Source organism: Megascapheus bottae, chromosome X (assembly GCF_031878675.1).
Source record: "Megascapheus bottae isolate mThoBot1 chromosome X, mThoBot2.hap1, whole genome shotgun sequence".
Classification (NCBI taxonomy): Eukaryota; Metazoa; Chordata; class Mammalia; order Rodentia; family Geomyidae; genus Megascapheus; species Megascapheus bottae.
In genome coordinates, this window is record NC_143547.1 from 57,048,211 (window position 1) to 57,120,299 (window position 72,089).

Below are 72,089 nucleotides of genomic sequence, written 5' to 3' on the forward strand. Positions count from 1 at the left end.
ATGGAAAGTGTGTGAGGTCATTGTAGGGTAACTACATGCTGGTTCTTAGAATTTGTAAATGATATTAGTAAATATTAGAAGAGGACACTGGAAAAGGCCAATGTCTAAAAATTTTAAATTTCTGAGGTTAACCCTTGTAACTTAAACTATTAGGAATTAATTTTGCAAACCTTGAGAAAACTATAAACATTATATTAAACATTCTAATATTAAAGCTATTTTTGACAAAAACAATTTCTAAACTGTAATAGTTAAATTTGAGTCATTAGAATTACTTCAAAGTTTTTATTATTAAATTTTTATTAAAAAATAATAGAATCAACAGAATAAAATTGTAACCTAAACAAGAAACCTGACTCAAAATTTATTAATATTTTACAGTCATAATGAATCAATTGAGTTACATGGACAGTCAAAAGGAAACACACACACACACGCATGCACGTATGCATGCATGCATACACACATGCACACACTCCAAAAGTAGGTTGTAGGAAACTCAGTTAAAAGCTGTATTTTGATAGACAAAGACAACTGTACAAAATTAACCATAATTTGGGCAATGTTGGACAAAATTTTAAACAAAATATCCCCCAAATCGACTTACATCTGTAAAATTGAGGTTTTAGACTTTTATAGTGTTTCTTATAGCTATATTATTAAATGTTAGGTAGATACAAAATTTTTACCTCAGATCACGGTTCAAAGCCAGCTAGGGCACTAAAGTGCACAAGACACTTATCTCCACTAGAAAACCGGAAGTAGTGCTGTGGCTCCAGGAGTAGGACCGTGCCCAGGCTCAGAGATCAAGCCCCACGACCAACTCGAGTTAGAATGGCCGCAAAGTCAGAAAGAGTAATAACTAGAGGTTAATCATAAATGAAAATAATAGAAAGTAATAACTTCACATAGTACGTTAAGAACAACAATCACAAAGACAAACCTCTTGTTTCCAGAATGTAAAATTAATTTCATTTAATCTCATCCTATATGACCATATGTACATAGCTATTGAGCTATTATGGTCTTCTGTTAGGAGAATCCTAGATGTGTACTAATTATTACAAATGAGGAAACCATGGAGCCTAGCCTTCTTTAGGTCTGGCTTACTTCAAATAACATGATTCTTTCCAAGTCTTTCCATTTCCTTAGAAATGGGGCAATGTCATTCTTTGTGATGGAAGCATATAATTACATTGTATATAAGTACCTCATGTTGTTTATCCAATCATCTACTTAGTGGCATCTGGGTCGGTTCTGTATCTTCGATAATGTAAATAGTGCTGCAATGAGCATCATTGTGCTAGTGGCTTTAGTGTGCCCTAGTTTCTGGGCATTTGGTAAATGTGAAGGAGTGGGATTTCTGGGTCATAGGGGAACTCTATGTTTAGTCTATTGAGGAATCCCCATACTGCTTTCCAGAGTTGTTGAACAAGTATATACTCCCACCAACAGTGTAGTAGTTATCCCTTTTAGGCCACAATCCCGACAGCGTCTGTTATTAGATTTCCTGATCATGGACATTCTAAGTGGAGTGAGGTGGAATCTCAGAGTTGTTTTGATTTGCATTTCTTTTTTTAAGAATTTATTAACATTGATTTTTACATCATATTTCAAATGACATGTTTAACAAACAGGTGTTCAAGAAGGGAATCTCTATATACAATCACTGGCACTTAGTTTTTAGAACTTAATCAAAATTAGGCTAAGGGTTTGTATATCATAGATACATATTAATTTATGAAATAAAACATTATGTCTATAGAGTTATAGGTTTTTATGTATATATTTATGTTTATGTAGTTATGTATATATAGTTATGTTTACATTTCCATGACTAGAGATGTCAAGCATTTCTTCATTTGTCTATAGGCCATTCTTATTTCTTCTTTAGAGAATACTCTCTTTAAGTCTTTAGCCCACCTATTAATGGAATGTTTGTTTCTTTGATGATTGTGAGAGATTCAATTTTTTATCTGTAGGTATATTTTAGATATGTTTTAGATATATTTTATCTGTTGAAGGGCTAGTGAAAATCTTCTCCCACTCTTTGGGCTTTCTATTTAACTTGCTAGGTATGTCCTTTGCAATACAAAAGCTCTGCAGTTTAATGCAGTCCAACTTATCCAGACTTTCTTTGATTTGTTGTGTTTTTGTGACCTTATTAAGAAAGTTTCGAGCTGTGCCAAAGAGCCCTAGTCTATCTCCTTTTCCTTCTTGTAAAGTTTTCAGTATATCTGCTTTTACTTCAACGTCTTTGATCCATTTGTAATTAATTTTGGTGCAGGGTGACATAGAAGGATCCAATCTTTAGTTATCTGCAGGTGCTTAACCAGTTCTGACAGCACCACTTGTTGAAGAGTCTGTCTGTATTCTGTATTAGTTTTTTGCTCCCTTATCAAAGATTAGATGGCCATAGGTCTCTGGGTTGTTTTCTGGGCCTTCAGTTTTATTTCATTGGCCCTCAGGTCTATTCTTGAGACAATACCAAGCTGTTTTTATTATTTTAGCTCTGTAATAAAGTCTGAAGTTTAGTATTGATATTCTTCCACTGCTGTTCTTTTTGCTAAAATGTTCTTTTGCTCTTTGGGGTCTTTTGTTATTCCATATGAATTTTTGGATTGCTTCCTCTAATTCATTAAAGAATGACATTGGGGTATTGATGGGTGTGGCATTGAATTTGCTGATAGCCTTGGAAGGATTGCCATTTTCACAATGTTAATTCTTCTAGTCCAGGAGCATGGGACCTTTTTCCACTTTTTATTTCTGTTTTGGTTTCGTTTTTTCAACTTTGTAAAGGTTTCATCAGAATATTCCTTTATATTCTTAGTTAATTCCTATTTATATTTTCTTTGAGGCTATTGCATAAGGAGTTGCTTTCCTGATTTCTGCCTTGCTCTTCTCATTGTTGGCATACAGGAAAATCATTGATTTTTTAGTGTTTTTTTTTTGCCAGTTCAGGGGCTTGAACTTAGTGACTGGGCACTGTACTTCAACAAGTTTGCTCCAGTCTAGCATTCTGCCACTTGAGCCACAGCATCACTTACAGGTTTTCCTGTGTATGTGGTACTGAGGAATTGAACCTAGGGCTTTATGAATGTTAGGCAAGCGCTCTATCAATTGTCTACACTCCTAGCCCCAGTATGAAATTTCTATCTCTATGAAATTCCCAGTTAACTAAAGAGATTGAGAGTCAGGAAGAAAACTGCAAAATAATATAAGAATCATACTAAGAGGTACTTCACAGATTATGGTAGAATAGTATTATATATTTCTCTCCAATTTCACATCCCCATCAAAAACCAGGGCTTCATTATCTCTTACATGATGAGAATAATAGCTTCCTGTCTTATCTTTCTGTTTTTATTCCTGCCCACATATAATGCCTATCCCCTGTAATAAGGCTGATATATATTTTTAATTAAAACTTCTAGCTTCTGCAAAATATAGACAGTTTGAAAAAACATTCATTCCATGATTTACAGCAAGATTAAGCCTGCTAATCAACAAAATCATTACACTACCTGAACTCATCAAAAAACTGTGATCACAGTGCAGTCATCTAGGACAAAAATCTAAGAAGCACCCATAAGGTTTGTGGAAGGATGATGCAGTCACTTATATCATAGCAAGGAAAGAAAACAGAGTCATCCTAAAACTGAATATATATATATATATATATGCACGTGTGTGTGGGGGGGGGTATGTTAGGGAAATTTTAATGAACTCTCAAAGGATACATTCACATTAATATGAACTGTAAAGACTCTAAGAGATGAAGAAAGAAGAGAAATTCACATATATTTATATGTTCTTGTCCATCGAGTTCCATATATGACTGAGAAGAAAGAGGTCATTAAGCAGGGAAAACCTCCCTGACTGATTTAGGAATGACAGAAGAAAACTACAAATTTCTTCCAGTGAATCTACCAAATCTATATTTTTCTCATATGATATATGCATTAAATTTCTGGGAAAATGGCAAAAACCCCAGTTCTGTAGCGAAAGTGAAGTTATGTTTTGATGGGAGAAAGGAAAAAAAATACACTTTTTATAAACTTGATTGCTGAGAAGAAAGCACTGTGGAGCCAAACCTCTAGGTTCTTTTACTGAAAGGAACATGACAGTATTACTAAAAAAGACTTTCACTCCCAAGTTCCCGTTGGTTTATAGAAATGAGGATAAACCTTTTCCATCTACTAGATACCCTATCTGTGAATGAGAAACAACAGAATAACTGCCACTCTAATAAACACATGATTGTGGAAAATAAACTTCTCAGATTCACAGGAGAAGTCCAGTTCTTTATCTGCAACATGGAGAAGAAAGAGAGTCCAGAAAATCTAACTCTAGCCAATAAATTAATCAAGTGCCATAGATCAATATTTTAGTAAATTAAGAAATTTGTGCACTTAATGACATAAATACTATTTACATTTGTCTCCATTGTCTAGCATATATCTCAGAACTACTTCTATATTATGTTCGAATTCAAACTAGTATTATAAAATTGTAAATTATTTTAGATATATCATTATGTTCTTTACACTTAATTTATCTACAGTGAATTTATTTAAATTTTCTGTTGAATTATTTTCAAATGTTAACTAAGAATATGGAAAGAAAATTTTATTTTTATGCCTTTTTTGAATAAACAAAACAGGAAAAATCAATAAAAATCAACAAAAAGGAATTTCATTTTAACCTCAAGCAATTCTCTTTCTTTTTGAAGAACAAATGTTCTAAAAATGACATATCCAAACTGGCTAAATTTAATCTTTTTAACAAAAGTTTCATAAAATAAAAGGCAAGTACAAACATTTTAATATGTTTCAGACTACATAGAAAATTTGCACTTTTAAAGTATATATTCAGATATGTTAGTAAAAATAGAGTTTGGTCAGTATTTTCAGAGATCAGTTTTTAGAGAGAGATATAAATATACATTGTCTTGTGAATGAAAAGATGTTATCATTACTTTTCTTTTGCGTTGTGCACTTCATCCTTGTTGCGGAATCGTCTTTTACTATAGTCTATTCCTACATTGAATTAAACTTCACTGTTAGTGAAATTTTATGCCTTTTTAAGATCATAATCTTTTCTTCTTTAACTGAGCAAGTTATCTCCACAAGCCAAACATATCTCTCTGCAATCTGGCTAATCACATTCAAGGACAATCACCACCACTACAGACCATATGAATGCTTCGCCAGTTCCATTTTATCTATACCCAGAAAATATAATTTTTCTTATTGCAATCTGGAAGTTCCCTCCAAGGACTCTTTCCACAGTTCAAATAAATGGAAGGCTACTGAAATAGAAGAAGGAAGTCAAGTTTCTTTTCTTGCAATCAATTGCTCAGAAATATCACAAGGGCACAGATGGGTCCAATATATAACCCTTAAAAAGGTAAGTCCTTTCTCTCATAGACCATTGACAGATATGATTTGATCCAAGGGAAGCTGGAGGAAAATATCAGAATAAGGTATTTTTTCTAGGTTTATGTTCTTGTAATCAGTTGAGAATCTTAAATTATGTGCTAAGTTGTCTATTATTCCTAGTAAATGTTATCAGCTTAGAAGTTTGCATGTATGCTTATTGATGTATATTAATTAGAAAAATAAACCACAAATTTAATAACCAATAAATTATAGCTAATCGGAAAACTTTTTTTTGCCAGTCCTGGGCTTGAGTTCAGGGCCTAAGCACTGTCCTTGGACTACCACTTGAGTCTCAGCACCACTTCCAGCTTTTTTATGTGTATGTGGTACCAAGGAATCGAACCCGGGTCTTCATGCATGCTAGGCAAGCACTTTAACCACTAGGCCAAACTCCTGGCCCCTAATCTGAAAACTTTTACGTGATGAACATATTCAGCATTGAATTCTCCAGTATTTTAATGGTCACATTAAATGTTGCACATCAACTCTGAAAATCCCATTAGTCACCTAAATTCTAGCACAGGTGTTATGAAATGTTCATAAGAAATGGTTGTGCACTGTATCCTCAGTTTGAAAACGTGCTTTAATTTGCATCCTATATTTGCTATTTATGTATCTCTGTGTTTGCTTCTAACCCAGGTAGTGCAACTTCACTTATTTATATTATATTTCAGATTCTGTGACCTGTCTCCATGTCTGAGAATGATGTTTGCTATATGTGATCATTTATAAACATAGATGTTCAGAATATTAATCTATGTTATTCCCAGGTATTCAGAAATGCTGCAGTCTTATTAACCAGAATATTATTTTGTCATATGCTTACTCCTTGTCACCTTTATGCCCTTTTCCCTGAATGACTGTTAACTTGATTAGATCTGCAACTGTGAAATATTAAAGCTACCAAATACTAAGGATTTTCAAGAAGGCAAAATGTGCTAAGCTCTAAAAAAAAAAGCATCAGTTGAGACTGGTGCTAGTGGCTCATGCTTGTAATTTGAGCTACTTAGGAGGCTGAGATATGAAGATGATGATTCAAAACCAGCTTGGGCAGGAAAGACCATGAAACTATTATTTCCAATTATCCACGAGAAAATCAGAAGTTGTGCTGTTACCCAAGTCCCAAGTTCAAGACCCATGAATGAAAAAAAATCATGAATTATGATACCTTTGGAAGCATGAGAAAGAAAAAATAGAAAAGGCAGACATGTCACAGAATATACTATTAAATATTGTCTTACATTATAGGACATTCACTGTGATGTACTTTAGAATGACATAGAGTTTTTAATTTTTATTGTTGAGATAAGTTATAGAGGGTTCATAGTTACATTTGTCAGGTAATAGGTGCATCACTTCTTGCACATTGATACTCCTTCTCATGTTTTTGTCCCCATTTCCCTACCCTTACCCCCTCCCAATCATCTTGTTTTCCCTCTTTCCCTTCCTTATTTCAAATAAACATATATACAATATATACCAGGTACCAAAGTCAAATACAGTAACAACATAAAATTAACCATAGGGGGGGAAAAAAGAGAAGAGAAATAACATAGTATATTAAGAACCACAATCACACACAAGATAAACCTCTTGTACAAAATACTTTGAGATTGATACAAATGGCAATATATTTTATTCTTCTTTTGACATGCATTCTTTTGTTGGTATTTATTAAATAGGCACAATCAAATATTTTTATAATATTTCTATGCTTCCATATGTGATAGTTTCAGCACATTCACACTTGACTACTCTTATTTCAATAAACAAGCTTACATTCACTCTAATACTCTCAAGAATAAATAAGTCTAAAAGATTATTAGTGGGCTGGGAGCGAGTCCTAGGGGTAGAATGCTTGCCTTCTATGCATGAAGCCCTGGGTTCAATTTCTCAGTATATGTACACAGAAAAAGCCTGAAGTGGTGCTGTGGCTTAAGTAGTAGAGAAAGCCCAAGGACAGTGCCTAGGCCCTGAGTTCAAGCCCCAGGTCTGGCAGGAAATAACGAAACATTATTAGTAATTTTTCCTAGAACATATGAGAAGTATTGACTATGTAATAACTATAGTGTTATAGTGTACATACGGGTTAGTGATAATTGTAAATGTAATTTAGAACTCGGCTTTAATTGCATCTAGTAGTTTTTCCTCTCATTCCCATCCACAAATTGTATAGTTCATTGTCAACATAGAGTCTCGTGAGTACTGCTATTGCATTTGTTCACCCTTTCTCCCTTCATTTCTGTATTCCCATTACCCCACATTTGTTTTATTATTTGACTGATTTGAAATACTATTTATTATCAAGATGAATAGAGAAGGTTTCTGAGAATAAACAGAACATATTATGATATATAATGAAGACTGCTCACTTAATAATTACAAATCCATGAATCTTTAGTTACTGAGTTATTCAGCTTATAATTATTTTAATGAGACATGGGAAATTATTGACTAGACTTACAAACAATTAAAACTATACAGTAAACATCAAGCAGGTCCCTAACATATCATAAATGAGAAGATAACAGAAAAATTTCCAATTTTTCATGCTTAGAGACGCAATTAAATCCTTTAGCGATTGCTACAGGATATTTCAACTATAGATTTTTATGACCTTCTTCCATACTTCCATTGATTTCACTAAAGCAATAGCTTAACAAACATACAATTAAATTTAAAACTTGGAAGACAAAATATTTTTTTCTATTTTTAAGGAAACTGTAACATTACCATTTCATTTATGAAATTGCATATCATTTTCACATATAATTGGTTATAGTAACTAAGAATTTGCACATTTCTGTACTTCTTTGGGTACCAGAATTTGTGATGGCATTTACACATGCATAACAAGAAAAATACAATTAGGCTTCAAAATAAAAATAAAACATTTAACTTACCAAAGAATTATTTGTTTTTCCCCCTCAATTAAATTATCCAAATTTATTTTATATTCCTTTGTTCTGCACTTGTTTTGTACAGCAGATGTTTTGGTGAAATATTGTCTATTTACAAAAAACAGTACTATTACATTTTCTTTATTTCTTATACATGTCTGTTACACATTTTAGGCAAATGATTTAGAATATATTTAATAAAAATTATGAATATCATGAATATTTGTCATAAGGGAAAAGGCGAGATCAGTTAAAAACCTGTTTATTCTAGGCACATATTTTTTTAGACATAAGTAGAAGGGAATATTGACTAGAATATGCCATATTTTAAAAATAAGTTTATATTATGTTTCTTTGGCCACTATGCTAGAATTAAAAATGCTTAAACATCGTGGTTAAAAAGAAGATAAATCTCCATTGGACACTGGGTAAAAGTACTAAAAGCATGTTGAGTAGGGTATTATATTTAATCAAAAAACAAGGTGATTACTAAGATCTTCAGACATGAACAAATAAGAACTCAAGACCATGTTATAGGTCTCCATCGATTAAAATGTGCACTGCCCTACTCTAATCAGAATCATTTATTTTGAAGAAATTAACTAATATGAAGTACTTTTACCAATATTAATAACAGATTTATTTTGAGGGATTTCTTAGTCTTTTTTGTTTGTTTGTTTTTGCCAGTTCTGGGGCTTGAAATCAGGGCTTGGGCACTGTCTTTGGACAGTTTTGCTCAAGGCTACTACTCTGTCACTTGAGCCACAACACCACTTCTGGCTTTTTCTATGTATGTGGTACCCGGGAATCAAACCTATGGTGAGCTGTCTACCACTAGGGTAAGCTCTCATACCGAGGGATTTCCTAGTTTTAAAACTATGTTCATAAAAGCAAATAAAACAAAGCAATCATCACAAGACTCAAGGCAAAATAGCTATGTCAAAGAAGGACATAAGCATCTCCCTGGTTACAAAATCACAGAGAATTTTTTAAAGATTTTTATTAACATTGATTTTTACATTATATTTCAAATGTCATGTTTAACAAACAAATATTCAAGAAAGGAATCTCTATATGCAATAGCTGGCACATAACTTTTATCACATAATTAAAATTAAGTTGAGGGTATGTATGTCATAGATACATATCAATATATGTAATAAAATATTGTGTCTATAGAATCACAGAGAATTTTTAAATTCAGAATTATAAGCATATCTTCTACACTGTTGGTAGGTCTATCTAATGGATTAAATATGTGTACACAAATTTTGTAATCAACATGCTGCTCCAAATTATGTTCTACTATTCTTCCCTCTTAAAAATGTAATTATTTTTGGCGGGGGTTTGGCCAAGTGGTAGAGTGCTTGCCTAGCATGCACGAAGATCCGGGTTCAATTTCTTGGTATGACATACGCAGATAAAAGCTGGAAATGGTGCTGTGGCTCAAGTGGTAGAGCGCTAGGTTTGAGAAAGCCCAAGGAGAATGATAACAAACTGAGTTCAAGCCCCTGGGACTGGTGAAAAAAAAAATGTTATTTTTCTCACTGTAATCCTAGATACCCAGAAAGCTGAGATCTGAGTATCATGGTTCAAAGTCAGCCTAGGCAGGAAAGCCTGTGAGACTCGTATCTCCAATAACTATAGAAAAGAAGCCAAAAGCAGCAATGTGGTTGAAATGTTAAAGTGCTAGCCTTGAGCATAGACAGACTCAGGGACAGCACCTTTGATCAGAGTTCAAGCCTCAGAATTGGCAAAAAAACAAACAAAAAAGTCATTTTTCTCATTAGTTATAATAATATAATATAAAGAAAGATAACATAATTTATGCCTGTCTATGTATGCTTTGTTTGTCGACCAGAAACCAAAATATGAAACCAAAATATGAAAAAGCTATATACATATATACATATGTATATGACATTTAGTAGGAGAATTTGCCCAAGTTCTATCCACAATATCTTTAGCTATCGTATCTATTCATTAATAACATTTCAGATTGTTTCAATCCTGATCATTAAGTAATTTTGATTACTTCTAAATGAACTAATTAAAATTTCTGCTGAACGCTACCAACATCACAGACTTATGAGAAAATGTTTCCCTATTAGTATTGAGGGAGTTAGGAATTCATTTTGGTGGAAGAGCACTTGCCTGGCAAGTGCAAGGCCCTGAATTCAGGCCTCAGCTCTGGGGGGAAAAAGCTATTAACCCCCACCTAAAAATGAGAAAAAAATAAGGCAACTAGCATACATATAACCTTGTGCAGGGAGCGTGGCCTACTATGCACAAAGCCCTGGGTTCAATTCCTCGGTACCACATACACAGAAAAAGCTGGAAGTAGTGCTATGGCTCAAGTGTTAGAGTGTTATCCTTGAGAAAAGCCAAGGACAATGCATAGGCCCTGAGTTCAAGCCCCAGGACTGGCAAAAAAATCCTATTGTCATTGAGGTATTATAGTATTACAACTACAAATACCTCGATGTGCTAACAAATGGCTTAAAGAAATAGTTTAACCCTCAAAACTATCATCTCTCCACTCCTAGTAAGCATGGGATCAGTGAGTCTCCTTTTACTGTGTTCTACCATATTTGGCCTCAGTTTTCAAGAGCAACTTCAAAAGACTTTTAAATACCATGTTTAATAGGGTGTATGATCTATTTCTTAGGATGACCCAGAAGAAACTCTCTTCACTAAATCAATAATTCTTGCACTAATGAGAAAAAGATGAGCAAATACTGATTTAATCCAAAAGCCTATTGTGTACCTCATTGGGAGGCTTTTAATAGCTCATTAGCCAGAACTGAAGGTGAAATATTCCCCTATACTCTTCTTTCATCATTAATTATACTGAAAAATATAGGATAATGGAAGAAGAAGGGCAAGGTAGCATTACATATTTGTTTGTTTATTTTTTTCCCAGTTGTGGACTTGGACTCAGGGCCTGAGCACTGTCCTTGAACTTTTTCTCAAGGCTAGAGCTCTATCACGTGAGTCACAGCCTCACTTCCAGCTTTTTTCCCTATGTATGTGGTACCGAGGAATTGAATCTGGGCTTTCATGCATGCTAGGCAAGCACTCTACCAGTAGGCCAAACTCCTGGCCCTGTTTGTTTATTTTTTATCTTTGTATTTCTTTTTTGGTACTGGGGATAGAAACTAGGACATTGCCACTAAAATACATCTCAGTTTAAAGCACTACTTGACAATCGGATAGAAAATATCATATTTACCATAGTAGACAGCAGCATAGAAGTTAACAGCTATTTTTTTTACCAGTCCTTGGGCTTGAACCCAGGGCCTAAGCACTGTTCTTGGGCTTCCTCAAATCTGGCACTTTACTACTTGAGCCACCACAAAATTTCCAGATTTTTCTATGTGTGTGATACCAAGGAATCGAACCCTAGTTTTCTTGCATGCTAGGCAAGCACTCTATCACTAGGCCAAATTTCCTGCCCCAGAGCTAGAGTACTTTGATGCACAAGGAATGAGAGCTCTGGAACACAGCAGACATGTATCTAGGAGTTAGGTGACATTCCAACAACAATGCAAATTATTGTGTATAAAAAGTTGAGCAACTATTAACAGATAATAACAGCTAATATCACCTACTGCAATACAAAATGGTAATTATTTGCCCAGCATACAGGTTAGAGAGTCATGGACCTCCTGCAAAAGAAAATCCATACTTCCTTGAAGAATGGCTATGCCATTTTCTGAAAATATAATTATTATTTCCAAAATATTCCTCAAGGTAATCAAAGCTAATCTGCTAAGTGACTCACTACTGAGAAAAATATTCCCAAAATAATTAAGAGCTATTCTATAGTCTAAACTGGTAATATTTATTTTTTCTTCTTCTTGCCAGTCCTTGGGCTTAAACTCAGTTCCTGGGCACCATCCTTGTGCTTTCTCAAGGCCTGGAATCTACCACTTGATACACAGCACAATGTGCAGCTTTTTTTGTGTATGTGCTATGAGGAACCATACCCAGAGATTGCTGCATCCTAGACAGGCACTCTACCACTAGGCTCATAACTTGTGCCAAATATTATAGACATGGTTTAACACTAATAGAGACATGTTGCAACCTAAAGGTAGGTAAGTCTCTTGAAGGTGGTCTGTTGAGTCAACAGACACATACTATAGTTAATTACTGAGTCAATATGAGAATGATTGAAATGCATAGATTCAAAAGCTAAAATAACTGTCATGACTGCATATTTAAAAGGGGTTCCTGAACCAGGAGCAGGAACCTGAGTACATGCCCCAGGACTGGCAGAAGAGAAAAGGTGTTCCTGTGTTAGGAATGGCCAAGTAAAATCTTCTGAAATTGTTCTCTACCTCTTAGGTAATAAGTAACAATATCAAAAGAGGTAATGTCTATTACCATATTCCAATTCAGATGATTTGTTTGGCTTCTTTAAGATTCTCTTTGAAAATATGGGGGGAGGTAAATAGGGATAAAAACATGAGAAGGGGTATCAATGTGTAAAATGTAATGCACCTACTACCTGGCAAATGTAACTGTAAGCCCTATACTTTACCCTGACAATAAAAAATGAAAATATCAGCAAAAATAGATTAAGGTTAATAAGAATACTAGGTAATGTCAGAAAGATACTGTCAATTTAGAAAAACAGATTATCAAGGCCACAGTGTGGTATTGTATGGGATTTATATGGTATATTGTGTGATATCCAAACAGAACTCCCCCAAACAATTTTTTAGTTATTTCTTTTGGTATAGATCCTAAGGGTTGAACTCACGGTTTTCAGCCTGGTCGCTGTACTTGAGATTTTTTTGCTCAAGGTTAAAGCTGTAACAACACTTGAATCAAATCTCCATTTCTTGCTCTTTGAATGGTTAATCAGAAGAGAGTCATAGACTTTCTGGACTTTCTTGCACAGGCTGGCCTTGGACCTTGATCCTCAAATATCAGCTTTCTGAGTAGCCACTGAGCCACAGGGAGTCTTCCAGTTTGAATGCACTTGATAGATTGAGAGTGTAGTGTTGAAGTCTATTTTTGATTTGTTCTGGTACTGAAACAGCAATGCCAACTGAGATCATCATGTGATTGACTGTATATAATCTACTGCAGGAAGTCATGGTCAATTATGCATTTTCAGGTACCAGACATAAATTAAATAGTGATAAAATGAGCACTTTTACTTCTGAATAATTTGTGTTTGAGATTTGTATTAATTTATGTCATTCCACCTATGACACAGTATTATATATTAGCATACTGCCTGTGGGTGATGTAACATTTGAAAGACTTATCCTGAGTCTTTTCTGCCTTTTAAACTTTTTTTTGTTTTTAAGATGGGGGAACATTTTTTTTTAATATTCCTCTTCGGTACTTGTTGATGTTTCCTGAAATTTCTCAGAACCAGGACCATATTCGTCATTAGCATGGAGGAAGCAGAATCACTTTTCCCCACACAGGTTTCAGTAATCCTGGAGAAGGGCAGACATCGGGCTTGGCAGAGCTCTCTTCTGACATGTGGTTGGTAGGGATAATTTGCACAAGCATGGACTGTTCTAGATGACGGAGAAGAAGCTAGGAAAAACAAGATTTGAAAATAAAAAAAGTGTTTCCCCCAAAAGGTTCATCTTTCACTGCCAAGGCAGGAAAGAAGCCATTAGAAAGCAAAGAGCTAAAGGACAGAGGGTGGATCTTCTACCTGCAGGGCCCATCTGCCCAGGTATTGCCCATTGCTCTGGACTACAGTCCTGGCTCCAGTATAGCTGCCACCCAGATGGGTCAGGCCCCTGCAGGGCAGCCTGAGTCTGTCCCCTTGGGACCCTTTTAAACTTTTAATATTTTTCTTTAAAATTGTTTTTGTCTTTAAGTTTTCTTATGAAGGAAAAGATGAAAGGAGTATTGGAGTAATGAAATATAACCATCTGATTGTACACTCAGAGAATGAAATCATTAATCCCATTGCTGGACCCACTGAACAAATTGTGAACAGGACAAGGAGCAGTACTTAATTCCTGGTTTGTTTAATACCCTGATTTTATCATATGATTATGAAAGTTTTTTTTATCCCTGAATAATAGCATCAGTGGAAATATAATACTCTAAAGTGCTGAAAATACTTAGTCTTCATTCTCTAGTATGTATACTCTTAGATACATGGTATATTAAAATCATTATGGGATTTTCTTTTCAAAGTATTAATTTATTTTTCAATTGGGTTGATGAGCATATAGCTATCTAAAATAACAGATCATTATTCTCTGCTATGTTAAAGGAGATAACCCTGAATTATTTTTAGTCAAAGGATTATATGTATCAACTAATTGTCCATTGTTCACATACTTACTGTATTTCACCTGTGAAAAACCATGATTCATTTGTTGCATTGACTTATTGGATTCCTTTAGTTGCTATTCAGAGTTGAGGCCTATAATAATAATTTACCCTGCCTTTTATAGTTAATAACAGTCACATTTTTTGCAATTCCAGTGCTATGCCATTCTAAGTGGCTTTTCACAAAATTCTTTTTTTTGTCTTTTTAAAAGGTATATTAGGAAGTGGCACTGTGGCTCCAGTTCTAGGGTGGTAGCCTTGAGCTAAAGAGCTCAGGGATAACTCCCAGGCCCAGAGTTCAAACCCCACAACCACCAAACACCACCACCAACAACAAAAACAACAAAAAGCATATTAAGGAACTGCCATTTAACAAAACTGTGTATGAATATAATGCATGTTTATTAGTGTTCAACATTCTCATCCATCCCTAACCTACGAATCCCTTCCCTCAGCCTTAATTTATACAATATGCACAAATTTTTATTGTTAAAAATGATATGCAGAAGGGTTACATATCAGGCAATGAGTACATTTTTAAAGTGTCATTCTTCCCCTTGCTCTCTCTCAGTATTTCCCTCCTCTACCCCATAATAGAACACTGCCCATAGAAAGCATGTATTTTAACAAAGTAAGTTATATACCTCTTTAAAAAAAGGTATAAACTGTATTTATATTTCCAATACCATGTCCATAGCATTGGGTATGCAAATATTGAGTCCTCGCTCTTGTACTGTTTGGATCTAATAGCCACATATTAAGGATACCATGCACCTTTTGTTCTTTGGTCTTGACTTGTCTCACTCAGCATCATTTGCTCATAGACATAAAAATCTATGACTCTATAGACATAATGTTTTATTACATAGATTAAAATGTATCTATGATGTACAAACCCTCAGCTTAATTTTAATTATGTTCTAAAATCTAAATGCCAGTGATTGTATATAGAGATTCCCTTCTTGAATACTTGTTTGTTAAATATGTCATCTGAAATATGATGTAAAAATCAATGTTAATAAATTCTTTAACAAAAGAATATTTAAAAGATAAACTGTGAAAACATTAAGTAATTATAAACGATACAAATAGAAATAAAGGAGTTCAGGAATATTCACTATGATCATTGCCTGAAAAGACTCCTATGAGAATGCTATTCCTGAAGGAGTTGTTTTTGCACAAACACATTATACTACAAGAATAGTGAGACTTTTGGATTTTTTGAATGAAGCTTATTTCAGGCAAAGGGAATAATATAGGGGGAGTCCTTACAAAGAAATTCAGGGACATTTAGAACATATCTTGTTACTTATTAATTAACAAAAAGACACATTCTCTTAAAAAGTTGCAGTTCAAAAGCCATATAACAAATGATTGTTGTCCTTGGGTATCTCATATTGTTACAATATCTCACTTTGTTATCTGATATATTGGATTTATTTGTATTTGGTTACTTGAAATTGGATAGGGAATGAGGGAAAACCAAGACGGATGGGGGGTGGGGGGTGGGGGTGGGGGGTGGGGGGTGGGGGGAGGGTAATGGGGACCAAGACATGTGAAAGGGTATCAATGTATGTGAATTAATGCACCCTCTATCTGGCAAATATCATGTAACCCTTTTATTAATTACAATGAAAATATTTTTTAAAAAGTTGCAGTTTAGGGGCCTGGAGTTTGGCATAGTGGTAGAGTGCTTGCCTAGCAGGCTCAAACACCCGGGTTCAATTCCTTATTACCACATACATAGAAAAACTTGGAAGTGGTGCTGAGGCTCAAGTGGTAGTGCTCTAGCCTTGAGAAAGTACAAGGACAGTACTCAGGACTTGAGCTCAAGCCCAGGACTGGCAAAAAAAGTTTCAGTTTAACAAAATGAATATCAGGAAACTGAAATATGTTCTGTAAGGGGAGTGTCACATAGAGGGGGCAGACAGATAGAGAAGCGTGGGCCAATGAAAATATTCCATGTACATATGTGAAAATAAAACCAGGTAACTTCAGGGGATGAATGGACTTGGGAGATGGGGTCCAAGGAAGTAGTGACATTAATCAATACTCATTTTATTTTTAAACAGACATTTTGAATTGGAAGCTTTCTGCACTACTCCTTTAAGACAAAAATGTCTAGAATAATAATCTGGGTCTGTTTGCATGTACCTGTAATAACAGCTACTTGGAAAATTGAAGCAATCATGTTACATGGAACTGAGACTTGGAGAACATCCTTAACAACAATGTAGGATCTTGTCACGAGAAAATATAGAGATATCAATAATCTTTCTTTAATTGTGTTGAATTCACAAAAACTGGCCTAATAATCAGATATATTTTATGATAGTGTATATAAACTTGATTAACAATTTGACTTTGGGTAAAATATCTCTGGATATATTTGATTTTGAAAGAGAAGTATGACAAACTTATTCTTTCATTTATGTTTATTTATTTTATTATTAGGGTAATGTATAGAGGGGTTACAGTTACATTCTCCAGGTAATAGGTGTGTTACTTCTCACACATTGATACCCTTTCTCATGTTTTAGTCCCCTATCCCCTCCTTCCAATCCCTCCCAATCATCTTGTTTTCCCCTTCCCTTTTCTATTTCAAATAAACAAATGACAAACTTATTAATGAAATTTTTTAATTGAATGCAAAATTTAATTTAAATTTTAATTCAATTTTACTTTTAATTTCTTAACTTTTTATAATCTAAAAGAATCTTCAAGTTTGAGGAGGAAAGTGGCAAAATATTTTTCCTGAAACATCTAATAAAATTCTCTTTAATAATGATCTACCAACTGAAAAAAAACAATTCAGATACATGACAATAAGGATTAACACAGAGTCATTATAAAAATTTATTTCTCAGAACTTATTAAACATTAACTAATTATCCCACTAATGTGTATACTTTAGTAAAAGCATCCAGTGTAGAATCATAGGTTACATTTACTTGTCATGTGTTTTTTCCATTGCTACACTTGGACTAGTGTCTTGATTTTCTTGGACTTTCATAAAAATTACAGGCTTGATAGGGAAAGTTTCTTTGCTGTCTTTTGTGGTAGTAACTTGTCAGAGACCATTGAGCATTCTGTTGGCACTCTACAAGGCTTCCCTGTAGCAACAGAGAGAGAATAAACCAACAGTCCTAGGGGCATTTGTTTTCTTTCTCCCATAGACAAAACTATCTAGGTCAAGTAAGTGGGTAAGAAATCTTACTCATGACTTTGAGATCTTATGAAACTGATGACTGAGAGTTTGTGTTGATGCTAATACATCATCAAATTTTGAAAAATTTTGTCCTGTTTCTTAATTTAAAAATTATTTCTAGTTTATTTTTCTCTTCTTTTTTCTTATACTTTGAATAGTTTGATTTTTCTTTGCAAACTTTTAAAATTAAACTGATTATTTTAAATGTGAAAACAGAACCAGGAACTTCAGGTGATAAATTGAATGGGGAGATGGGGAGAATGACTGATGCAATGACATTAGTCCATTAATCAATATGCACTTGATTTATAAACTAGTATACATTATATGCACATGCACATGTGCATATTTTTTCTAGTTTATACAGAATATCACCTTTTCTGTCTTTGATTTCATCTACTCCTTAAATCAACTGTCAACTTAATGTCTAATTTATCTGATCCAATTTTACCTTACTCCGATTTCTGTTTATCTTTTGACATAATCTTTGAAATATTATTTTGCTATGGGGTATAGGCTATCCTGAGAATTTTACTCTTCTTCCTTCAGCCCCCTGAGTATTAGGATTATAGAGGACACTCTTCACGACCCAGACTTCACAGGTCCAGAGCTTCTCCGCACAGGAAGACCCCCACACCTGAAGCCAAGATGTCTGGCAAGCGAGCCAAGGCCAAGACCACCAAGAAGCGGCCACAGCGGGCCACATCCAATGTGTTCGCCATATTTGACCAGTCCCAGATTGGGGAATTTATGGAGGCTTTCAACATGATTGACCAGAACCGTGATGGCTTCATTGACAAGGAGTACCTACCTGCACGACATGCTGTCTTAATTGGGAAAGAACCCCACAGAAGAGTACCTAGAGGGCATGATGAGCGAGGCGCCAGGCCCCATCAACTTCACCATGTTTCTCACTGTGTTCAGGTAGATGCTCAACGGCACAGACCCCGAGGACGTGATCCACAATGCCTTTGCCTGCTTCGATGAAGAGTCTTCAGGCTGCTGACCACCATGAGTGGCCGCTTCACAGATGAGGAGGTGGATGAGATGTACCGGGAGGCCCCCATTGACAAGAAAGGCAACTTCAACTACGTGGAGTTCACACGTGTCCTCAAGCATGGAACCAAAGACAAGGGTGACTAGGCTGCCCCCACACCTGACACCACCCTGTCACCCCCCCCCACTCCCACACACACTGAGGGGCCTGGCTCCCAAGAAGTAAACGGCCAAGAGAAGCATATAGTGGGCTCGAGGCAGGTACCCACACCGTGATCCAAAACCCCAGAAGGGCACACTGCCAAGACCCATTGCCTCGAGCTGAGCAAAGGGAAAAACTGGGAGGCACCCAGGGCCCTTGAGAGAGGCTGCCACAGCTGCAGGTGCTCACTCCTGGGCTGCCACAGGAAGAGGAGTCCTAGGTCTTGCTATCAGAAGCCTTGCCACTTCCTATGCACCCACTAACACACACGCTCACCACGTCCATTCTCAAGGGTGCAACATCAGGCCTTACCCTGTGCCTGTCCTGCCCAGAGCATGCAGAGGAGAAGGGCATACAGGGGTACTTGTCTGCAATACATGGTTGAGCACTGAAAAAAAAGACACTGTTCACATGTACTTATATTTAATTTTTTGAATTATTACATAACAATCTTAACTATTGCTTGACTGTGCATTTAAGATAGACTCTCTTTGAGGAGAATATTGTAGTAACTATTTTATCAGCACAATGATAATCATAGTACCAACACATGACATATCCTGAGTTCCCATAAAAACATGCTGCAGTAATAATATTCACATAGACTTTCAGTGTCAGAGGCACTGCATTCTACAGGTCACATACATTATAGATCAAATTTACCCTCTTTTCATTTTGGACCTCATTACATGTTTCCTCTTACAGGAAATCTTCAAAGGGACATACTTGTTGTTAACTGCCAACTAATTTCTCAAGGAAGAGCCTGTAATTTTATATTTCTATTTCAGTGGAACCTGGAGAACAACATATCCTGGTCTTACTCTTGTCCATTGCTATATCAACAGATGGTAATCCATTTTGTTTCCTTACTTATGGCCTTGGGCATTAAACAATACTGGAACTGACAGAGTACAGAGGTGAATTCATCTGTTCTTTTTTTTCTTTTTTTCATATGTGTGCCATTCCTGGAGTTTGAACTCAGCATATAGATGCTGTGATTTAGCTTTTGGACTCAAGGTTAGTACTCTACCACTTGACCCACAGTTCTACTTCTGGATTTTTCTTTCATGATTCATGGACTTTTGTTTTATTGAACATATTAAACAATAGCCAATGAAATTATTTCCTTGGACATAACATGCTACCTACTTAAAAAAATAGTTCCATAAATTACAATGTATTTTTGCCAGTCCTGGAGCTTGAACTCAGGGCCTGAGCACTGTCCTTGGGCTTTTTCCTCAAGGCTAGTTCCCTGCCCCTTGAGCCACTGCACCACTTACAGCTTTTCTATGTATGTGGTACCAAAGAATTGAACCTAGGTTTTTATGCATGCTAGGCAAGCGCTGTACTACTAGGCCAAACTCCCGGCCCCAAGTTACAAAATTTTAAGAATCAGGAAGTGGTGGTTGCTTGAAACAATCCACATCTTAGCTACATAGTATACAGATTCAATTTTAAATAAAGGTGAAAAATATCAAATGGATTTTTATGAAACTATTCAAGATTAACATAAACTTGATGGCAGTGGTTCAGTTTGAGTCTTTCTGAGCTCTAGCCAAGATACCAGTTCTGGCAGTGTAGGGGACAGTACATACCTCAAATCGATCCTAAGTAAGCTTTAGCGACACAGAGATCTCAGAGGCAGAAGTCCGGCACAAAGAAGACAGCTGGGACTGGTGCCAGCCGCTCGGAGCAGCTGCGGAGTCAAAGGTGCTCTTCTGAATAAACTTAATTCTGTACATAGATAAATACACAAGACAAGGTTAACATGAGATAAAATTCTCACAAACTTTCCTGCTCATTGTGGCTTTGAACCATATTCCTAAAATCTCTGCCTTCTAAGTAGCTAGAATTATAGGCATATATAATTGGCATCAGGCCACCTGTCCATCTTTATCAAACTCTATCATAAGTCAGGGCTTATCAAGAGGACTAAGTGCCTTATAAGATCAAATTGATTGACTTGCTTCTCTTGTCTTACAAAACTGACAGGAATTGGACCTCTTCCCTGTCTAGTGAGAAAGCACCTATCTAACTTTTATGAAAAATTCTTCTTCTTAGTTAACAAGATATAGACACTGATCTCCATAAAATAATCTCTAGAATTAGAGGGAATGCCATGGAATGATACTAGGCAGTAGTTTTCCTGGGCATTGTCTTTTCTAGGACTATATTTATTTTATGAGAATAATTTTAGTATTTGAATTTTCAGTGCTACAGATTCCCTTCTAGTTTGTCCAATCTTGAAACCAATTATTTCACTTCCAGATGAGAGCCCTTTATTCCAATATAATGTATATACCTCCATTAAAAACTCTACTAACTTTGAGTATAAAACAATCACAGAAAAAAATCACCAAACTTCAGCCCCTGCAGAGAAGGGAATACTCCTTCAGGATCTCAAATTTCTTGCTTTATTCCCATTCATTAAGATCAAATATAAGACCTTATGTCTATCAGTAAGCCCCCTTACCCACTTTGGCCTAAATAACTCCACCTATGGAGAGGAAAACATCCCCTCTTAGGTCTACTTATTCTTTTTCAATTGTTAGAAGGAAACAATATCCAACATAGTACTCAATGATCACTAACTTGATATTACCAGCAAAAAGATGAATTTGCTAAACAAAAGAATATATACAAAGGACCAACCTGACTGCTTACTGGCTTTTTGAGGGAAAATCCCTAACTAAGCTTTCATAAATATGAACAGTATCTTATGACTATAATTGTAATAGTGTAAATCATGTAAAGTGGAAGTGTCCAGAAATGTTCTCCCAGTGACTTGTTTCAAAAACATCCTATGCAGGGTACCTCTTTCTTTTTATACCCATTGTAAATTAGAAAAGCAGTCACTTAGAACCATACTGTCTATATTAACTGACTCTTCTTATCTCCTTTTAGATGCCAGAAATCAACACTAAAGCCTCCTGCAGGCTATGTAAGCACAGTAAAATTGAGCTACACACATACATTTTTAGAACTTAAAGTTATTTTTAATTTAATTTAGAGTTATCAAAGAGGAGATGTACTGAGGGATTGTATTTAAGTATGTCAGGTAATGCATACATTTCCTTTCATACAGTATTATCTGTTCCCTCATTCTCTCACATTCCTTCCCTCCCTCCCGTCCCACACGAGTTATATAATTCACTTTCATCATTTCCACTGAGGTTCAGTGGTGTATTTTCCACCCTTTTCCCCTTGTGTTCTGTGTCCTCCCCCCAAATATACACATTGTATATAAGGCAAAGAAGACAGAATCATCAAAAACTAAAAAAAGAAAGAAAAACTTTTGTTTCCATATCTTGGGATTCATTTTAGTATATATATTATTTTACATAAATATGAAGAGGTACTTAGGCATTACACATTTATAATTCGGTCCTAAGAGCATCCTCCTTCAGTCTAACTGTATGTGAATGTCTAGAATCCTGTATAATTTGTCATCTCCCAGGTTGTTTTAGATCTTACTACTGCATATCAGAGAAAATATGCACCATTTGTCTTTCTAATCTTGATTTCCCTGACAGAACATGACATTTTCTAGCTCCATCCATTTTCCTACAAGCGACATTATTTTGTTCTTTCTAATGCCTATGTAAATTTTCATTGTATATAGGTACCACAGTTTTCGAAGCCACTCATGTATCATTGGACATTGGGTGTTTTCATGCCTTGGCTATTGTGATGAGTTTGGCAATGAACATGGATGTGCTTTTTGAACCTAAAATTATTTTATTATATGCAGCATATACTTGGATTACCTGTTCTTATTTACTCTATCAAACTCAAAAATTTGAAATTCTTCATTGACTAGGCTATTTTTCATAAAGGTAATTACCAATATGTTATTACATGAATTTGGATTTTTCCTGGGTTTTGTTCCTCTCTTTTTGTTAATTTGTTAATTTGGTACTCTAAGAATTTTTTCTTTATTTATATTGCTTTAGAATATATATGTATAGTGTATTTTTGTAGCATTATCTATGTCTAATGTCAGTGTGAGTTATCATAGTTTAAAGGTGTTAATTGTTAAATTTTCAGTGAAAGTTTCATTTACTTCCCATAATTCAGTAATTCATAAATGTTTCATCTTGAGTATGACATAGTACTCAGTTTTGTTGTTCAGACTTTGTAAATTTAATTGATGTCTTTATGCTCACCGATTCTATTCTTAGTTATATTCCTTTATACCTACTACAGTGATTATCATTTCAGAGTATCCATAATGTTGCACTACTGGTACCAAAATATGAGAATTTGCATATTATTTTATTCATGAAAAATTGTTTTTTTTCTAATCTATTTAACATCTCCCTTGTGTATCAATAAGCTGTGGCCTCTCTTGCTACAATTTGCATTTAACATTTGTTGAATTGCTCATTCTATATGCAATTTATTTATTTTTTTACATTATGTATGCTCAAAAAATTTGCTCTACACTATGTAGGTTATCCAGTTGTAAGTACTAGTTCATTACTTGGGCATTTATGTTTAATATTCTGTTGTGATGGTCATTTTAATTGCTTTGTTTTCTTTACTATTGGTTCAACTTTTTATCTAAATTATTTTTATTGGTACCTTTTTCCTTTTCAGCCTCTTTTGTTATCATATTTGATTTTAGTGTTGAAGGACTTTCATGGCTTACTTCTTTGTAGTGGCAATTTAGGAACCATTTTTTATTTGAACCATTAAAATAGTTTTAACTCAGATTAATAGTAACTTGGCCATAAGTTTATCCCCAGAACAAAAGAGTACATTAGGGTGTGAACAACGACACATTGTCTTGCATCTGTGAATGAAAATAGCAAAATGAAACTCACGAACTACTTTGAAGAAATAGGGTATAGGAGAGGGGTGAGAGTCAGAGAAATCTGATGAAAAACCTGAATATAAACAGTGGAATTCCTTGGGGAAACTTATTTGAACAATTTAGATATACTTAAAAGTGAATGATAGGAATGCAAGACGTTTCTTTTCCTGGAGTAAGAGTACTATTGGGAGGGTAAAGAAGAAAACAAAGAGGTAAGATGAACATTTTCAAAGTATTTTATGTACACAGGTGGAAATAGAACAGTGAAACTTCTTACAAATATTTTTAAATAATGGAGAAATGAGTTGAAAGTAACAGAGGGCTTGATTCTGATCTAGGTATGGTCTATTCATATATGGGATGTCAAAACTAATACTAACAAGTATATGGGAAAATCTCAAAATATTGTTAATTTTTGACATTATTCACAAGTCTGAAGTAGTCTATGCCTGGCCCCATTTTTCTCCAGCTCTCCACTAACGTTAATTACTTTTAGTACACTAGAAATAATATGTGGTGCCAAGCACAGTGACTTACGCCTGTAAGCCTACTTACTCAGGAGGCTGAGATCTGACGATCAAGGTTCAAAGGCAGCCCAGGCACAAAAGGACCTGAGATTATTATCTCCAAATAACCTCTAGAAAATGGGAAGTGGGGTTTGGCTCAAGAGTAGGGCCGTAGCCTTGAGCTGAAGAGCTCAGGGACAATGCCCAGGCCGAGTTCAAGTCCCATGACCCCCATACCCCCCAAAAAAAGAGATCTGTGGTAAGGTGATACCTTCATTAATTTGATCTGTATAGCAGAGCTGAGTTGTTTAATTAAGGAAACATAATTTTCATTTATTTCTGAAAGTTTTCAGTTCTATCTTTGTTTTGTTTTTGTTTTGCCAGTCCTGGCCTTGAACTCAGGGCCTGAGCACTGTCCTTGGACTTTCTCAAGGCTAGAGCTCTACCACTTGAGCCTCAGCACCACTTCCAGCTTTTTTTTTCTATGTATGTGGTACCCAGGAATCGAACCCAGGTCTTCGTGCATGCTAGGCAAGCACTCTACCGCTAGGCCAACTCCCAGCCCTTTCAGTTCTATCTTTAAATACGTAGCATCTACAAGCAGTGGACATTTTCTTTATAATCCTTGATTGCTGAATTTTGTCCACAAATTGTTTCAATATTTCCGTAAATTAGTCAAATCGGACTCATTTATTTCTAGTAATATCTTCCAAAATGCAGATACATAGCAACTTTTCAATGTTTTTAACCATTTACCATAATACTATAAACTTAGTAAAAATAGTTTATTTACTATGATATATTGTACTCAACAGTTATAGAAAATAGTATTTCATAATAATAAGAGATTCATTCCCAAATTACTGACTACATCTCAGGTATATATTTTTTCTTATGGTAGCTACTTTTATTTTGCCTGATATGTACTGCATTTTTATTCAAAATTTAAAAAATAACCATGCTAATATTTTGATATATTTGACTGAATTAATGAACTTCAAATCATTAAACTATGTATAACAAACACAAATAAGTATATTTGAGGAGAGATTTAAAGTACAGAATTGAACAGAGATAGACTCATTATATATAAGCAAACATCATAAGACAATGAAATATAAAATTTTATCCTCATCGTTTTTGTTCACATCATTGCCCATATGACTTCATTTCCAATAACCTATGTCTGGGATTTTTTTGAAGGAATGTAGGCTGCAGGATTTAGTTTTGTCTGCCTGAAGGAGAAGTAGAAAATAATTGGGAAGTTTTGTTTTGCTAGCAACACTGTTAACCAAGAAGTTAGAATTCGTGGCATGAATTATCATTTTTCCATTCTGGATTCCACAGCCACAGTACTAATTATGTCTTGGAAAAAGTTCCAAATAAAGCACTATTTCATGAATCTCAATTTAGTGTCTGCTTCTTTGGGGTACAACTTAAAATATATAGAAATGTCATTTTGAATACAGAAATCAGAAATGTTACAAAAGAAAAGAAAATGAAACAGGTAATGATGTGAAACTTCAATGGATAGAGAAATTCAAATTAAATTTACAATTAGAATTAATATTTAATATTCTATTAAGTAGAGTTAAATTGAAGGTGTCTGAATGCCCTCAGTGTTAACAAAAGTATGAAACAGTGATAAACCTATAAGTCACTAGTGAATGCATTATTGGTGAAAATTTAACATTTTATAAATATAAATATTTTAATAAGCCATGAGTAAGATATTCTACTCTGGCATAAAATCTGGGATCTTTTCCCCCCAACGTATTCATTAAAACCAGAAGCATCAGCATTACTTGGGGTAGTGTTAGAAATGCCAAATTTTGATTGATACCTCAGATGTGTTATAATTTTTAAAAAGTCACTCCGTAATTTGTATAAAAATACATTTGATTAGTGATATCCTAGAACAATGGAGCAGAGACTTGTAATGTTCATAAGGCATGTGTGTTTTCCTTTGTATTTACTAGTTACCTAATAGCTTGAGTCAGGTTACTATATTTTGGAATGAAAATGGTATGTGTTAATTCTCAGATTTGAATGTAATTTGCAAAACTCTCTTGTTTCATTGTGATGATTCGGGAATCATGTTATCCGCAGCTGGTATCTCAAAGATGGATCAGCTTATCTGGATAACTTCCAGGCTTAGAGTAGATTATGTCTTAGGTTTTGTCATCACCCACAGAAGTTTCAGATTTGATAATTTTTAGTTTTGTTCTTTTACACTTATCAGTAAGAAATATTAGAAATGTAAGAGTACAAAAATTGTATGATTAGTTCATTTCTGAAATTGTTCTAGAAAATATAGATATTTATACACTAAAATAAAGATTCATGAAGGATTTGCCTAGGTACATAGTAGAAACTTGTATAACTGTTGTAATTTTTATTATGAAAAAGAGACAGTAGTTGGTCAAGAAAGCTGAAGTAGAAAACCAACCCAGACTAACTGTATAAAGTTGATTTGATCCATTGAGTTGTGGTAATATATAATATTTATATTTCAGAAATTTAAGTGTGACAATACTGTTTTCCCCTATGTTATGGTTGAAATATTTATTTAAATTATTAGAATAAATATTTTTATTATAAAAGTCCCAGTTTCTTTCAACTGAATATAAGTGTAATTTGCAGACATAGTACATTAGAAATGTCTTCTTTTGTCAGTGAAAGAACACATGCAAAATTTTCCAATTATTTTTTAACCTAAAATAAGTAGTCATTCTAAGCTGTGGAAAACATATTTTTACTTAAGTAACAGATTTCTTTCCAAGTGCTGCATGGCTGCTTTTTAACTCAATCTTTTTCACAAGTTGTACACAATGATTATGGCTTGACAAGTTAAAAATCAAAGTTTAAACATATTTCTAAACTATTGAGAAATAAAGAGAATTTAAGATTACAGAGAAAAATCATGCATTCCAAAACCCTAGCCTTTCTTCTGGATTAAAGCTGTGGTTTGAGAATACTTCTTTCTCAAGGAGCAGTTAAGATAAGTTAGTTTCCAGATCCCTGTTTACGTACTGAGAAGTCCCAAAAGTTATTTAAAGAATTTTTTTCAAGATTAATTAGAAGATTCTCTTTTCTTCATATGTATTGTGGGAGTTTTAAAATTCAATGAAGAAATATCGTTGCATTTAGTGTTATCTATGACTAGGAGTAAAATTATGGGATTTGTTTTTTCTAGAATGGTAGAATATCTCAGATATCAGTTTTTCCTTGGCTGATATATTATTCTGACCTGTGTCTATTTTTCACTCAGCCAGAGACTAGCTAATTTGGGACAAGAGGACAGCATTTTTTTAGAAAAGAAGAGGCAAAGAATTGAAAGTAAGAGAGGGGAAATGATGAATTAATATAAACAGAACATCATTGCAAGCTGAAAATGCATTTTTGCAATGTACTATTAACTCCTTCTCCACAATTAACAATATAAAATTTTTGACACTGCTCAATATGTTTCCTAGATGTCATTCTACCTACTAGAGCCAAACTATAATAATGTTGAGTTCCTCCACAATGCTACCTTACTGATATCCTCGGTGAGCCAAAATTTTTATAGGTTTCCAGGCAAAAACAAAAAAAGAACAAAATTTTTCCTTTACCTGCATGAATATTTATACTCTAAAATTTCAGAAGCCTTCATGAAACATTCATCTGATCATATGTGTTCATTAAATTACATTAACTATAGTTTCTAGGGACATTCGTAAGTTTTATCTTCAAAATTATTATTCCTCATCTGTGAATTTAAATGTGTCTTTTCCCATTCCTTTTCCTGAGATGAGTTTACTCTTAGATGCCCCTAATAGCATTTTTCAAATAAACAGTAACAGGTTTATTCCATGGGCTTATTAACATTAAGTAGACAAGTTTATCCAGAAGTGTGGAAATACAAGCAACAACCTTTTCAGGTTGGTTGACAATATTTTATAGATCTAGAATGCAATAGTTTAACTTTTGTTATAATAATATACATTGTTCAGTAATGGTTTTATTTTTAGTAAATCAGAAGTGTTTTAGCTTCATACTAATGTAATTTAAACCGGTATTTTTTTCACAAAAGCAGCATTGGTTTCCGTCCAAATCTAATTTTGTATAAATTTATTTAATCTGTTTTTCTTTAATGAGGGTCATTATAAGAGAGTTAAATAGTTATTAATCCCATTTTTAATAAACTGACATGTTGAATGGTAACCCCTATATAGTGATATTTAAAAGATAAAAATAAATAAAATAAAACCAGGTAGAAAAGTTCATTCTTCCTTGAAAGCCAATAGACACTTTCTTTTCATTTTCCATAGAGAGCATATATATGATTATTCTTTCACTTCATTCATCTTGATCATATCTCTGGTCATTTACAAACTATTTCACACTTCCTTTTCCTATAAAATAGTAAGCTTGATAATGTAGGTCTGGAGAGAGGATTAAGATCACATTGGTGAACCATAGACATGCAAAAGAGGTAAAGGAACACCAGGTGCATATGTTCTTGTAAGCTAGACATAAAGGTGTTTAAAATTGTTGACAAGAAGCATATACATTTTGCTAAAGTTTTGCAGTAGTAAACATTACCATTAATATAATTTATTTCTATTTTAGAATATATTTGAAAATATTGGTTACTTATCTATAATCTACTACTATTATCAATACAGGTTTATTAAACATATAGTTAGAAAAATAGAATGGCATTTATATAGATGTGTGCCATTTTCTAGATATAAAAACCTTTGTAACTATTTGCTAACTCAAATATTGTTTTCATTACCTTCTAGTGCAAGTCAAATAAAGGAATTGTGGTTGAGATCAAAGCTCAATCGAGGATTACTGGTGATACAAAAAATTTGAATTTTACAGTCCACATAAACAACACTGATCATGCCACCTCAGATATATTATATATACCAAACTATTTTTAGAAATGTAATTATGTTCTGGAATACTATACAAATAAGGCTCTCTGGAATTTTCACAGGTAAATTGCAAGTTGTATGTGACTCACCTGCATATTAGGGAAAATTTAGAAAGAAACAGAACTTGATTTCTGTTGGTAACACCACTAATGACACACATACGCTTCTTTGAGGATCATTGCTACTATACTGCTCATTGACCGCTCAGCTACCTCCCTTCACAATGTAATGTTCTATTAAATCATCATTCCGTGTTGTGCCATGTTACATCTTTTTAGATTTCTTTACTAAAAACTAGAAATATCTTTACTTTTCACTTGAGCATATCTTCATATCACAGTTAATCAATTTTCTTCTAAAATGTTTTTCTCGGGCTGGGAGTTTGGCCTAGTGGTTAAAGTGCTTGGCTAGCATGCTTGAAGACCCGGGTTCAATTCCTTGGTACCGGATATAGAAAAAAAAGCCAGAAGTGGTGCTGACTCTCAAGTGGTAGAGCTCTAGCCTTGAGAAAGTCCAAGAACAGTGCTCAGGCCCTGAGCTCAAGCCCAGGACTGGCAAAAAAAAAATGTTTTTCTCAATTTAATCTTATAATACAAATCCATCCATTCATATAAACATAGTTGCTATCATATATCACACATTGTATAGTATTATGTGCTTATAAAATAAAAATAATTTGGGGATTAACATTTACCTTCTGGATTTTGTAGTCCAGTTAAATATCAAATGATAAAATTAATCCTTCACAATGTTTCTATATACTACAAAATACATAAAACGTCTTGAAGAAATGCTTCATGCTTTGTAGACTCCGTAGATAAACATTTTTCAAGATTTCTGGGTTACCCTTCATTTGTGTGAGTCCGTACTGGGGCTTGAACTCAGGGGGTCTCACTCTCACTTGGCCTTTCCACCAAATCTGGCATTCTATGTCTAGTTATAGCTATTTGCACATCATTTGGAGAAAAGAATATCATGGACTTTTATGCGTGGGCTAGCCTCAAACTCTGTGATTCTCAGATCACAACTTCCAGAGTACCTAGAATTTCATATGTGAGTTACCAAAACCTAGAAATGTTTTCATGGTAACAGAAAATATTCCATTTATTGTCAGGAAAAATTGGTTATCTAAGGGATTTTATAATAAATATTTTTGAAATTATGTTTTCCTTGGCTTTGAAATCTTATGAAATAAATAGAAATCTGTGTCTTCTTGGTTTATCACTGATAACGGTAGCAGAAACTTAACAATCACACATTTTCCTTAGTTTATAAAACACTGGATATCTTTTACATAATTGACAACTCCTTGCAAATGTGTGAATTGCTACGAACTAAGGAAAATTAAATATGTTCTACAAAAACACATAGAGTAAATTGGCAGGCACTTAGGGATTCACATGACTGAAATGTTAATGATTATTAATATCTCCTCCTTGAAAGTGAGTGGTATAGTATTAAACCAAAATATACCACATGAGTTGAAACACCACCAAATTGATAGTATAATGCTTGCTTAGCATGTGTGTAAATCTGAATTTAGTCTCTAGTACTATCAGAAAATTGGAACTAAAGTAAATATGTTAAATGATATCTAAGTATGGTAATATAATATTGTGGAATATAATGTCTACCTTTTTAAATTCAATTTTATTGTCAAAGTGGTAAACAGAGGGGTTACAATTGCATATGTACGTTAATGAGTACATTTCTTTTGGAACATTTACCCCCTTCCCTTGTTTTTCTCCCACTTTCCTTTTCCCTACCTCCCCAGATGTAAAGTTCAATTCCAACATGTTCTTTAGTTTCAGTGTCAAGTAGTATGTAAAGGGCTGATTTGGGACCTTGGAAACTGTTGGTGCTTAAAGACAAACATTCAAGTTTTCCTTAAAATATTTATATTTGTTATACTGAGCAAAACAGTTCCCTATAGTTTCACTATGTATTTGGTTACTTGTTTTCAGGGAAGTTGTAAAAAGGTGTAGAAATAGAGTGTACATAATATATCATCTCTGAAAAACATTTAATCTTTTGGAGTTACTGCAACTATCATCAAAACTGAAAATGCACGAAAGGAGATTATTTTTACAATATTAGAATTATACTAGATCTAATTTGAATAGTTACAAGAAAAATTTGGTGCACATGAGTAAACATATCATCTGGAAATATGTTGAAAACCAAGATTTCTAAACTATCTGGTATTAAGATTGCTTGGAATAAAATTCTTACCCAAAGCATTATAATTTAGGTCTGGAGAAAGTTTTTCAAATTGAAGATAAACCCATGGGAATAATACAAAGATTGGCATGTATACGTATGTACACATTCTAATAATTGTGTGATACTTTAAAATATTCCATAGTGGGATTTGTACTAAAAAAAGTCACACACAACAACAGATTGTATATCAAGATTCCAACATCCTTGGAAAAACAAATACTAAAGTACATAGAGATTAAAATGTACATAACATAATTATATGTACTCATAATGTGACAAGCAAACTTTCTTCTCTCTCTGAGATGTTGCTATAATTAAAATTTATGCAGCCAGGTTTATACTATCCAAATAGTTACCTGGACCCAAATAGATATGGAATGAATCATGAATTGACAGTCAGTGATGTTTCATATGAGAGGATACTGGGGTGTACTTTGATCACTATTTTGTGTGAGATACATTACTTGCTCAGGTTCTGTACAATAACATATCAGAAATTACTAAGAGCATTCTCAGATTTCTCAGGAAAATCAAAAAGTACTCGTAGCTGGTGATATGAATTTGGAGTTTAGGGGCACATATGAGTACAGAAAGTAACTTGTTGGACACAGTATAATATATAATTAAATGTGTGGGAGTGATCTAAAAGTTTTTACTTCATCTCATGCACAGCAAACCAGATATTGGATGTGCATTTGAGCAAATTATCAACTTAAATACTCTAATTTTTACAAAAGTGAAAAGAATCAACTTAATAAAAAGTAAAAAACAAATCCTTAGATTAAATATATGAGTGTCCAATAAAGACCAAGAAACACAACAAATCAGAGAAAGTCTGGATAAGTGGGACTGCATTAAACTGCAGTGCTTTTGTATGGCAATGGACATAGCTAGTAAATTAATTAGGAAGCCTACAGAATGGGAGAAGATCTTCACTAACCATACAACGGACAAAGGCCTCACATCTAAAATATATCAACAGCTCAAAAAATTGAATCACTTCAAAACTAATCTCCAAAGTAACAACCATCCCATTAAAAGACGGGCCAAAGACTTAAAGAGAGTCTTCTCTGAAGAAGACACAAAAATGGCCTATAGACACATGAAGAAATGCTTGATATCTCTGGTCATAAAAGAAATGCAAATGAAAACAACTCTAAGATTCCACCTCACTCCAGTTAGAATGGCCAGGATCAAAAAAAAAAAAAAACTAATAAAAACAGATGCTGGAGGGGATGTGGCCAGGAGGGATCACTACTACACTGTTGGTGGGAGTGCAAACTCGTTCAACCACTATGGAAAGCAGTGTGGCAGTGCCTCAAAAGGCATTTATTTATTGCTCCTTTCAGGAGCCTTTTTTACTCTTTAGTCTTGGAATTTTATCTATGTGCTAAACAGAAGTTGTTTTGTGTTTGTTTTCTTTGGTCATTTCTTTTGCAGTTTAATGCCTGTTGTATTTAGATATCTATGGCTATCTCAGTTTTTTTTGGTGGGGGTTCATGAAGATTGAACTTGGCCTGGCCACTGTCCTTGAGCTCTTTAGCTCAACTCTACTTCCCTACCCTGGGTCTAGGCGGTGTAACTAAGTTCTTCAGTTCAAAGCTACCACCCTACCCTTGAGCCAAGCCCCACTTCCTGTTTTCTAGAGGTGAATTGGAGATAAGAGTCTCCAGTCCTTTTGTGCCCAAACTGGCTTTGAACCTTGATCCTCAGAGCTCAGCCTCCTGAGTAGCTAGGATTATAGGTGTGAGCCACCACTCTGGGCATCTTTCTCAAATTTTAGATGTACTCTTCCTTAATTGTTTTGAATGGGTCTACTATACTTTGATTTTATTTCAGCTTCATATTCTACCCTATAGGTTATTACATTTGGTCTCCTGATTTTTTTTCAGTGTTTGAAAGTATTGATCTTGCTTTTTAAATAATCTTCATTTAGCTTTATATTTCCAAAGTATGCTTTTTCTGCAGTCTCATTTTCCGTGCTGAATTTCCTATCTATGTTATTGAGTTTCTCTTGTTACTCTTGACTTCCTTACTTCATTTATCTGTATATATTATTTTAGTATTAGTTAAAAGACTGAAGAGTGTTTTATCTTTTTGCTAATCATATTTGTGATCTTTGATCATTTCTAAAAGTAAAGTTTTGAATTCCTTGTCATTTGATCTATGTTTGGTTATTGGATTCATTATTGATGGATCATAATTAGAGGAAACATCTCACTTTATTTCATTTCTTTCTTGCTGCAATTTGTGCAAATACTACTCAAATAAGAAAAAGGAGATAGTAATGACAAAATCAACAATGCAAATACAAAGAAATTATTTAGAAATAGTGAACAATTAATATCAATTACTCCTCTAATAATTTTATAAAGCAAAGAGAACTAGGATACTTGAATTAAGAATCCTAAGTTTTTCTCTGTACAGAGACAGTCTGAAAAAAGATGTCAAAACAATAACAAACCAAAATAAAAAGGCTCAAAATAGGGAGAAATATATTATTTTCCTTGTTAAAAGTAAATATCACCTCTCTCCAATCATGTAGTAGGTTTTATTTTTCCAGTGAAGCAGAACCAAAGGACTATAAGCTTTTTTTCTACCTCCAATGATGGCACTAGGTGTGGTAGGGTTTTCTGACTCTAACAGCTACAGTTAGAGAGCATTTTGGTGAAGCATCTGGGAGCTGGGGTTAAAACACTGCCCTGGGAAGTAAAGTGAGAGGAATAGTCATAGCTGAAAGCCAGCTGCAGTTATGCCTGTCCAAATCAACTGGTTTTGAGGGCAGGGCTAAGGACCTGAGATAGAAGATATGCTAATAAAGAGTACACAGTGATATTTTATAGTGTCAAGGTCTTTATTTATGACTAGTCTTAAAAAATGTAAACAGAGCTTGTTCTATACAACAAAGTTTTTTGCATTGATGCAGTGCTAGAAAATAACTGCCTGTGATGCCTAGAAAGGTGGGATATGAATAAAAGTAAAAGATGTACAAATAAAACCTTTGATGATAGAAGAGTTGACTGTAAATGAACAAATAACTACACACTTCATCAGGAAAAATAATGTAGGAAAAACAGCAATAGACTTGAACCACCAAAATTTTGGTTACTTTGATGAAATTTCAGTCAGAGGCATCCATACTTTTGAGTCTGTATCTATGGGTTAACCCTGAAAACAAGATTACAGTAAAAAAAATGGGTACTAATATATCACAGTGTTCATGAAGCTAAGGAACCTGAGTATTTTCATGCAAGTGAACATTGAAAAATCTTCAGTGTTTACTTGTTTGTTAAACATGACATTTGAAATATGATGTAAAATCAATGTTAATAAATTCTTCAATTAAAAAAGCAGAAAAGAAAAATGTCCAGTGTAGTAGGAGAAATAATGAGGAAATTTGGTTTACAAAAACAACTTTTCAGCACCAGGAGTTTGGCCTAGTGGTAGAATGCTTGCCTAGCATGCACAAAGGCCTGGGTTCAATTCCTCAGTACCACATACATAGGTAGAGAAAGCTGGAAGTGGTGCTGTGGCTCAAGTAGAGCTCTAGGTTTGAGATAGCACAAGGACAGTGCTCAGGCCTGAGTTCAATCCAGGACTGACAAAACAAAACAAAACAAAACAAAAACACCTTTTCATTGGAGGTAGAAAAAAATCTTATAGTCCTTTGGGGATGGCTTACTTCACTTAATATGATTTTTTCTATCTTTCCATTTCCTTACAAATGGGGTGATGTCGTTCTTTCTGAGAGCAGCATAGAATGCCATTGTGTATAAATACCACATCTCGTTGATCCAGTCATCAACTGAGGGGCATCTGAGCTGTTTCCCTATCTTTGCTATGGTAAGTAGTGCTGCAATGAACATCATTGTGCTAGTGGATTTAGTATGTCCTTGTTTCTGGACGGTAGGGCAAATGCCAAGTAGTGGAATTGCTGGATCATAGGGGAGCTCTATGTTTAGTCTTTTGAGGAACTGCCATACTGCTTTCCATAGTGGTTTAACGAGTTTACACTCCCACGAATAGTGTAGTATTGATGCCTCCTTGCACATCCCTGCCAGCAAATGTTGTTATTAGATTTCTTGATCCTGGCCAGTCTAACTGGAGTGAGGTGGAATCTTAGAGTTGTTTTGATTTGCATTTCTTTTATGGCCAGAGAGTTTGAGCATTTCTTCTTGTGTCTATAGGCCATTCTTATTTCTTCTTCAGAGAACAATCTAAGTGATTGGCCCATCTTTTAATGGAATGGCTATGTTTTTGGATATTAGTTTTGGAGTGATTCAATTCTTTTAGCTGTTCATATATTTTTAGATATGAGGTCTTTGTCCATTGTATGGTTAGTGAAGATCTTCTCCCACTCTGTAGGCTTTCTAGTTCTTTTGCTAGCTATAACCTTTGCCATACAGAAGCTCTGCAGTCTAATGCAGTCCCACTTATCCAGACTTTCTCTGATTTCTTAGGTTTCTGGGTCCTTATTAAAAAGTTTCAACCTGTTCCAAGGAGATTTATTGTATCTCCTATTCCTTCTTGTAAAGTTTTCAGCGTATCTGCTTTTACCTCCAGGGCTTTGATCCATTTGGAGTTAATCCTGGTGCTGGGTGACAAAGAAGGATCTAACTTTAGTTTTCTGCAGGTGCTTAACCAGTTCTGCCAGCACCACTTGTTGAAGAGGCTGTTTTTCTTCCATTCTATTTTTTTTGGCTCCCTTAACAAAGATTATATGGCCATAGGTCTGTGGGTTAATATCTGTGGACCATTCATTTTTGAACCAAATGAGGGAAACTGGAGTTTTGAAACCAAGTCAAGGGATGCAAAAATACATTTTACTTTTTTTTAAAAAAAGGTGAGAATATTTTCAGAGAAATGACATGTTTATTTTGAATTGAGCTACCTAGAAGTTGTCCAAACTTTAGGTCTAAAATTAGTTGCAACAAGTAGCCTTAAGAGTTTCCATAAAGAAGTGATGAAATCACAGGTATCTTGAAACAAATTCAGCTATAAACATGAGTATAGTTTGGGGCCATGAGTGTAGAGTGCTTACCTAGCTCACATGGAGCCTTAGGTTTGATTCCTGGGTAACACATACCCAGAAAAACCTGGAAGCTGCACTGCGGCTCAAGTGGCAGTGCCTTGAGCAAAAAGTGTCCAAAGATACTTACTTAGTCCCTTATTTCAAGCCCCAGGACTGGCAAAATATGAGTATAGTTTGATATTAACAGTCTAACAGTCTTACCTACTTTGTTCCTTATTTCAGTTTCTTTAGTGCTTTTGTTTGTCTTAACATTTAAATTTTTTATTAAAAATTTATTAACGTTGATTTTTACATCATATTTCAAATGATATATTTAACAAACAAGTATTTAAGAAGGGAATCTATATATACAATCGCTGGTACTTAGATTTTAGAACATAATTAAAATTAGGCTGAGGGTTTGTATACCATAGATACATATTAATCTATGTTATAAAACATTATGTCTATACAGTCATAGACTTTTATGTTTATGTAGTTATGTTTATATTTCCAGTACCTTGTTCATAGCATTGGACACATAAATATAGAGTCCTCGCTCTTGTACTGTTTGGATCTAATATCCACATATTAAGGATGCCATGAACTTTTTGTTCCTTTGGTCTTGACTTGTCTCACTCAATATGATTTGCTGTAGATTCATCCACTTCCCTACAAATGCCATTATTTTATCTTGTCTGTTGGCTATGTAGAATTCAACAAACTGGGAAGCCACATGCAGAAAACAAAAAACTGACCCTAGCCTTTTGCCATACACAAGCATTAACTCAAAATGGACCAAAGACCTCAATGTCGGACCAGGAACATTGAAACTGCTACACGATAGAGTTGGAGAGACACTGGAACTCATAGGCACGGGCAAAAATTTACTGAACAGAGTATCAGGGTCACAACAGATTGGAGAGAGACTCGATAAATGGGACTACCTAAAAATAAAGTTTCTGCACTGATAAAAGCATAGACACTAAAGTAGAGAGACAGGCAACCAACTGGGAAAAGACCATTACCAATAATACATCAGGCAAATGCTTAATATCCAGTATCTACAGGGAACTCAAGAAAATAATACCCCCCAAACCCAACAAACCATTCACTAAATGGGCAAGGGAACTAAAGAGAGACTTATCAAAAGAAAAGTTTAAAATGGCATAAAACCATATGAGAAAATGGTCATCATCCACGATCATAAAGGGAATGCAAGTAAATACTACCCTAAGATACCACCTTACCCCAACAAGAATGGCCAAGATTTTGAACTCACACATTGACAGATGCTAGCGGGGTTGTGGAGAAAAAGGAATCCTACCACACTGCTGGTGGGATTGTAAGCTAGTTCAGCCACTCTGGAAAGCAATGTGGTGGTTTCTTAAAGAACTAAAAATTGACGTTCCTTATGATCCTGCCATTCCACTCCTGGGCATCTATCCTGAAGATCATGATATGATAAGGGCACCTGTTTAGCTATGTTCTTCTCTGCATTATTCACAATAGCCAGGTGATGAAAAAAATCCAGATGCCCTACTAAAGATGAATGGACACAGAAAATGTGGTGTATATATATATATATATATATATATATATATATATATATATATATATATATACAATGGAATTCTACAAAGTTTTAAATTTTTATTTTGTACAATCTAATAAAAGTAATGAATCAGTTGTACATTTTGGCCATTATTGCCTTTGATATGTGTGTAATAACTTGTTAAAGATAAAATCATTGTATGACTTTTAGTTATGAATGTAAACTATTTTTCTACTAATGCCAATCTTAGAAATAAAACACTCAATATCCAACTTTCATTAGGTATATTTCAAATGATCTACTTCTCCGTACCAGAAAACTGACTGAATGTGTGTATGTGTATATATATATATATATATACATATATATACATATATTCATTTTCCTTCCTTATATTGTATTTTCCCTGAGTATAAAATAGCAGTATCCAATTGTGTGACAAGGTGTTATAAGAGGATTTTGCGCTGAAGGAATAGTTGGGTTATGTAATACAACCTTCTTTCAATAAAAAGGAAGAGAAAAAAAAGAAAAGAATCAAATTTTAAAATTTAAAGCCTATGATATTCTGAAAATTAGACTTTGACTACATATCATCTTTTCAATGGAATTTTATAGGCAAAAACTATACTGTAAAATTTAAAATAATATGAACTGTTTATATATAGTTTAATACTATATTTTATGTCAAAACAAAATGGAAAGTTGGAAACTGAACAGTTCATATTCTGAATATGTTAATGTTTTATCACAGTGTCCACATATCTACACAATTTTTTTCTGAAAATATACTAGCAGTATGTGAACATAAATTTGAATTAATTTTAAAGTTTAAAAATACATATGCTGAACACCGGAGGCTCAGGCCCATAATCCTAGTTACTCAGGAGGTTGAGATCTGAAGATTGCAGTTCAAAGCCAGCCCAGGCACAAAAGTCTATGAGACTCTTATCTCCAATAAACCACCACAAGAAATGGCGCTGTGGCTATATGCATCTTGCTAAAATTAATCCTTCAATTGATAACTCAATAAAACTTTTCCAAGAAAATGCCTAGGAACCATACAAGAAATTATTTTTAGTGTGATTAATAGAAGGGCTACATTATATTCAGTACATAGAAGGTGCATAACTTCACAAACATTGATACCCTTTCTCATGACATGGTCCACATTTCCCTCCCACCCTCCCCCCGCTTATCTTGATTTCCCCTGTTCCCTATCCAATTTCAAATAACCAATAAAGCACATATAAAATATGTCAGATAACAAGGTGAAATATTGTAATAATATGAGATGACGAAGGGATGGCAAAAGAGATGAGAGATAACATATTACATTAAGGACAACAGTCACTCATTATATGGCTTTTGTTTCCATATCCTGGAGGTCCTTACATTAAGTGTCATACTATTTGGCCTAATGTCTCTAGATTTTGTTCTATTGTAAATCTCTGCTAGGAGAGCCCAAGGTTTCTACAGATTATGAGTCTGGCTTACTTCAATTAATATGATTTTTTTCTAAGTCTTTCCATTTCCTTACAAATGGGACGATGATGCTGTCAGAAAGAAATTATTTTAAAGATAATTTAGAAATGAAATGCAAGGAACTTTGTTGGATTAAAATGCTTCAATTGTTTAAACAATGTTTAAATTAGCTTGAAACTATAATTCAAAAAGACATGTTTGTAAATTGATAGATTGCAAGTCACAAAAATTAATGGTGAACAATATTCAGTGCTTGTATCATTAATAATTTATGTAGATATGATATGCTTAACATATGCTTGTTTAATAATATATAAAAACTAGCTCTTACACAAGTGTTGACAACATAGACTCAAGTGATTATGCACTGCAAATATTATATAATCTTTATGCTAAAAGTTAATCTGGAATTCTGGGCTGACATACACTATTTTATTAGCATTAATTGCTTATACATGGATGTGTCTGTTTAATATGCTCATTTATATATTCAGTATATCCGATGTCCATTTATATAAATCGAATCAACACCTCCATTTTTCTTCCTCCCCCTTTGCTAAAATTAGCCTCACTGAGTTTCCCCTGTTCCAATTTCATGTATGTACATCTATTATTCTAACTATTTTCCTTCTTTTTTACCTGGGCATCTAACCTTATCCCACTAGTTGATACTCTAGGACAAATATCCATATATATTTAAGAGCATTAAACATTTGTGTTTCTAAGGTTTACTTTGCTTAATATTACATTTTCTGTGTTCAGCCATTTCTCTGAGAATGGCATTTGTCAAGGAAAGTTGACATACTGGATTTATTCTCTCAGTTACAGATTTATTTTAGTGTATCTTCGCCCTCCTGGATTCATATTATATATATGAGAAAAAATGACACATAATCTTGATCTTCTTTGCTACTCTTTTACTATGAAGTTTGTAAGGTAATACAGTAAAATGATACTTATAAAATACTTAGGTGCTTAAAAAATCATAGAATAATATTTAAAACTGCATGGTATGAGCAATATCTAAAATCATGGATATGAATTCTCATTAAAGATCACTTCTTGTATTAAACAAAAGAATAAAATTTGGGCCAGGAGTTTGTTCTACTGGTAGAGTGCTTGCCTAGCATGAATGAAGTCTTGGGTTTGATTCCTAAGTACCACATATATAGAAAAGCCAGAAGTGGTGCTGTGGCTCCAGGGGTAGAGTGCTAGCTAGTCTTGAGGAAATCCCAAGGACACTGCTCAGACTCCAAGTTCAAGCTCCCAAACTGGCACAAAAAGAATAAAAATTGCTTTGAGGCAATAGAGTAACAAAGAAAAATTAAAAATACATGAATACATAATAAAGAACAAATTTCTGAAATATTTTTTCACATATTTTGATTGGGAATGGAATAATTAATCTGTTTCCTCCATTTATTTGTTTATTTCCTTTTAGGCTAGTCTTGGGCTTTAATTCAGACCTGGGCACTATCCTTGCGCTATCTCAAGGCAAGCATTCTACCACTTGAGTCACAACACTGCTTCCCACTTTTTCTGTGTATGTCATACCGAGGAATCTAACCAAGGACTCGTGCATGCTAGGCAAACACACTACCACCAAATGAAACTCCCAGCCCCTCGTCCATTTAATTTGAAATTTATTGTCCACTGTGGTCTAGGAAATTTAGGCACTGTGCTATGAATGTTTATATCTAAAATATATGTCAGAATAAAATATAAGAAACTTCTACATGATTAAGAAAAGTGAAAGTCCAGTCTTCCAAATGAAAAAAAATTAAAAATCCTTTTAAATGACAGTCTGTGGCTCAAATAACCCTTCGAGGTTGACCAGGTTTAAATATAATGTAACTTAAGATTCTTGAAAATTGTGCATAGTTAACAATTGCAAGCTGCCCCTACTCAAGAGTTCCTTAACCTTATATTTGTGTAACTTTAAAACTAGAAGTTCTTAAGAAAAATAGGATTTTAAAACTGAACTTCCTGAGGCAGACTGCCCAGGTGATTAACAAAACTTATGAGTGTGCAATTTTGAGTCTTATAAACCTTGTAAAATGATCTTTGAAAAAGATTACCAGATGTTTCACTTATTTAATATTGTGCATCAGAATGAAATGTTACAATGAAAGCAATTAAATGAGGGAAAAATGAAGTATTCCGATTTGTTTTGCCTGAAGTAAAGATCACAAATTAATTTTGCCCAAACCTCTGGTGTTCCTAGGAAATAATACGAACATAAAACTTTAGTACATACTTTGAAACTGGAAATAACTGAATCAATTGTACATGGAAATAGAATACTAAATTAGAAAGATGAACTATGTGAACCAGTGATATTTCCACTGTATCAAGAACAAATTAAATTGGCTTCCATACAGATCTGTCTGAACCATCTATTGAATTATAAACTGATATTTTTCTTTTTTTCTCTTTCTTTTTTTATTTTTTTATATATTTTTATTGAAATTAATAAAGGGGTTACATTATATTTTCCAGATAGAAGGTGCATTAATTCACATACATTGATACCCTTTCACATGTCTTGGTCCCCATTACCATCCCCCCCCCCATCTTGGTTTTCCCCCCTTCCCTATCCAATTTCAAATAACCAAATACAAATAAATCCAATATATCAGATAACAAAGTGAGATACTGTAACAATATGAGATAACCAAGGGAAAGCAAAAGAGATGAAAGACAACATAGTACATTAAGGACAACAATCATTCATTGTATGGCTTTTGATTCAATATCCTGGAGGTCCTTTCAATTAGCTTCATACTATATGGCCTTATGTATCAAGGTTTTGTCCCTCAGTTGATGAGCGGATCAACAAGTTGTGGTATTTGTACACAATGGAATTCTATGCTTCTGTCAGAAAAAACGACATCGCCCCATTTGTTAGGAAATGGAAAGTCTTAGAAAAAATCATATTAAGTGAAGTAAGCCAGACTTAAAGGAAATTAGGCTCAATGGTTCCCCTCATTTGTCATAATCAGTAGAAACCTTGGGCTCTACTAGCAGAGACCTGCAATAGAGTAAACTGATATTTTTCTACAGAGAATAAAGAGATCTAAGGGAAAAAACAGGTTATAACAATAGCAGGTTGATATATACATTGCATTAAAAAGGGTCATTTAGCTAAGAATAGGTGCTCATGCTTAAAATTGTAGCTATTAGGGAGGTTGAGCCCTGAGAATTATAATTTGAAGCCAGTCCAGGAAGGAAGTCCATGAAATTATTATCTCCAATTAATCACCAAAATGCCAAAAGTTGAGAGTTAACTTGGGACAAAAGTGTCTGGGTTTTTAGCACCTCTTGCCTCCTGACCCACAAGAGGTACAAAGAGAACACGCCCTGACTAAGACCTCCCAGACCTTCTCAGCCTGGGGATCTAAGATCTCCAAACCTTGGCTTCCAAGAATAAATTTAAACGTTTTAAGCGCCGGGTCCTCATTCTTGGCTTAGTATTGCCCCATCTTTTCAGGGAGACCCTTACCTTGTAACCTGCTTGGCTTGGCTCACCGAGAATCCCGCATCTGATGAGCATTCTTTTCGTGTCCAACATTTGGGCGCCAGAATGTCGGAATTTTTAGCGCTTCTTGCCTCCTGACCCACAAGAGGTACAGGGAGAACACGCCTCGACAAAGACCAGACTGAGAAAGGTTAGGGCCGACTGGCGGCCCGCACCCAGCCCTCCCTTACCAGAGGACAGACGGACACGCCAGGGAGATCGTTCGCAGCAGACACTCATTTATTGGGAAAGTACAAGGGGCTAAAGTAGGATGCAGGTGTTTATCAGCATAAAGGTGGGCAGGACAGGGGGAGGTAGGTGTGTCCAAGAGGGTGGCGGGGCCAATCCCAGGGTTTGAGGTAGCCTTATTTTATATCACAAACCAGAGCCAAACCTCCCAAAGAGGTGACAGGCAAGTCGGACCATTTTCCTAATGTGATGTGCCCCCCACACAATGGCTGAAATTCTAGCCTTAGGGACAGTGTCCAGGTCCTGATTTTTACTAAAATTGTGTGTGTGTGTGTGTGTGTGTGTGTGTGTGTGTGTGTGTGTGTGTGTGTATGTATGTGCCCATTATTTAACTGGTGTATTGGTCATTAAATATTTGATAATCCTTTATCTGTGCCCCTGAATTGGTCCCAGAAGTTCTCTGAGCCCCCTAGAATTTCAGATGTGTAAGACATCATGGCTGTCAAAATATGATGCATATGAACACTTATGGATTTCCTTAAGTTTTCAAAGGGCTTTCTTAGAAGATGGTGACAAAAGAACAGGGAACAATTTAAGGTCTCTCTGTTGTAGAGGAGACAGTAAGACACAGAATTCAGCCAAAAGAAAGTCTTTATTACCAGCTGGGACTATACTGGACAGGTGGGGTGCCCCCCAAACTGTAGAGATCAGTCTGGTGTCATGGACTCTTAAAACCAAAAGCTTCCAACCTTATTTGTTCAGGGGAGGAAAGTAACTGATGGTTCTTTCCTGCAGGTGCAAGACAAGCATGAAGTATAGAAACTAAAACATTATTGTAAACAAGCATGAGCTAGTTAAAACAATTTAGTGAGAAATCATATGTGGGGCAATCTGATGATTACTCTGGCTTCTCTATAGCTACTATTATGATCATTTTTTATACTATGGATGATATCTGGAAAGACAAAGGAACAAGGCTACATGCCATACTATGAGGAAGTAGTCAATCGGGTGGGTATGTAGCCTTGTAAGGTGAGTCACAAACACAAAATGGAGTTATAGAAGCTGAGTAAACTTTAAAATGATGAAAGTTTACAAGCCCTATTAGATCTCAAGTGAAGCAGAGTTTTAGGGTCCTATCAGGCATTCTGTGTCTACAGAGTCACACAACATAGATTATAACTGTACAGAGATATAAACCAAAGCAGAAGATTATTAACTGATTGTATGATAGAAACCAGTGCATTCCGTGGTGGTGGCAGCAGCAGTGGGGGTAGCACTGGTAGCCGGTGGCTAAGTCCATTGGCATTGCATACACTTTCAGTGCAGAATTTAAAGAGTATGCATGGGGAAAAGCAGTAATGAGAGTCCACAGCAGAGTGAACCACAATCAGATGTGGTTTGCCACATCCCAGATACACAGAAGTATCTCCAAAACAGTGAGTACCCCACAAAAGATATCCCTCCGGCCACCAGAACAGCATCTGGACTGAAAACCTACCCCCTATCTGAGAATAACGCTATTTCTGAAAGTAGCAAGGAGGCTACCAAATACTTAGCCAGGAACATGTGCTGGAGAAGCCATGCCATTTTTGAAAAGGACAAAAATTTCTGTTATGCTTGTGCCACCCCTCTCAAATGGCTAACAAAAGACTATCCAGGGGGAAGAATCCATGCTCTGCAGCAGTGATCAAGGTCAAGGTCAGAATTCCAGCCAAATTTTAGCTGGGCTCTCAGCCATGGGAGCATCTTGGGATTACAAATCTGAAAGTATCTAAAATCTCACTGAAAACTAACAATAATGATAATCAAAAAGCAGGTAGATCTTAAAAGCCCAGTATGTTTCCAGACCATACTGAGAGTAGGAAGAAAAGTGCTAACTACTTCAGATATACCACAGCCATGCACACAGAAGAAGTTAAGCCAGCTAAAGTTAAGAGCCATCTCTTACCTGTAATCTAAAAAGCCCCCCTCCACCCCACCCAGTGCTGCCTAATTGAGATGGAGAGAAAAGCTGGAGAGATGACAGATTTGTAAGACAGATGTTTTTCTGGGCACTCAAACAAACTGACTAAAGAATTCATCTTTTCTTTTTGATTTATAAGCAAGCTACAGTCAAGTCTTAAAAATATAACTATTGGGGATTGGAACTTGGCCTAGTGGTAGAGTGCTTGCCTAGCATGCACGAAGACCCAGGTTCGATTCCTCAGAACCACATATATAAAAAAGGCTCAAGTGGTAGAGCTCTAGCCTTGAGAAAGCCCAAGGACTGAGATCAGATCCTGAGTTTAATTCCAGGACTGACAAAATACATACACACACACACACAGACACACACACATATATCAATTGTAATGCGAGTGTGGATCTAGGTAGTAGCCCCACCCCCATATCAATACAGATACAGAATAAACTACACCTCAGCCCTCTGTACTTAAACAGTGCAAAACCCAAGTTACAATCATCAGAGATGCTTGTGGAACTTTATCCACAGTGCAGCCCAGAGCTTGGCTACAAGGACAGCTGCAGATCTCAGCAACTAAAACAGAGATACCAATAAGAGATTAACATACCGCACACGGACCAGGAGAGGCAAAAGTCCGACAAACAAATAGGGAACTCATTTTTGTTGTAGTTGTTTTTTCTTTGGTTTGTTTTTCTATTCTTTTTTCTTATTGTTTTGCTGTTTTATTCAGTCTTAGTTATACAGTTCTTGACTTCTAACAATTTCTTAGTTGTGTGCATATTTCATTCTTGTTATATGTTTGATTGCTCAACTTTCTATTTTTTATTTTAATTTAGTTTTAGTTTTTTATCTTCTTTTACTTAACTTTCAGTTATTATTTTATTCTTTTTCTCCCTCCTTTATTTTCCTTATTTTTATTTTTATTACATTTGTTTTCTTTTTTTCTCTTCCTATTCTTAATTTCCTTCATCCTTTATCATTTGCCTGTATTTGTTTCCATTTTGATTCTATACACTTGGCTTGACTGTTGCCTTTTTGGTTTGGTTTGGTTTATCCTGATGCTTTCAACAGATTTGCTTACTGACTATAGCTTTTCTGTACCATCATACCCCACCCCCCAAAAGTGAAGGGTTATTTAGGTAAGGAAATACCAATCTATGATTTAAAACTTCTGTTTAAAATCTGTGCACTTTGACTTTTGCATTCTGTACTGTTGTGATTTAAGATTTGAGTGCTTTCTTTCCAAACTGACAGAATAAATCATAGAAACAACAGAAACATGGCAAGACAAGGAAGCTCAAGTCTCACAGAAAATAACCAGATTATAGATGACACAATGAAGGACATAGAAGATAGTATTTAAAAGGCTTTTGGTGTGAGGTAAGAAAACAGGGAAGCCACATTTTGAGAGGCTGAATATTGGAATCTTTATTAAAAGGTGGACTCCTGCCTCAAAGTCCAGCAGCCAGCAAATACACTTAACATGGTTAGGAAAGTGAACCATAAAGGCCAGAGAAGAAAGGACAAAAACAATTCCAACAAACCAAGTTAGCTACAATGAAGAGCTGAAGGGGGAAGCCATAGTGACCAGAGAAATGCCAGGAGCCAGGACAGGAACACAGAGACACATGGCATGGTATACTTTATAACAAAAGTTTGTAAAATACTCTAAAATATGTAATATTTATTATAGTAATATTTGTGTGGTATTTATTCGTTTGTAACATTGATTCCTTTATGATTCCTTAGGTCACTTAATAAATGTGTGTGTGTGTGTGTGTGTGTGTGTGTGTTTGTGTGTGTCTGTGTTTTTGAGACTTGAAAACTAATTTAAATGCTAAACCAGTGAATGTGAAAATCAGTGTATATTATAACATGTTATATTAGTAAAGTATTAGATTATAAATGCACTAAAAGTCATTGAAATCTTGAGCAAGATGCTCCACTTTATGGTTCAGATTTTGGCCTGTTTCAGCTAGTAATCAAACATCTTTAAAATATTTAAAATATGACTTAATATTTAGTACTATTGAACTTAAACATTTTAGTATAAAAATATAAGAAATCAGGAATTTGACAATGAAATACATAATTAACGAGTATGAAATGTCTATGTTTTCACAATGAAATGAATAATTATCATAAGTAGAATATATGTATGCTTTTGCTCAAAGTTAGTGGTCAATTTGTTTTTCATAGGTGACATGAGAATGAGTGAGGGTGAGTAAAGTCAAAGTACATTGTAGATGTATATGAAAATAGAACAGAGAAATCTATAGAAGTTGTTTTAAGAAGTGGGTAAAGGGGAAAGTGAGAGGTGTGGGAGGAGAGAGATTCTTTAGGAACATTCTATGAATTTGGAGAAAAATCACAATGACATTTCCTTTGCCCATCTGACACATGGAAATAAAAATCTTTTAAAATATGAAATATAAACTTAATTTTGTTCATTAAGTAATTTTGCTTTTTAATATATAACAGATTTACTGCTATTCATTATAAAAACTTGCTTTTCCTATATTAAATTATTTCTCAAGATTAAAAAATCTTGATATAGTTCATTTGAATTGTTCAGTTTCTAAATGGGGTTGGATTTCTTGTGCTGTTACTGTTAGTATATGTGAAATCTCTTTAATTTTTCCTTTTTTTGCCGTCCTGGGGCTTGAACTCAGGGCCTGGGAACTGTCCTTGGACAAATTTTTCTCAAGGCTATCTCCCTGCCACTTGAACCACAACAACACTTCTGTCTTTTTTTCTGAGTATGTGATACAAAGGAATGAAACCCAGGGCTTCGTGCATGTTAGGTGAGCACTCTACCACTAGAATACACCACCAGACATTTTTTAAGGAATATAAAACTATTTATTGGCTACTGTTCACCATTATTTACAATAAAGTAACAATATTCAGTTGGGGAACATTCTGATTACTACATTCTGGCTTTTGTGGAATGAGTAATCCAATACTGAAAAAAATACTGAAAAAAATTGAGCCTACATGTTCGAAATGAGTTAGAGTAAAGAAAAAAATCATTCAAGTAAACAATTATAAAATTTTCTCCACTCATTTAGGCCAGCAGGTCGCAAATAGTCAAAATCTTTAACAAGTTGATTTTACATTTCCATGATCTATGAGCTTTTATTACACAGATTCTAATATTTTGTAAAGGAATGAACATTAGAGAAACTTTTACTGAAAGGAAATCAAAATTTATCTTAGTTTTCTCATCTGGGTGAGGGAAGCTGTTGGTAAAGATATTTTTCCTTTCAAGACATTTTGCAAACATATTGCATTTGCTATCTATGGCAGAGGCAGGAGGACCTAAAGTTGAGGCTAGCCTGGCTACTTAGTAAGTTCAAGGCCAGACTGAGCTGCCTAGTGACCCTGTCTTAAACAACAACAAAATAAAACAAGGGCCAGGGATGTAACACAGTGATACATCATTTGCCTACATATGCAAGGCTCTGGATCTGACGCCCAACACCTCTAAACAAGCAAAATCTTCGAAACAAAAAACTACCTATGTAAGTATTTTGTTTACACACACACACAAACACACAAAAAATTCAGGATGGTCCTTCAACATAGCAGTCATAGAAAGTTGTTTTAATTAAGTAATGACGAAAATATGTTGCCTTATTAAAAACGAAAAAGCAAAAAAAAATCTGTTCCTGAATGCAGAGGAAATATACTATGGTATTAAATATTCTTTTCTGATAAAGAAAGCAACTACAGAAAGCTTTAGTTATAGTAACCAATGCTATTTAGGAAAAAAAATTCAACAACTCCCCCAATATTATTTTCAAAACCAACCTATCAAACTTGATTTTCATTAGTGTATATATATATATATATATATATATATATATATATATATATATTGCAAACAAGAATGCCAAGTTAGTCTCTCTTCATAAAAAGCAATTACAATCTGAGGGCATTTCATATTTGCCTCTTTTGCCAGCACCAAGTTAGCTTCATCTGAATCTTTGCATTTCATGAGAAACATCAATTCTCCACTGCTGTCTGTGGCATCAATTATTCGTTCAGGTTCTAGACCCCTAACAAAGCCCCTTGGTTCGTCAGCAGCCTCTCACTTTTACTTTGATTTGCTGTCATCAGATTCACTGTTGGATAAAGACTTTCTTTTTGCACCATCCTTTTTTTTACCAGCTTTTTGAGAATTAAGAAATGCTGAATTAATTCTGGACAATATAAATTTTCTTCAGGTTCCCAAGTATCATCAGCATCTGTAAATCCCTTCCACTTCAGGAAATATTGGACCTTCCTGTTCACTACACGTCGGTCTAGTACTTTTTCCACAACAAATTCTTCAGACTCTTCTTCTTCAACATTTTTACTCTCTCCATTCTGTTTCTTTCCCATTTTTTGCAATGTAGTTTTGTTAGAGGCCATTTTTAATTGTAGACTTGACAAGCTCAAATGCTCCCGGTCGCGATCATGTAGCAGCAGCATCTCCAAATTTTATTTTGTTTTATTTTTTGTAGATGATGTGCAGACAAGTAGTGGGCAAAGGCTCGATAGCTATGGACAGATGATCATATAAAATAATATTCTATGAAATGAACTCCGAAAAAAAGAAAACAAGATACACACTTTAGTTACCATTGTTGCTGCTTCCTTCTCTTTTCCTTTTGTGTTGTTTGCTACTTTGTATTTGGGATAGTAAGGGAGGGCACATAAAAAAAAGTTTGAGCAAAGATGAACAAATATGTGAATTATTTCTGTTTTGGCATAAAACCCTTACTTAGGTATTTGACTAGCCAAATTTTACTCTTAAATTTATAGCTTAATTTATATTATTCAGAACAGTGTGCTTTTCAGAAGCTACTCTGTTTTTTTTCAGTTTTGATGAAATCCACTGTTGTGTATATTGATGTCATATGAAATTCCTAATAATAAAAATTGTGTATTTTCCAATACCCTATAATTTTTTGGTTTTAATTTTGGATTGTTATTGTTCCTTTCCTTCCCTAATTCAAATATACATATATACAATACACCAGGTAACAAAATCTGATACAGTGACAACACCGGATAAACCACAGGATGAAAGCATCAAAAAAAGAAATCACATAGTATATTAACAACAACACAACGAATTACACTTTAATCTATTATCCATTATAATTTTATTTATGCATTCATAATATATGAGATATTAGACTATGATTCATTGTTCTTCTTTTCATACGGAATATTTATTTGATGCAAAGATTATCTGAAAGCCTATGTAGTCTCCATATGACTGTCTTTACAATTCTCTCAAAATTCAGTTCAGTATATTTTCCCCTGTTGGTTTCTGGACACCTGTTGGTTTCTGGACACAAGTTTTTTTCCATAGATCTGTTTCTTTTTATTCTTTTAAGCGTACTGTACTTATTACTATAGGTTTAAAAGAACTTTTAGAGTTAGGACTTTATAATCTTAGTTCCTTTGCTTTCCTGTATAATTGTCAGAGTACTATTATATAATCTTATAAGTTTTTTATAGGAATTACTTCAATTTTTAGTTTCTTTTTCTTGTTTTAGCAGATATCCAAAATTTAGTGGCTTAAAAGAGCACTAATTTACTATCTTTTAGCAAAAGTATTAAGAATCTAAAATGTGTCTCTGTGGAATAAAATCAAGATGACACTAGAGGGCATTTTATTTACGTGCCATAGCTAATATCTACACTCTACAGGCATTTATTGACTCTTCGCTTCATTTTATATGTTCAAAGCCAGCTGTGTCATATTGAATTCCTTAATTTCTCTGTCTCAACTTTTGCTCATAGGGTTCACTTGAAAAATCCACAATATCTAACAAATACTAAAATACTAAATTCACCATCAAAATTCCATTTAACACACAAAGGAACATAATTTACAGAGTCTAGCATATATGTTGTTCATACTTTTGTTGGTAAGAGGAGAACACTAACAAAACCTAACAAAAATTAACAAAAAAAAGAAGGTTTTTCCATTTATGTTGTACATTTATTGAAATATTCTATGATTTCTTCTGAAATATGTATATTTGCATGCCTGAGATATATTATAAATTTCTTTCAGTTTTATTACTATGATAAATACGAATATGAATGTATGTGTGTGTGCCTGTGTATGTGGCTTTGAGTTCCTTGCTTAGGGCTTCTTGGCTCCCCTGCCACCCCTCATATCTATCTCTCTACCACTTTTATCACTTGAGTCATTCCAGCAAGTCTTTATTTTTTTCCTCATTAATTGGTAGGTGATGAGTATCTCTCAAGTTTGTACTCATGGATTGGCTTCAAGCTGTGGTTATCAGATCTCAACCTTAGCCTCTTGAGTACCAATAATTAGATTCTTGAAGCTCTGGGACTAGCTAATGACTTTTAGTTTTGAATTGCTTCGGTATAGGAATTAATTGAACTTTTTATGTTGTTATTTTACTTTGCATCTTTGTGAAACACACTTATTTTTAAAAATTATTTAAAAGGATTCCTTATTTATTTATTTATTTATTTATTTTTGTGGGTCATGGGGCTTGAATGCAGCTGACCCGCTCTCCCAGAGCTCTTCAGCTCAAGGCTACCACCCTACTCCTAGGCCTGGGTGCTATTCCTGAGCTCTTCAGCTCAAGGTTATCATCCTACCCTTGAGCCAAGTCCCATTTCCCGTTTTTTAGAGGTTAATTGGAGATAAGAGACTCTGGTCCTTTTGTGACTGGGCTGGCATATTTATTTATTTGTTTGTTTGTTTGTTTGTTTATTGCCAGTCCTGGGCTTGAGCTCAGGGCCTGAGCAACTATCCTTTGACTTTCTCAAGGCTACAGTGCTACCACTTGAACCTCAGTACCACTTCTGGTTTTTTCCATGTGTGTGGTACTGAGGAATTGAACCTAGGTCTTCGAGCATGCTAGGCAAGCACTCTACAACTAGGCCGAACTCCGGGCCCCTGGGCTGGCTTTTGAACCTAGATCCTTAGATCTCAGCCTCCCGAGTAGCTAGGATTATAGGCATGAGCCACCACACCCTGTGTAAATACTGTTTTAATGAAATACACTAAGGAAAATTTAGAGGATTAATTTTACACTGTGGTTCATCTCAAATGTATGCAAATCTGTACTTTCTAGTATGTTTTGCTTTCAGTATGAAGAACAAATTTAGCATTTTTCATGAAGTATGTAATGATAAAAGAATTTAAAGTGAAATTTAATCTGAACATATCTTAGTTCTTCCTTCTCTCATAATTGACTTGTGTCAGCTATTGGATTCTTTCTTGAATTTATTTTCATTATGCACATTTATATCATATATCTTCTGGCTTCTTAGGATTCTGTTGAGCAACTTTTGGATAGTGTCATTGAAGAACTATGACATGCCCCATTACTTCTCTCTTAATTTTTACAGTGTTCTCTTCCATTGGTTTAATAGTTTGACTGTGATGTTTCTTTCTCTGAGTCAGTTTAATTATATACTATATGTCATTTGTTTAGATTCCTAAAGATTCTAATCTCTCTGTCAAAAATTTGGAATGATTTTTTTCTAATTTTCTTTTCAAATTATCTCTGTCCTTTTTTAAAATATTGTTCTTTTAGGATAAAAGCAGTGCATATGTTGAATTCCTTCATTTTACTATACAAATTTAATTTATTTTATTTGCTTTTCTTTCTGTTAACTTGTTTGCTCATGTTCATTGTACTTTCTTAAAATTTTGATGATTCATGTTTCTGCTCAAGTCTCTTGAATTGCTTTATTAATTTATTTGAATTAAGTTATTATACTTTGTAGCTACCAATATTTTATTTTGTCCTTTTCATAGTTTCTGTTAAGTGATTATCTAAACTTTCAAGAAATTTTTACATATTATTTCTCTGATTTATTATCATTTTATGTAAGTTATTTTAGTTGAAGAAAAATACAGATTATTATTTAATTTTTTCTTATCACAAGTTCACATTTATTTTCTAAAAATTGTTTCTAAAAATTAATTTGTTTTCTGTGAATAAATGATGCATTACCCTTGCCTTTACTACTCTATTCTTATTACAAAGTTGGACGATTGGGTAAATGTTCCCTTTTTCAAATCTTTTCAGACTGACCCTGATCAGCTAGGTTTTCTCTAAAAAGATAGAACATTGATAATAAAAGTCTCAGGTTTTCTTAGTTCCCGTTGAACATTCATCTTGCCAGGGAATCTTTTTGTCTGTGTTTTTCTGTTTCATTTATTTTTCTGTTTTTAGAGTCTTATTCTTGCATTTTCTATGTTGTTAATATGATCTTCTGTATGCCTCTACTTGTAATCTGCTGTCAAAAACATCTGTAATTTTTAGTCTCATTTTTACCATTACATTTCCTCACCTGATATTTGTGATAATCAAGACTGTTCAGGCAACATCCAAATGAGTTAGAACATTGTACTCTGCTACCTCCAACATAGAGAAGGAAATTAAAGTGCATTTCGAACATACTGTTTTGTGAATACCGCTGTTACACTAGTTCACCATTTGTCCTTTGTCTCATCATCTTGTTTTTCCCCTTTTCAACAAATAACGATATATAAGTTACACCAAGTACCAAAGCAATGTAGTCACTACACTATGAAGGTAATTGTAAACCTTCTATATATCACCCTACCATAAAATAAAATAAAATAAAATAAGAAAAATATGGAAAAATAAAAGGAGGAAATGAGGTGTACTTAACATCAAAGCTAAATTTCACTGCTAAACTCCAGGATAAGAGCAAATGAACACCAGTTTCATTGTAAGTTGTTTGTTATAATCCCTTAGTGTATTTGAAACACTTTTTAAGGTTGTATCAGGCAGTTGCTTTTATTTTACCTTATTTTATTGTACAGGTGATGTACAGATGAGTTGAAGCATCATAAGGCAGGTAATTACATTTCCCTTTGAAGAATGTCATGTACTCCCTCATTTTCTTCTACTTTTCTCCTCCCTACTCTCTTCACCCACAAGTTGTATAGTTCATTTCCAACATATAGTTCATTGTATAGTTCATTTCCAAAAATAGGCCTAGTGACTATAACTGCTGACTTGGTTCACACCCTGTCCTACTAGTTCAGCGCTACCTTTGAATGTAATTGTAACTCATCTTAACATCACTCTGACAATAAAATACACGTGAAAACAGAACAAATACAATCTCTGAAAAAAATAAAATTTGTGGGTAGGGACAGGAGGAAAAAAACTGGGAAAGAGTGAAGGAAAGGTAACATTGTCCATAAAGGAATATACTTTTTACCTTACTTATGAAACTGTAGTGTCTCTGTGTACTGCCTTTGTCATAACAACTTTTTTTGCCAGTCCTTGGCTTGAGTTGAGGACATAAGCACTGTTCTTGGACTTTCTCAAGGCTAGAACTCTACCACTTGAGCCTCAGCACCACTTCTGGCTTTTTTCTATATATGTGGTATTGAGGAATCGAACCCGGTTTTCGTGCATGCTAGGCAAGCACTCAACCACTAGGCCAAACTCCTGTCCAACAATTTTAAAAATTAAAATTAAAAATATATAAGACTAAAAAAGGAAATGTGCTATAGATGCAAAATGTAATTCTATGCTTCAATCAGTGAGACTAATACTGCTTCATTTGTAAGAAAATTGAAAGACTTGCAAAAAATTATATTAAGTGAAGTTACACCCAAAGAAACATAGGCTGCATAATTTCCTTTCCCTCATTTGTAGTTATTAGAATGTGCTTATATGTCCATGATCATCCAGTTTCTAATTGCTTTCTTTTTTATATATTTTTATTGTAATTAATAAAAGGGTTACATGATATTTGCAAGATAGAAGGTGCATTAATTCACATACATTGATACCCTTTCACATGTCTTGGTACCCATTACCCTCCCCCCCCACCACCCACCCCCTCTTCTTGGTTTTTCCCCCTTCCCTATCAAATTTCAAATAAACAAATACAAATAAATTCAATATATCAGATAACAAAGTGAGATACTGTAACAATATGAGATAACCAAGGGACAGCAAAGGAGATGAGAGATAACATAGTACATTAAGGACAACAATCATTAGTTACATGGCTTTTGTTTCAATATCCTGGAGGTCCTTTCAATTAGCTTCATACTATATGGCCTTATGTATTAAGGTTTGCAGATCTGCTAGTGGAGCACAAGGTTTCTACAGATGATGACAAATGAGGAAAACCATTGAGCCTAAGTTCTTTGAATCTGGCTTACTTCACTTACTATGATTTTTTTCTAAGTCTTTCCATTTCCTAACAAATGGGGCAATGTCATTCTTTCTGACAGCAGCATAGAATTCCATTGTGTACAAATATCACAAATTGTTGATCCACTCATCAACTGAGGGACATCTAGGTTGGTTTCATATCTTTGCTATGGTGAATAATGCTGCAATGAACATTGTTGTGCTAGTGGATTTAGTATGCCCTAGGTTCTGGATAGTTGGGTAAATGCCAAGTAGTGGAATTGCTGGGTCATAGGGGAGTTCTATGTTTAGCCTTTTGAGGCACTGCCATACTGCTTTCCATAGTGGTTGAATGAGTTTGCACTCCCACCAACAGTGTAGTAATGATCCCTTCTCGCCACATCCCCTCCAGCATCTATTATTATTCATTTTCCTGATCCTGGCCATTCTAACTGGAGTGAGGTGAAATCTTACAGTTGTTTTGATTTGCATTTCTTTTTTTTTTTTTTTGCCAGTCCTGGGCTTGGGCTCAGGGTTTTGAGCACTGTCCTTGGACTTTCTCAAGGCTAGCATTCTACAACTTGAGCCTCAGCACCACTTCCAGCTTTTTGTTATGTATGTGGGGTACCAAGGAATCGAACCCGGGTCTTCGTGCATGCTAGGCAAGCACGCTACCACTAGGCCAAACTCCCGGCCCCCTGCATTTCTTTTTTGACCAGAGATGTTGAGCATTTCTTCATGTGTCTATAGGCTATTTTTGTTTCTTCTTCAGAGAAGACTCTCTTTAAGTCTTTTTAATTGCTTTCTTAACATAAACTTTTTCTTGTAAGAATGAAGTCCAGGGCCGGGAGTTTGGCCTAGTGGTAGAGTGCTTGCCTAGCATGCACGAAGACCCAGGTTCAATTCCTTGGTACCACATATACATAGAAAAACCCAGAAATGGTGCTGTGGCTCAAGTGGTAGAGCTCTAGCCTTGAGAAAGTCCAAGGACAGTGCTCAGGCCCTGAGCTCAAGCCCAGGACTGGCCCCCCCAAAAAATGAAGTCCAGGATTTATTCTGTCAGTGTGATGATTCTAAAAAATAATTTTTATTTGACATTTTTATTGTTGTTTTGTTGTTTTGGTACTTGGGATTAAATGCAGAGCTTTGTGGTTACTAAGTAAACACTTTATCACTGAGCTATTTCCCAGTCAGTCCTGAGAGAAATTTTTCATTTTGGTGGGTTTGGGAGGTATCTATGAGCTCTTTTGCAGAATAATAGGGCTCTACTACTTTGAGTCATAGTGCCTCCTCAGGTTTTTTAGTAGTTCATTAAAGATAAGTGTCTCATAGTAAATTTGTTATCCTCAGATCTCAGTCTCATGAGTAGTTAGGACTACATCACTGTTCCACCAGTTCATAGCCCTAAGAGAAAAAATTTTGATGCATATAAAATAGATAGGTATTTTAAATATGATATTTCATTTTAATTTAATGTTTTCTCTTTTAATATAATTTTCAATAAAAATTCTGTTCCCTGAGAGGTTTGTTCCTACAGAAAGGTATAATAGGTAACTTCATTAGTTGATTTATTAAGAATCATTAGTTGATTTATCAGAATTACAAGATGCTATACTCATGCATATAATGTATATCAATGATCAGCAATTAAAAAATCCACATCCTTTGGAATATGAATAGATATAAATGCTTTTGCGGGAATATACTAGTGTCATTAGTTTTCTAACTACAAAAAAGCTGTAACATTATATAATTTTATTCCAGAGAAGCAAATTAGATATAAACTGCCCAAAATTTTAAGAAAGGAAAGACGCAGAGGAACACTCTGCCAATAGCTGTTCTCTAAAATCCAGATTGCAGGAAGTGAACATATGTTTACTGCTCCAAATAAGCAAAGTGATGATGTTATCAACATAGAGAACTTTCTGACATAGGATAATATTATAAGTAAGCTCTTAAAAAGATCAAATCTCTTACGTTAGTTCCTACTTACACAGGCCAATTTCTGGCCTTTGTCTAAGATATTCCTATTTCAAAACTAATATCAGCAGGCTTCCAGGTAGCATGATCTGGCCAATTCACAGTATTCATATCAGTGACATGTAGTAATGATCCTAAGTTCAACAAATTAGAGCAAATTCCATTAATGATACAGATCTTTCTCAGAAGCCAGGTGGCTTTCTCATTATGATTCTGTATTAATCCTTTTAACCTGTCTGGAAGTATTAACAAGTACAGTAAAATATGCTAATAATTTGCTCAGATGTCAATTTAGCATACAAAAAGGAAGTCTGTGGCAAATTTTTGTGCTATCTATAACAGTTTAAATATGTGAATTAAAATTAACCTGTGTTATTCAACATTGAGGCACTGACATGATTAATTTAGCAAAAGTCAGTGACCAAAGAGTCAAAATTGCAGAACTCATATTTGGGACTTCAAACACAAGTACAAGTAGTAGAATTTTTTGTGCATTGGTAAGCAATATTTCTTTTTTAAATTAGAGATCTTTTCCACTTATGTTTACCATTAAAATCATATATTAGGACTATTTTCTTTGTGCTGCTTTCCTAGTTTACTCCCCTTTCTTAAATTCCCCTGATTCTATTGGCATTCCTTTGTCATATTCTGTGTTGCTCTGTTAGAGCTTGTCATTTAACTGAGTGCTAGAAGACTTGTCTTCAATGCATGCTCAAAACCCCAGGTTCAAACTCTAGTATGAAAAAGAAAGGTAAGAATAAAATATTGCACCTTATTAGGATCCTTTTCTTTTGTCAGTCCCAGGGCTTGAACAAAGGGCCTAGTCACTGTCCCTGAGCTCCTTTCACTCAAGGCTAGAACTCTAATACCACTTGAGCCATAGCACCACTTCTGGCCTTTTCTATTATGTTGTACTGTAGAATCAAATACTGGACTTCATGCATGCTAAGCAAGCACTCTACCACTAAGCCACATTCCTAGTTCCTTATTTTTTATAATAGTCATATTTTTTAGTTTTGTTCTCTTTAATGTCCTCTGATAGTTGCAGAAAAAAAGAATGCATGGCAACTTCAAATTGTACATTTACTTTAAAATCAAAAGGAAAAGTTAAGAAAGTGAGTTCTGGCCAGGAGCATGGCCTAGTGGTAGATTGCTTGCCTAGCATGCATGAAGCTCTGGGTTTGATTCTTCCATATCATACACACAAAAAATGCCAGAACTGGTGCTTTGGCTCAAGTAGTAGAGCGCTAGCCTTGAGAAAGCACAAGAACAGTGCTCAGGCCCTGACTTCAAGCCCCAGCATAGGAGAAAGAAAAAGAAAGAAAGAAAAAGAAAGAAAGAAAGAAAGAAAGAAAGAAAGAAAGAAAGAAAGAAAGAAAGAAAGAAAGAGAGACAGAGAGAGAAAGAAAGAAAGAAACAAAGAAAGAAAGAAAGAAAGAAAGAAAGAAAGAAAGAAAGAAAGAAACATACAGAATGAGTTTGTACTTTGATCATTATTAGTGAAGGTACTTCTTAAAATTTAATTTTATTGTAAAGGTGTTATATAGAGGGGTTACAGAGTTACATAATAAGGCAATGAGTACATTTCTTATAAAACATTGTACCCCCCTCTCATTTTTGTCTCAATTTCCCTCCTCTGCAACAACATTCTACCCATGTTGCAAAGTTCTTTTCCAACATGTTTTTTAACCATCACTGTTGAATAGGTATACACTTTCTTTGACTCACCATTTTGTTATTCACCTTCCTTAAGGGCTTTCCACTCCTAAGGGAATAAGAGTGTGTGTGTGGACGAGAGGGGTGGTGTTGTGAGTCTGCTTTAAAATTAGTCCAACCTGGGCATTGCACTTTTTGGACACCTGACTGCTCAGTGTAGTCCTGGCTGATAATAAAGTCTTTCTAATAGCTTTACTCAGTGTGGTGCTCTTCCAACATTGCAGAGAGGCTTGAAGTCAATGTATCAGAGTATAATACATTTTTAACAATCTATAATTTTGATATTATAATATTTTAAGTGATGTTACCAAGCACACACATAAACACACTCACAAACTTATTATGTTTGAAAAGTTAGACAAGATGGTGTGTAAGTAAAATCCTATTTTCTTCCCATGATTGAATTCAAAGTGTATAACTCAGGGAAACTTCATACTAGGAGCAATCTATATTTGCAAATTGAATTGTATTCATAAAAGATCAAGTAATACTATACTAGTGGCATAGTAATGGTAAAATTATTGATATTTAAGTACATGAGAGTATTTCAAGAATATATTATACTTGCACTGAATAATTAAATATCTAATATATAAAAGTTTAATTGTTCTATTTTACATTTAAATGTTATATTATTTTAAATCTGAAATCTGCTACCAGGTATTTGTTACAAATGTAACTTTTGATGAACATATTACCCACATTCTTTGAAAATTCATTTGTATTTCAACTTTGGAGTAAGCTGACATTTCTCCAGGGTATTTTGAGTGAGGTTAAACAGGATTAATGTCATAGAAACATTAATTTTAGAAAATAAAGCATTATGTCTAAAGAGTCATAAGTTTTTATATCTATATAGTTATGTTTATATTTCCATTACCATGCCATAGCATTGGGTATGCAGATATTGAGTCCTCGCTCTTGTACTCTTTGGTTTTAATAGCCACATATTAAGGATACCATGCACCTTTTGTTCCTTAGGTCTTGAATTGTCTCACTCAACATGATTCGCTCTACATTCATCCATTTCCCTGCGAATGCCATTATTTTATCTTGTCTATTGGCTATGTAGAATTCTATTGTGTATATGTACCACATTTTCTCTATCCATTCATCTGCAGTAGGGCATCTGGATTGTTTCCATCACCTGGCTATTGTGAATAGCGCAGAGATGAACATAGCTGAGCAGGTGTCCTTATCATATCTTGGGTTATGATGTTCAGGGTAGAAGCCCAGAAGTGGTATGGCGGGATCGTACAGAAGGTCTATTTTCAGTTCTTTAAGAAGTCTCCACACTGCTTTCCAGAGTGGCTGAACTAGTCTACATTCCCACCAGCACTGTAGTAGGGTTCCTTTTTCTCTACAGCCCCACTAGCCACGGTCATTATCTGAGTTCAAAATCTAGGCCATTCTTGTTGGGATAACGTGGTATCTTAGGGTTATTTTTATTTGCATTTCCTTTATGACCATAGATGATGAACATTTTCTCATATGTTTTTCTGACATTTTAATCTCTTCTTCTGATAAGTCTCTCTTTAATTCCCTTGCCCATTTAGTGAGTGGTTTATTGGGTTTGGGGGGGGGATTCGTTTCTTGAGTTCCCTGTAGATAGTGGATATTAAGCATTTGTCAGATATATTATTGGTGAATATCTTTTCCCATTTGGATGGCTGTCTTTTTACTTTTGGGACTATGTTTTTATCTGTACAGAACTTTTTATTTTTAGGTAATCCCATTTATGGAATCTTTTGCCTGTGCCTATGAGTTCCAGTGTCTCTCCTACTTTAACATGTAGCAGTTTCATGGTTTCCAGTCTGATGTTGAGGTCTTTGATCCACTTTGAGTTAATGCTTGTGCATAGTGAAAGGCTAGGGTCAATTTTTAGTTTTCTGCGTGTGGCTGCCCAGTTTTGCCAACACCAATAATTGAATAGACTGTGTTTGTTCCACTGTATATCTTTGGCTCCTTTGTCAAATACAAGTTGCCTATAGGTATGTGGTTCTATATCTGGGTCTTCTATTCTGTTCCACTGATCTTCTGGTCTGTTTTTGTGCCAATACCAACTGGTTTTTGTTATTATGGCTCTATAGTAGAGTTTGAAGTCTGGTATTGTAATACCACCAGCATTTCTCTTTTTGCCTAGAATTGTTTTGGCTATTCTAGGTCTTTTCTTGTTCCATATATATCTTTGGATTATGTCTTCAATTTCCGTAAAGAATGTCTTTGGGATTTTGATGCGGATTGCATTGAATTTGTGTATCAATTTGGGAAGTATAGCCATTTTCACTATGTTGGTTCTCCCTAGCCATGAGCATGGGATGTCTTTACATTTCCAAGTGTCCTCTTTAATTTCTTTCATTAGGCTTTTATAGTTTTTATTTAATAATCCCTTTACATCTTTGGTTAAGTATATTCCTAAGTATTTTATTCTTTTGGTGGCTATTACAAATGGAATCATTTTCTTGATTTGGCCTTCTGTTTGTGTATTGTTGGTGTACAAGAAGGCTATTGACTTCTGAATGTTAATTTTGTATCCTGCCACTTTGCTAAAATAGTTTATTACTTCTGGAAGTTTGGGAGTGGAGTTTGTTGGGTCACTCAAGTAGAGGATCATGTCATCTGCGAATAAGGATAGTTTAATTTCTTCTTTCCCTATGTGGATCCCTTTGATGTCCTTTTCTTGCGTAATTGCTCTGGCTAAGGGTTCCGTACTATATTGAAGAGAAGTGGAGAGAGTGGGCATCCCTGTCTAGTGCCTGATTTTAAGGTAACTGGTTCCAGTCTTTCACCATTTAGTATAACATTGGCTGTAGGTTTTTCATATATGGCTTTAGCTATTTTGAGGATGTACCTCTTATTCCTATTTTTTTCTAGTGCTTTCAACATGAATGGATGTTGTATTTTGTCAAATGCCTTCTCTGTGTCCAGAGAAATTATCATACAATTCTTATCCTTAGCTCTATTGATGTGATGTATTACATTGATTAATTTGCGAATGTTAAACCAGCCTTGCATCTGTGGGATGAAGCCTACTTGATCATAATGTATTATTTTTTTAATTTTGTTTCTGGATTGTGTTGGCTAATATTTTATTGAGGAGTTTTGTGTCTGTGTTCATTAGAGAAATAGGTCTGTAGTTTTCTTTTTTTGTTGGGTCTTTCCCTGGATTGGGGATGAAAGTAAAATTAGCTTCATAAAATGAGTTTGGTATTGCTCCTTCTGTTTCTGTTTCTCGGAAGAGTTTCAAGAGTACAGGTGTTATTTCATCTTTAAAGGTCTTGTAGAATTCTGCAGTGAATCCATCTGGACCTGTGCTCTTTTTGGTTGGCATTTCCCTGATTACTTCCACAATTACATTGTAAGAGATTGGTTTGTTCAGTTTACCTCAACCTTGTTCAGTGTGGGTAGCCTATAGTTATTTAAGAATCCATCCATTTCTGCTGGATTTTCTTGTTTCTTTGAATATAGGCTCTAGTAGTACCTATTCATTATGGACTGAATTTCTTGGGAATCAGTTGTGATTGTTCCCGTGGGGTCTCTAATCTTGTTTATATGAGTCTCCCTCTCCTTTTTTTGATTAATCTTTCCAGGGGTCTGTCTATTTTGTTGACTCTTTCATAGAACCAACTTTTTGATTTATCAGTTTTGTGTATAGTAGATCTTATTTCAATCACTGATATTTCTGATTTTATTTTTGTTATTTCTGTCCTTCTAGTTGTTTTAGAATTAACTTTTTCTTGCTCCTCTAGGTGTTTCAGTGTTTTTTTAGGTTATTTACATGCTCTTCTTCTGTCTTTTTAATATGTGCTCCTAGTGCGATAAATTTGCCTCTTAGAACTGCCTTTGCTGTGTCCCATAAGTTCCTTTGTGATGTTTCTTGATTGTCATTACATTCAAGGAAGTTTTTAATTTCATTTCTGATCTGATCTGTTGCCCAGGAATTATTCAGAAGTGTGTTGTTCAGTTTCCAAGTGACTGAATATTTTTTGACTTTGACTGCATTGTTCAGAATTAGTCTGACTCCACTGTGGTCTGATAGAATGCATGGGATTATATCAGTCCTCTTGTATATATTTAAGTTTTCTGTATGAACTATTATATGATCTATTTTGGAGTGTGTTCCATGTGCTGCTGAGAAAAATGTAAAAAGTTTCCCCGTTGGGTGGAAGACTCTGTGTATATCTGTTAAGCCCAGCTGGGCTATGGCGTTGTTTAAGACAATGGTGTCTTTGCTTACATTTTGTTGAGTTGACCTGTCATTTGTTGAGAGTGGTGTATTGAGGTCTCCCACTATGATTGTGTTTGAGGCTATCTTCTGTAATTCAAAGAGAGTTTGTTTGACGAAATTTGGTGTTCCCGTGTTGGGGGAGTAAATGTTTATAACTGTAATATTATGGACATGGATTGTACCCTTTACTAATTTGTAATGGCTGTCTCTATCTTTATGTACTGATTTTACTGAGAAGTTAATTTTGTCGGAGATTAAGATTGCTACTCCTGCTTTTTTGCATGGTGCATTGGAGTGGAAAATTCGTTTCCATCCTTTCACTTGGAATTTTTTTTGTCTTTCGCGGTGAGGTGAGTCTCTTGGAGGCAACATATGGATGGGTGGTTTTTCTTAATCCAGTCTGCTGCTCTGTGTCTTTTGATTGGCTTGTTCAGCCCGTTCACATTTAGGGAAATTATGGAGAAGTGGTCAGTGTCCATTGTCATTATTTATTTTTACTTCTAAGTTTCTTTCTTTCTCTTTTCCCCCCCTCTTGTGGTTAGTGAATTATAGATGTTTGCTTCTTGATGGGGGTTCTTGATGTTCCACCATTTGTTGTTGATTAATTAATATTTTTTGTAACGCTGGTTTAGTGTGCACATATTCATAAAGCTTCTCTTTGGAGTGAAATATTTTTGTTTCTCCCTCAAATGTAAATGCTAGTTTTGCTGGATATATCAGTCTGGGTTGGTAGTTGTTGGTCTTCAGGACATCAATGATATTTTTCCAAGATTTTCTTGCATTTAGGGTTTGTTTGGAGAGATCTGCTGTAATTCGATTTTTTCCCCATTGTAGTATAGCTCTTTCTTCATTTTTGCAACATTTAAGATCAATTCCTTGGTATTCGGGTCTAGTGTCTTTACTATGATATGTCTAGATGAGTTTCTTCTAGGATCCTGCCTATTTGGAGTCCTGAAGCCTTCAGTAATCTGAGTATTTTCCCTTTTGAGGTTGGAGAAGTTCTCTGCTATGATTTTGGTGAATTAGGGTTGCATTCCTTTGTCCTGAAATTCGGCCCCTTCATCAATCCCTATTATAAAAAGATTAGAATTCTTTGCTGCATCTGCCAGGTCCTGGAGCTCTCTCTGGTGGATTCTGACTAGTTTTTCCAAGGTGGTGATTCTCTGTTTCAGCTCTTGTGATTTATCTTCTGTTCCTGATGTTCTATTCTCCATCTCAGTCAATCTGCTGCTTGATGCTTCCATTTTTGCTTGAAGTGCTGAGTGGGTATTGAAGTTTTCTTCCACTTCTCTTTTGAATTCGAAGACTTCCTTGGAAATTTCTTGCTTGTGTTTTTGGAATTCAGCCTTAATATCGTTAGTCATTTTCAAAATCATCTCCTTGATTTGAATCATATTTCATGTTTCTTCAGGTGTCATTCCTTGGGATGGTGACATCTCTCTTGTCCTTTTGCTCTTGTTTCCTTTTGGGCTTTGTGTGGAACTTTGATTATTTATGTATGTTGTAATTCGTCTTTCTGCTCTCCTAGGCATGGAGAACTGTTGTTGTAGGTTTGCTCTGTGGTCGGTAGGTGGCGGTCTTTACTTGGATTGGGAATGGTGGTTCTGGGAATCTGTGTACCTGTGGTTCTCGGCCAAATTGATTCCGCTGCTGACTAGATCAGAGTTTGCAGTTTTTGTAGGTGTTCGGGCCTGTTCCCAGAGGCTGTGTGCTGCTGCACGACTCGCTCTCAGCCCAACCAGTGGCCTCACAGTGGGCCGTGGGATGGGCCTACACACTTCAGTCTCAGCACGCTGGGCGGTTGGTTGGTTTTCCTGAGCTGCTTCCAGGAGTGGGCCTCTGGATAAGGGTCTGGAGTTGGAAGATTCCAGGGCTCTCACTTAGACTAGCTGGTTTCTGTTCTGTTCCCAGGAGTGGGGCCCAGCTGAGGATGTGGGCTCCAAGGGCGGTGCTGGGCCTTTCTGTTTCTCAGAAGAAGAGCTTGGCTACTGGTCTGCCCTTCAGTTCCCTGATGTGTTTCCGCCACTTTGTTGGAGAGTCTGTGACTGTGTGGGGCCCCTTGGTGCTGTCTTGCTGGGGATTCCCAGCTGCAGGGTGCCTGGCTCAAGATTTGAGTGGGACAGATGCTGGCTCCTAGACTCCTGCACACACCACCCGCTGTTGGAAGGATGGGTATCAGCGCCCCCCACTCTCCAGATCCAGTGGCCTGGGAGAGGAACCTGTTGCGCTGGTGAGCTGGGACATCTCTGTCCCCTTTGGTGGGGTGCTGGGTCTTAGCACCCTCCCGCCTGTCAGTCTCTGGTCAATGGCCTGGGAGAGGAACCTATTGGGCTGTTGCTAGCAGGGACACCTCAGCCCCCTTTGGTGGGGTGCTGGATTTTAGTGCCTGCCCTCCTGTCAGTCTCCAGTCAGAGACCTGGGGGAGGAGGCTGTTGGGAGAGTGGGGGCTGGGACACCTCTGCCTCCCTTGGTGTGGTGCTGGGTCTTAGAGCCCGCCCGCCTTTCAGTCTCCAGTCAATGGCCTGGGGGAGGATGCTGTTGAGGGAAGGCACAGGATTCTAAATTCTTTGTCCCCCTGCACTTGCCAGTCTTTCTTGGGCAGGGTGGAGGTGTCTGATTTAAGTTCTATAGCTCGCCACCAGCCCTGCTTTCCCAATGGGTTTGGGGATGCCCTAGGCTACCTGCTGGGCTACCCGCTGGGCTACTCACTCCTCTGTGTTTTGCTGTGAGCTGCTCCATGGTATTGGAGAATCATTGACTCCCCTCGGATCTCAGCCGCTGCCTGTGCTCCGTGTCTGGGTTCTGCTGCTTGCTAGTCTTGTCTGCGCTGGTTCCTGCGTCTGGCTTCTGCTGCTTGCTGGCCTGGTGTATGCTGGTTTCTGTGGCTGTCTGGGCTTCCCAGCCCAGTGCCCTCCGCCGTGGCTTTCCTGGCTTGGAGCCGGTGGCGAGGGGTGGGGAGGGGTCCTCGTGTTTTGAATTCTTTGAGAAAGTTGGATGTAAGCTTTATCTGGATTTCTTTTCCAGTTTGAGTCCTTCTCCATTGCTTCTTGAGTTTGTTGTTGTGGATTTCTTAAGGTAGTTGGCTCATGGGATTCCCTGGTTCTCTCTTTTTGTCGGAGAGAGCTAGGCAGCACCCCTATTGTCTCGGCACCATGTTCCTCCCTGTGCTTTATTTTTAAAGCCAACAATACTGGTGGCTGTTTCCTGATCACTGAAACAATGTATTATATAAATCTTGCTTTTCATTATATGATTGGTTGACCATTCCTTTTTCAGTCTTTATAATTCTAGATACACTAATACTTTATTTAATACAAACCAATAGACCAATTTTTCATTCTCTTGTTAACACCTTGTGTTCTTACTAATTCTTTGTGTGTGTGTGTGTGTGTGTGTGTGTGTGTGTGTGTGTGTGTGTTTGAATTGAGGTCCTGGGTGCTGTTCCTAAATATCTTCCTCAAGGTAAATGCTTTATCACTTAAGCCATAGCTACACTTATGGATTTTAGTGGTTAGTTGGAGATAAAAGTCTCATGAAATTTCTTGTTCAGGCTTGCTATGAAACACAATCCTCACATCTTAGTCTCCTGAATACCTATTATTACAAAAATCAGCAACGGGTATCTGGCTAATTATTTTTGTCAATCTCAGAAGGCATAGCATTATATTCTGCCTAACATGAGATGAGCTATTTCATATATATATATATATATATATATATATATATATACAATTATATAATATATATACATAATTAAACTTTCTGAAAGAAATCCTTTGTTCTGCAGGTATTTTTAATGATGACAACACATGGGAAACTTATGTCTTAATATAATTCTTTATTGTGCTTACTAGATCCCAACTATCTCAAATTTCCTGATCACATGGAATATCTGTACTATTTCTTCATTTATAGTCTCATTAATTGGTATATATTTACACTCAAAAACAATTTAAAGAAAGAAACAGGGATGAAGACAAAAATCATAATATTGTTAAATAAAATTTCATAAATTACTATGGGACTTCAGATCATTTAATATATTTTAGATCTAACTTTCACATATGAAATGAAATATGTACATCTTTTCTCTTTCTGATCCTTATTACTTCATTTAACCTATTTTTTCAGGTTCATTCATTTCCCTTTAGGCTGACATATCATTCATTCTGATTGATGAGTAAAATTCCATTTCTTTATTCATTCATCCACTGAAGAACATCTGAGTTGTTTCCATGTTGGCAAATGTGTTAAAAAGAAACTTCTCAGAAGTTACTGTGTCCAATATTTAGAAATTCTCAGAATGTCTGGCCATAAACAAAATGCTAATAAAAGCAACGTAGATTCAATCTTAATGCAGTAAGAGTGACCATGACCAAGAATACAAACAACAGATAATGGTGTGGATGTCATGGAGAAGGGGCTCTAACATATTTTTGGTGGAAATGTGAACTATTGTAACTACTGTGAAAGGCAGCTTGAATATTCTTCAGAAAACTAAACACTAAAGTCCAAATCTTGATATTCTAAATTGCCCCCTCCAGTTAAGTTTGCTCCAGATTCTCTATACTTAAATGTTCCACACATTGAGATTAAAATTGGGCCTGTACTGTAATGATTTCTATTTCCTCTCAGTTCTAAGAGCAAACTAATATTTAATTGAATATTAGCATCAAGTACTGAAGACATTTGTTTGCATTTGCTTGATTCAATTTGTTGTGGCCTTATTAGTTTTGACTTGGAATCACATCATTTCATAGATAAACTAAGTATATTGTTGTACTTTTAAGTTTTCAAAACAGTGTTTTAAAATTGCATTGTTTTACTTTTTAAAAAACCCAGTTAAAAAATCTAAAACTTTCTCTCAAAAGAGGCATCTAAACATGTTCCTAATTTGTATATTGGTTTAGGTTTTGTATCCAATAAAAAAACTTCTATCAAATAGGATTTAAAAAAAACTAAACGTAGGACTACTCTAGTGTCCATGAGTAGCAATCTTGGACATTTATTCCAAAGAATATGAGTCAGAATACAGTAAAAACACTTGAAGTCTATTTTGCTGCACTGTACACCACAGACAAGATATAAACAATAAATTTTACAGTGTGGTGTTTATGTTAAAAATGATACACTCATAACAAAATAAAGCATACTATCTGTATATGAAATGATTTTGGAAATATTAAAAAATAAGCATGAGAAAAGCATGAAAACAACACATTCTCATCTAGGTACAATTAATAGAAAATCTATATTTATTCTTTATTTTTATGAAATCTCTGTAATGTGCATAAGAGTAAAATGATACATATTAAAATAATTTAAAAATTAATGTTTAAAGCTTTTATTGAAATTCTGCACTTCCAGAAGTAAAACTTGAAAATTGCAAATTTCATTTATTATTTATCATGTAAATTTTCATTTTTGTAAATTTGCAGCAGAGGTTTTGATTTGATTACCTATTAATTATAATGATATATCTCTCCTGTTTCTGATACACCAATATCTCTCATGAAAAGAAAATTTTTGAGTGTTATAATACTTGCTCATTTGCATGCTGTCTTTATTTTTCCCTGACTTAATGGACCTGTGCTTTCATGTCTACTATTTCTTTTTGAGAAATTTCCAGCCATTATTTACTTAATGTATATTTCTTATTCTTGGGTTTGTCCTGCTGCCAGAATTTCCAGGCCAACATTTGCACTATTTATAATATCTCAAACTCTTGTACATTTTATTCCATTTTTCTGTACTATCTTTTCCTTGAATTCTGTTTTAGAAAGTTTTAACATATTATCATACTAACAATGTGGTATCATTCCATATATCAAAGTTTATATCTTGTAATGTAGTCATAAATGTCCAGATTACCTATTCATCTTGTTAAAAATGCCAATGTTGGTAGTCAAAGCAACATTATTGTTCATTACTTGTATTTTACATTTCCATTATATTTATTGAAAGATTTTTATTATAATCTCTTTGTATATATTAATCATGTGTTTATATATTTTTTGTTTTACATGAACGCTTGTATTATTTGTCTATCTATCATCTATCTGTATGTCTGTTTATCTGCCTAATAATGGTGTAAATTTCTAGGATGATGCTAATATTTTGGCTACAAGTGAATTTCCTTTCCCTTTCAGTGTTATTTTTAATTTTGGATATATCTTGTGATTTATAAATGGTACACTGAGTAAAAGAAATTTCTTCAAAACTTATTATTTTCTGTCTTTTATAGGGCATGAATTCAAGCCTTCACTCTTGGTTGGTCAATCTGTCAACTCAGCAACAAGTCTTCTGGAGTTTTTGCTGGTTAATTGGAGATAAGAGATTCATGCTCTTTCTTGCCTGGAACACCTTCAAATGTTGATTCTCAGACTTCAGTCTCTGAAGTAGGTAGGATAAGAGAAATGGCAAAACAACAAGAGGTCAGAAATATGATTTAATATGGACAGATAATAAATGTGATTCACACATGTCTTCCACTTATACTTGCTTTTTTATCTTTCACTCTAACTCTACATTCATAATATGGTCCTCACTAGTGCTTCTCAAGTTCTTGCCTTCCTCCTTAGGGATGAGACCACATGATTAAATGGAGGAGTGGGTGTGTATTTCCCTGCTCTCTGGTAGAAGATCTGAGTGAGTTGGAGTTTGTTATTTCTTTTCTCTCAAAATTTTTATGCTCTGATAAATCCAAGTAAGTTAAGGTCAAGTAAAATAGTTTATTTTCAAGGAAGGTTTTTTTTTTAAGTAAGGCAAAATGCTCTAGGTATATTTTCAACTGGTTTAGTCCTTTTGACTACACTCAAACCAAGAAGCCACTTCTCTACAATAATTTCTTCGTGAATTTCTTAGAAGTCTTGAAGGTAAAATGCAGATTTTGCATACTTCTGTGACCGTGGACAGTATTTTTTCATTTTTCCATATATTTTTATTGTAATTAATAGAAGGGTTACATTTTACCCACCAGAGAGAAGGTGCATTACATCACAAACACTGATACCCTTTCTCATGTCTTGGTCCCAATTTCCCTTCCCCCATCACTGCCCCTCATCTTGTTTTTCCCTGCTTCCCTATCCGACTTCTAATAACTAAATATGCATATATAAAATATATCAGATAATGAGGTGAAATACTGTAACAATAAGAGATTACCAAGGGACAGCAAAAGAGATGAGAGAAAATATAGTACATTAAGGACAACAATCACTCATTATATGGTTTTTGTTTCTATATCCTGGAGGTCCTTTCATTTAGCGTCATACATTATGACCTTATGGCTCTAGGTTTTGTTCTGTTGTAAATCTCTGCTAGGAGAGCCCAAGGTACCTACCAATTATGACTAATGAAGAAAATCATGAGTCTATGTTCCTTTGAGTTTGGTTTATGGCACTTAATATGATTTTTTCTAAATCTTTCCATTTCCTTACAAATGTGGCAATGTCATTCTTTCTGACAGAAGCATAGGATTAAACTGCATATAAATACAACACCTTGTTAATCCACTCCTCACCTGAGGGGCATATGGGTTCATTCCATATCTTTGCTATGGTAAATAGTGCTGCAATGAACATGGTTGTGCTAGTGGATTAAGTATCTCCTTGTTTCTGGACGATTGGGTAAATGCCAAGTAGTGGAATTACTGGGTTATAGGGGAGTTGTATGTTTAGTCTTTTGGGGAACTGCCATACTGCTTTCCATAATGGTTGAAAGAGTTTGCACTCCCAACAACAGGGTAGTAATAATCCCTCCTGGCCGCATCCCACCCAGCATCTGTTGTTAAGAGATTTCTTGACCCTGGCCACTCTCACTGGAGTGAGGTGGAATATTAGAGTTGTTTTGATTTGCATTTATTTTATGGCCAGAGATACTGAAAATTCTTCATGTGTCTACAGGTCATTCTTATTTCTTGTTCAAAGAAGAGTTATTTTAAGTCTTTGGACCATCTTTTAATGGGATGGTTGCTTCTTTGGAAATTAGTTTGAGAGTGATTCAATTTTTTGACCTGTTGATATATTCTAGATATGAGTCCTTTGTCCATTGTATGGTTAGTGAAGATCTTTTCCCACTGTGTAGGCTTTCTAGTTAATTTACTAGCTATGGCCTTGGCCATACAGAATCTTTGCAGTTTAATGCAGTCCCACTTATCCAGACATTCTCTGATTTGTTGTGCTTCTGGGTCCTTACTGAGAAAGTTTTGACCTGTGTCAAGGAGACCTTATGTATCACCTATTCCTTCTTGTAAAGTTTTCAGTGTATCCACTTTTACCTAGAGGTCTTTGATCCATTGGAATTAATATTGGTACAGGGTGAAAAAGAGGTATCCAACTTTAGTTGCCTGCAGGTGCTTAATCAGTTCTGCGTTGAAGAGGCTATCTTTCTTCCATTGTAATTTTTTGGCTCCCTTATCAAAGATTAGGTGGCCACAGGTCTGTGGGTTAATACCTGGATCCTCAGTTCTACTCCATTGGTCTTCAGGCCTGTCTTGTGCCAGGACCAAGCTGTTTTTGTCACTATAGCTCTATAATAGTCTAAAGTTTGGTACTGAAATTCCTCCTGCGCTATTCTTTCTGCAAAGAATTTTTTTTATATATGGGGTCATCATTCCATATGAAATTTTGGATTGCCTCTTTTATTTCTTTAAAGAATGATATTGGGATGTTGATGGGTATTGCACTTCATTTGTACATAGCCCTTTGCAAGATTGCCATTTTCATGAT

At 35.1% G+C, this 72,089-nt stretch overlaps 2 pseudogenes; one reads left to right on the plus strand and one right to left on the minus strand.

Annotated features, from left to right (window-relative positions):
* The first annotated feature begins 18,515 nt into the window (after positions 1-18,515).
* LOC150041138 (myosin regulatory light polypeptide 9 pseudogene) lies at positions 18,516-19,010 on the plus strand (annotated as a pseudogene).
* A 1,662-nt stretch (positions 19,011-20,672) lies between these two features.
* Positions 20,673-49,644, minus strand: LOC150041139 (chromobox protein homolog 3-like; annotated as a pseudogene).
* Positions 49,645-72,089: the final 22,445 nt, after the last annotated feature.